We start from the raw sequence: 67,668 nt of genomic DNA on the forward strand, positions 1-67,668 counted from the left end.
TGTTCTCTTTAAACAACTGCCATACGTTGACCTTGTAGGCATTGTTTGCCCAGTTTTTTTGGACGCAGCCACTGAAGCACAGTTGCCAGAAAAATATGCCATATAAATGCTGAAAATAGTCATTTTTCGCCATACGTTGACCTTGTAGACATTGTTTGCCCAGTTTTTTTGGACGCAGCCACTGAAGCACAGTTGCCAGAAAAATTATGCCATATAAATGCTGAAAATATAAATTTTTTTGGTTGCAGCCACTGAAGCACAGAGGCCAGAAAAATTATGCCATATAAATGCAGAAAATATGCATTTTTTTGGTCGCAGCCACTGAAGCACAGTTGACAGAAAAATTATGCCATATAAATGCTGAAAATATAAACTTTTTTGGTTGCAGCCACTGAAGCACAGAGGCCAGAAAAATTATGCCATATAAATGCAGAAAACATGCATTTTTTTGGTCGCAGCCACTGAAGCACAGTTGACAGAAAAATTATGCCATATAAATGCTGAAAATATAAATTTTTTTGGTTGCAGCCACTGAAGCACAGAGGCCAGAAAAATTATGCCATATAAATGCAGAAAACATGCATTTTTTTGGTCGCAGCCACTGAAGCACAGTTGACAGAAAAATTATGCCATATAAATGCTGAAAATATAAATTTTTTTGGTTGCAGCCACTGAAGCACAGAGGCCAGAAAAATTATGCCATATAAATGCAGAAAATATGCATTTTTTTGGTCGCAGCCACTGAAGCACAGTTGCCAGAAAAAATATGCCATATAAATGCTGAAAATAGTCATTTTTTGCCATATACGTTGAGTCAACGTATGGCAAAAAATGACTATTTTCAGCATTTATATGGCATATTTTTTCTGGCCTCTGTGCTTCAGTGGCTGCGGCCAAAAAAACTGGGCAAACAATGCCTACAAGGTCAACGTCGTTGACCTTGTAGGCATTGTTTGCCCAGTTTTTTTGGCCGCAGCCACTGAAGCACAGAGGCCAGAAAAAATATGCCATATAAATGCTGAAAATAGTCATTTTTTTGGTCGCAGCCACTGAAGCACAGTTGCCAGAAAAATTATGCCATATAAATGCTGAAAATATAAATTTTTTTGGTTGCAGCCACTGAAGCACAGAGGCCAGAAAAATTATGCCATATAAATGCAGAAAATATGCATTTTTTTGGTTGCAGCCACTGAAGCACAGAGGCCAGAAAAATTATGCCATATAAATGCAGAAAATATGCATTTTTTTGGATGCAGCCACTGAAGCACAGTTGCCAGAAAAAATATGCCATATAAATGCTGAAAATAGTCATTTTTTGCCATACGTTGACCTTGTAGACATTGTTTGCCCAGTTTTTTTGGTTGCAGCCACTGAAGCACAGAGGCCAGAAAAAATTAAACCAGTAGGGTTTGCACCCTAGTTTGTAACGGTGGCGGAGGGAGGAGGAGGAACGCTAAAGGACAGCTGTGTGTGGAGTCATGAGGCTTGAAGAGAAGGACAGCTGCATAGAAGTCAGAACAAGTCTTCCGGCGTGCAGTAACCCTCCGAGATCCACCCCTCATTCATTTTAATAAAGGTCAGGTAATCGACACTTTTGTGACCTAGGCGAGTTCTCTTCTCAGTTACAATCCCTCCTGCTGCACTGAAGGTCCTTTCTGAGAGCACACTTGAGGCTGGGCAAGACAAGAGGTTCATGGCAAATTGTGACAGCTCTGGCCACAGATCAAGCCTGCGCACCCAGTAGTCCAGGGGTTCATCGCTCCTCAGAGTGTCGATATCTGCAGTTAATGCCAGGTAGTCCGCTACCTGCCGGTCGAGGCGTTCTTTGAGGGTGGATCCAGAAGGGTTGTGGCGCTGCCTTGGACAGAAAAACATTTGCATGTCTGACGTTACAGACTGGCCAAAGGGCTTTGTCCTTGCAGGTGTGCTCGTGGCAGGATTACTGGCACCTCTGCCCCTGGAATGTTGATGAGTTCCTGAAGTGACATCACCCTTAAAAGCATTGTACAACATGTTTTGCAGGCTGGTTTGTAAATGCCGCATCTTTTCGGACTTGTGGTATGTTGGTAACATTTCTGACACTTTATGCTTGTACCGAGGGTCTAGTAGCGTTGCGACCCAGTACAGGTCCTTCTCCTTAAGCCTCTTGATACGGGGGTCCTTCAACAGGCATGACAGCATGAAAGACCCCATTCTCACAAGGTTGGATGCAGAGCTATCCATCTCCGCTTCCTCATTATCAAGGACTGCATCATCCACGGTCTCCTCCCCCCAGCCACGTACAAGACCAGGGGTCCCCAAAAGGTCACCACTAGCCCCCTGGGAAGCCTGCTCCTGTTGGTCCTCCTCCTCCTCCTCCACAAAGCCACCTTCCTCCTCTGACTCCACTTCTGGCACCTCTCCCTGCGTTGCAGCAGGTGCCTGGGTTCGTTCTGGTGATTCCGACCAGAAATCGTGCGCTTCCAGCTCCTCGTCACGCTGGTCTACAGCCTCATCTGTCACTCGTCGCACGGCACGCTCCAGGAAGAAAGCGAAGGGTATTAGGTCGCTGATGGTGCCTTCGGTGCGACTGACCATATTTGTCACCTCTTCAAAAGGTCGCATGAGCCTGCAGGCATCGCGCATAAGCACCCAGTAACGGGGGAAAAAAATCCCCAGCTGTGCAGATCCAGTCCTACCACCCAGTTCAAAAAGGTACTCGTTGACGGCCCTTTGTTGTTGCAGCAGACGTTCCAACATAAGGAGCGTTGAATTCCAGCGAGTCTGGCTGTCAGAAATCAAACGCCTGACTGGCATGTTGTAGCGCTGCTGAATGTCAGCAAGGCGTGCCATGGCTGTGTAGGAACGTCTGAAATGGGCCGACACCTTTCTGGACTGGGTGAGAACGTCCTGGAATCCTGGGTACTTGGAGACAAAACGTTGGACTATTAAATTTAACACATGTGCCATGCAGGGCACATGTGTTAAATTGCCTAGTCTCAACGCTGCCAACAGATTGCTTCCATTGTCACACACCACTTTTCCGATCTGCAGTTGGTGTGGGTCAGCCACCGATCGGCCTGTGACTGCAGAGATGACAGGAGTACAGATCCGGTATGGTTTTTGCTTTCCAGGCACGTCATCCCCAAGACAGCGTGACAACGGCGTACCTGGCACGTCGAATAGCCTAGGGGAGCTGGGGGTGCACAGGTGTGGAGGAGGAGAAGGAGGACCCAGCAGCAGAGTAAGAAGAAGAAGAAGACGAGGTAGAGAGCGATGGAGGAGTAGAGGTGGTGGCAGAACCGCGTGCAATCCGTGGCGGTGACACCAACTCCACTGTTGTTGTTGAGCTACCCATTCCCTGCTTCCCAGCCATTACCAAGTTCACCCAGTGGGCAGTGTAGGTGACATACCTGCCCTGACCATGCTTGGAGGACCATGCGTCAGTAGTCATATGGACCTTTGGCCCAACACTAAGTGACAGAGATGCGGTAACTTGGCTCTGCACATGTTGGTACAGGTGTGGTATTCCCTTTTTAGAAAAAAAATTGCGGCTGGGTACCTTCCACTGCGGTGTCCCAATTGCTACAAATTTGCGGAAGGCCTCAGAGTCCACCAGCTGGTATGGTAAAAGCTGGCGGGCTAAGAGTGCAGACAAGCCAGCTGTCAGACGCCGGGCAAGGGGGTGACAGTCAGACATTGGCTTCTTACGCTCAAACATGGCCTTCACAGAAACTTGGCTGGTGGCAGATGACTGGGAATGGGAACAGGTGGTCAAGGTGGAAGGCGGAGTGGAGGGTGGTTCAGACGGGTCAAGGAGAGCAGAGGTAGAGCAGTAAGATGCTGGACCAGAAGGAGTGTGGCTTTTAGTTTGCCTGTTGCCTTTGAGGTGTTGCTCCCAAAGTGCTTTGTGCTTGCCGCTCATGTGCCTTCGCATAGAAGTTGTACCTATGTGGCTGTTGGGCTTACCAAGGCTCAGTTTCTGACTGCACTCATTGCAAATTACAATGCTTTTGTCAGAGGCACACACATTAAAAAAATCCCACACTGCTGACTTTTTGGAAGTGTGCGATCTGGCGGTAACAGTAGAAGTTGGCGGAGTTGGCGGTATTGGCGGCAATGGCGGGTGCGTTGGCCGGCTGAACACAGGTGCCGATACATGTTGTTGCCCTGCTGATCCCTGCGGGCTGTCCTCCCTGCTTCTTCTAAGTCTTATTCTCCTACTGCCTCTCTGACTCTCCGTCTCTCCATCTGAACTACCCTCCTCTTGCTCTCTTCTACTAGGCACCCACAAAACATCAATCTCCTCATCATCATTCTCCTCAGATGCATCAATTTCTTCTGACACATCACAGAAGGAAGCAGCAGCGGGGACCTCCTCCTCATCACTCATTATGTCCATCTCTATCGTGTTCTCTGCCAGAATTAAATCTGGTGTAAGGTCCTCATCTCCTTCATCTTCTTCTGGCAATAATGGTTGCGCATTACTCAGTTCAAGAAACTCATTGGAAAATAACTCCTCTGACCCCAGTGAAGAAGGGGCACCGGTGGTGGAGGAAGTGTTACGTGGGGTGGCCATAGCAGTGGAGGATGAGGAGGATGTTGTGGTAAAGTTAGAAACGGTAGAGGATGGGGTGTGCTGTGTAAGCCAGTCAACTACCTCTTCAGCATTTTGGGAGTTCAGGGTCATTGGCTTTTTAAAACTGGGCAATTTGCTAGGGCCACAGGATTGCATAGCAGCACGGCCCCTAGCACGGCCTCTGCGTGGCGGCCTGCCTTTGCCTGGCATTATTTTTAAAAAAACAACAACAACAACAAAAACTCAGTTGGTTTTTCTGGAAACGATAATACACACAGCTAGATGGCGGGTTGAAGAAAACACTGTGCAAATAATGCCTACAAAGTCAACGTATACACTACTACAGCGGTGGATACGGATTACGTAAAATATATGAATGCTGCTTGAAAAAAAGTAACTCAAGTGGTTTTTCTAGAGACGATAATATTATCAATATTTAGACAAATGTGAACAAGCTCACACAGCTCGATGGCGGGTTGAAGAAAACACTGTGCAAATAATGCCTACAAGGCCAACGTATACACTACTACAGCGGTGGATACGGATTACGTAAAATATATGAATGCTGCTTGAAAAAGTGACTCCGGTGTTTTTTCTGGAGACGGTAATATTATGGATATTTAGACAGAATGGGAACAAGGTCACACAGCTCGATGGCGGGTTGAAGAAAACAGTGTGCAAATAATGCCTACAAGGCCAACGTATACACTACTACAGCGGTGGATACGGATTACGTAAAATATATTATGGCTGCTTGAAAAAAGTGACTCCGGTGTTTTTTCTGGAGACGGTAATATTATGGATATTTAGACAGAATGTGAACAAGGTCACACAGCTCGATGGCGGGTTGAAGAAAACAGTGTGCAAATAATGCCTACAGGGCAAATAATGCCTAAAAGGTCAACTTATACACTACTACAGCGGTAGTAAAATAAAAAAAGTAAAATAAAAAAAAAATGAATATTAAAAAAAAAAAATTAAAGTTGGTGCTGCTGAACTACTAGGAGCAGCAGATTAGCACACCAGTCCCACTCCCCAACACTGCTAGACTAATAGCACTGGGCTCTTATAGTAGTAGTAGTAGTAGTAGTAGTAAAACAACAAAAAAATAAATAAAAGCAGTCCTTACAAGGACTACTGTTATTGCAGCAGTCAGCAGATGAGATCAGAAGCAGGACAGCTGCCCACTGCAGCTACATACAGAGCACTGCAGTAGAAGGTAGATTACTAGCCAGCAAAGCTACCTAAGCTTAAATGTCCCTCAAACCCCTGCAGACTTCTGTCCCTCCAATAACAGAGCAGTATCAAAACGATTACTAGCCAGCAAACTTTCAACTGTCCCTGAAATCACTAACAGGCAGCAGCTCTCTCCCTACACTATCTCTTCAGCACACACAGGCAGAGTGAAAAAACGCTGCAGGGCTTCGGTTTTTATAGGGAAGGGGAGTGGTCCAGGGGAGAGCTTCCTGATTGGCTGCCATGTACCTGCTGGTCTGGGGTGAGAGGGCAAAAAAAAGCGCCAACAATGGCGAACCCAAAATGGCGAACGTCGCGCGACGTTCGCGAACTTCCGGCGAGCGCGAACACCCGATGTTCGCGCGAACAAGTTCGCCGGCGAACAGTTCGCGACATCTCTAACTATCAGATATTTATAATTCATTTTAAATACATGGTTTTAAAATGATTAGTGATTCCCTGGTTCACAGACTGTCTAGTCTGCCTAACAGCCTAACACTAAACAGCCAGGAGGACAAGTTGCAAAGTGAAAAAAACACTTTTGCCAACAATGCACCTACCCCAGGATGTTGTGCTTGCTGCTGCTGATACTTTGGTGCCTTGTATGTAGTGCCAGCTCAAGGCAAATGCTTCCCTGGCTTTATGACAGGCACAAGTTCTAAATGCATTCTGGTCTGATGGGTGCAATGCTCATTGGTGCACATAATTGAACCATACAGCCTTTAGAATTATTACTTAAGGGGGAATATATTATTTCTTAGAAGGTAATTTATAATAGATTACTAGACATGTATAAATTATGCATTGCATTTCATAAACATCCTCAATTACTGCCATGATATAATGGATGATGAACCAAGACAAAGAAATTGGAAGGAAATGGTACTGTACTATGCCACAAACGATAATTTTAAATTGTCAGAAATGAACAAAGTTAACCTGTTTCTGAAATAAATTATGACTTTACACTTTTCTGTAAATTAAGAGGGTTTTTTTTTGTTACTGACCAGGAAGGTATTATGCTTACCATGGTACGTACCATGTAAGTACAAGTCAAGTCAAAAGCCTTTGAGAGGCACCAGGTTGGCATAACTTCTTTAAATTAATTTTTCATTGCCTACTTCTCATACAAAAACATATGGCAGCCAACTATTTACTTTCTTTTATCACTTTGGTCAATAGGTGCCAGAGTATAATAAACAATTCAAATACCTTAATTTTCCTGAGGAACATGAAATTTTATTTCAAGGCAAAATACAGAGTTATGAACATCATGGAGCACCATATCATAGATTGCAAGGTCAAGGTTTACCGAATGCAAGCACCAACTGTCTTGAGTGAATCTGATCATTTGTTAAATCATAGACAAAGTTAGGCTATGTACAAACATGTGGTAAAGGTAATGCATTTAACTGCAATTGTTACTCTATGCTACTCTAAATAAGTAAGCAGTTCAATCAATTTAAGTATTAATTAGTCAGTCAGTTCATGGGGGTACAATGACATTTGCTCTGTTTAAACCCTACACACCCTTCTGGCACTGTCACAGTGATGTCACTATGCGATAGGGTAGTTACATGGGTTTGTAAGAAAATAACAGATGTTTTGCACAAGTTACATAAATTGAAGGTGAAGGTTTAGGGCCCAATGATTTTGATGTGGTGCCTAGTAAATAGACATTCCACTGCTGAAAGGTTCATTGAGACATAGTACTGTAAGTTATGTTGAAAAAAGATACACATACATCCATCAACATTTTTAAGTCTATATCAAACCTCCCTAAATGCTAGTTGATCCAGAGGAAGGCAGAATACCCCGCGTGGATGATACACCACTTCCCCCTTCTGACAATTTGAGCAGCAAGAAAATGTCATGTTTGACCAGACATGATACACTCTGTCTATGCTTAATAGTTCCCAAGTTGGACTTTATCAATATGGAGGTAAATGTTTAATTCTTTTTATAGTACATAACCAGTGGTTTTCCTTAGCAAATTTTAAAATACTTTGTTACAGATAGGCTCTGCTGGGATTCAAGCCAGGGACCTTTGGGTTTCTGGCTCGTGCCTTAACCATTTGGCCAGATGAGCAGCCTGTAGGGTTTCTCGCTATATCTTACCTGGCCGCTGCAGCCCCAGCTAGTGATGGGCGAATTTATTTGGCAGGCGCAAATTCGCGGCGAATTTGCGCGATTCGCGCCCAGCGAATAAATTTGCGGTAAAAATTCGCCGGCGTCAAAATTTTTTTTTTCGAAAAACGGACGCCGGCGTCAAAAATGGCCGCCGGCGTCAAAAACGAGACTCCGGCGCCGTTTCGTGAATTTTTCGCCGTCTCGCGAATTTCGCGCGAAATTCGCGAATTTTTCGGCGAAGCGAAACGGCGCAAATTCGCCCATCACTAGCCCCAGCCAATCAGGGCTGACTCTGCCCTATTTAAGGCCAGCCCTCCGAACACTCCTTGCTGGAGCATTACTTGGCTTCCTAGAACTGTGGCAGCTGGTGCTGTCCAACTTCTATGATACCGAGTCTCTGAATTTTTCTGGCCTAAGTGGTGGAGGACCGATAACGGGAGCCGGTGTTTACCACTCCGTGTTTTAAACCACACCTATTTTAAGCTAAACCCATGTTACCAAAAGAACTTTTAAGACCTTGTCGACATTAATGGTAGCAGCACATCAAAAAATCATATAGTCTGTGCTAACTGCAGTAATATCATTAATCACTCATATGTGAAAAATGTAAGTCATATTAAAACATACCCTTAAAGCCATATGCCTCCTCCTCCCCTGTGGATAACACAACACCCACCAGCACATGATTTAACATATTAGGGGCCCCTAACAACAATTTCCAAATGCTAACAAACCGCCAGAACAAACCCCTACCAGTGTCATGTCCCACAGGTAGCATAGTAAAGTAGAGCACACACAGGGAGCATAGAGTAGGCAGTGTATGGCACACACAGGGAGCATAGGGCAGGCAGAGTATGGCACACACAAGGAAAAAAGGGCAGGCCGAGTATGGCACACAGTAAGCATAGGGCAGGAAGAGTATCACACACGGTGCATAGGACAGCCAGAGTATAGCACACACATGGAGTATAGGGCATCAGAGTATGTCACACACAGTGAGCTTAGTGCAGGCAGAGTATGGCATACACAAGGAATATAGGGTAGGCCGAATATGGCACACACAGGGAAGGCAGAGTATGGCAGACACAAGGATCATAGGGATGGCAGAATGCAGCAAGAAATGGGGGAACCTATCATGTCAACTCTAAGATGAACAGTTCATACTGTGCAACATATAGTGACACAATGTTGGTCTCCCTCCAGCAGTTTGTATGAGGTGTGAACAATATGGGCACTTACAGTCTGGGTATGATGTGTGAACAGTAAAGGACTTGACAGGTGTCAACAGTACAGGGCTTTAGGGGTGTGAACAATAGAGGAATATAGGGTAGGCCGAATATGGCACTGTCAGGGAGCCGGGAGCTCCCTCCAGGGAGGTAGTCCGGATCGAGGAGGAAGCCCTCTTGAGGGAGCAAGGTCGCGGTGTCCAAAGGGGTTAATCAAAGGAGAAGTCAGAATCCAGGCAAGAGTTCACAGGCAGGCGGATAACAGCGAAGTCCAAAGTCCAGGCAAGGGTCAAGATAATAATCAGGAACAAGATTTAGCAATAATAGCTCACAGGGAACCCAGGATACTCACAGGAAATGATTCCTATACTTGGGCGCCATTCTGGCATCTAGGTAGTGTTTTTATATTCGAATTTGGCGCCATAGTGACGTCATTGGCGTCCTTGCGCCGACGTCGGCGCGCTGATGTCATCGCGCCAGCGCCGCTACCCACGTGGCGGCCATGGGCACCGCCATTTTGGGAGCGACGCCGGCAGGGAAGGACGCGCCGCCCGGAGCTCCTGGACCTGCTCCGGGCGGCGATCGTGACAGGCACACACAGGGAAGGCAGAGTATGGCAGACACAAGGATCATAGGGATGGCAGAATGCAGCAAGAAATGGGGGAACCTATCATGTCAACTCTAAGATGAACAGTTCATACTGTGCAACATATAGTGACACAATGTTGGTCTCCCTCCAGCAGTTTGTATGAAATGTGAACAATATGGGCACTTACAGTCTGGGTATGATGTGTGAACAGTAAAGGACTTTACAAGTGTCAACAGTACAGGACTTTAGGGGTGTGAACAATAGAGGCGTTACAGGTGTAAATAATGCAGGACCTAACTTTCTGAATTTTAGTTGTAAACAATGCAGGGGCTAGTTAATCTCAGTACTGATATCTTTAAAAGCTTACACAAAGTATAATATATACACATGATCTTTATATACCCACTGAATTTAAACTGACAGAAGCATAAGTAAGTTAATGGAGTTTTGCTAGGAATAAAGTAACACTAATGAAATTCATTATGAAATGTTCATGCCAGTGAATCATTGCTCATGAAAGTACACCAACATACTTTTGCCAAGGCGTATTTGCACATTTTGATAAATACTTGTATTTGTCATGAAATAACGTCTGCCATAGTTCTGCGAAGTATGATGGAGACTTCTGAAGGGAAAATTTGCAGGTAAATAAATGTTCCCCTTCATCTCTAAGATCTCCATTAACTTTATGGAACCAACATTGGTAAAGTTTGGTCTGTGACTATAAATACATTCCAAAAATGCATAAGAATTTAAGTTTTATGATATTATAAATCATATATTATCAAGGTGTAAAGTGAAAAAAACTAAACTCTATACTACTTACAGCAAAAATGCAATACGCATAAGGAGAGATTTCCTCCAACAGCATCATATATCACAATGCTATGTACTAAAAAGATCTTTAAATCACAGAAATCATATCATGACATATCAAGTAATGTTATAGGTTATTTATGTAAACAATGCCATTGGTTTTCTATGACAATAAATATACCTGTACTGAAAATGCTGGGTACAGTACAACTGTCACACACAGCAATAAAAAACAATACTAGAGACATTTCTTTACACTTTTTCCCTAGACAATAATAATAAGTTCTTTCAGTGCTGTGTATTACTGCTTCCTTATATCCGGAATACTCAGCATACATTATCTTCTTTCAGGTCTTTTATGAGGAATATAATTCCCGACTCAGACTGTTCTGACCTGTCCTCATTGTTTAATCCTCTTTAACTCCATCAGGGTAGAGAATGGGAACTGGATCCTCTATGAGCACCCCAATTACAGGGGACACCAGTATTATCTCTGGAAAGTAGAATATCCAGACTTTCCAGATGGGTGGGCTTCAATGACTACATCAGATACTGCCATATGAGTCCTTGTGAAAGTTAAAGTTATGCTTCACTCTCCCTTGGGTAGCAATAATAGGACCTTTTTTACCTGTATAGTCAGTTGAAGACCATAACTTTCCTGTTTTATATTATATTTTATATTTTAATAGTTTTGCACAATTAGGCACACCATTCTGTTTTAAACAAATCAAGCTTTCCTAATTGGGGCATTTCCCCAAGGGGGCAGGGTAGTTAGCATGGAGGGAGGGGGGGTCTACCTGCAGTGGGGGGTATGGGTTTTTTTCTGAACAGGTTGAATTCCCCTTTAAGGCCACTGGCATACATTACTTTTTTAGGGTGGTGGCATGTGTAGCATTCGGGGGAATGTGAATCGTCGGCAGTATGGCAATTGGATTGCTTCGGTTTTCTGAAGTTGACTAAGGAGGAAACTTCTGAAATTTCCACCTTAAATAGGTGTAGTGTTTCCAAATACCTAACAGCTATGGTAAAAGCTATATGCCCAGTGGAAGCTCTTGCAACTATAAGAATAACATCCTTTGTAACACAGTTACAAAACATTAAGGTGCAGATTTATCAACGGTCAAATTTAGAAATAATGGGAGTTTTTTTTTAACTCCCACAACTTCCAAATTTGAAAAAATAGACCAACCGAAATTTATTAAAAAAATCTAAGGTTTACACAATGGTACAGAGTCCCGACAGCTCTGGCCAAGATGTATGAGAATGTGTGTGACAAATGCTGGAGATGCAATCAGGAGAAGGGGAACTTAATGCATATATTCTGGCGCTGTCCCAAAATTAGATCTTATTGGCAAGAGATTCAACAAATTCTTTCTAAATTTACGGATATAGAGATAGAAGACTCAGCAACTTTCTTCTTGTTAAATAAAAATACCCATGTCTCAATATAAAAAGTCAGTGATCTCTATCATGATTAATGCAGCCAAGTTATTAATCTCAAAATACTGGAAATCCTTGGAAATTCCAACAATCAAAGAATGGATATATAAAGTGCAAGAGATTTATATGTTCGAAAGGTTCAAATGTAATAAGGATGAACAGACCCAACAACTTCAATTCTCTCAAAAATGGCAATCGTGGCTTCTTTTTGTAAAGTCTGATGAATATCAAAAATGAATCTACACTGATTAGAAGGGGCATGGGAGCCCAGGGAAAAGAGGCCAGAAGGATAATGGGGTAAATTTATCAAAGAGTGAAGTTCCGCCACTAGAGTGAAATTCCGCAGCTCTCAATTAATTTCTATGGGATTTTGAAAGGCGTATTTATCAATGGGTGAAAGTGAAAGTTCACCCTTTGATAAATACGCCTATAAAAATCCCATAGAAATTAATGGAGAGTGGCGGAATTTCACTCTAGTGGCGGAACTTCACTATTAACTTCACTCTTTGATAAATATACCCCATAGAGTTAGAAGAATAAGAGTGTTGAGAAGGAACCAGATAAGTCAACCCATGGTCTTATAAGGTACCTTTCTTTTTCTTTTTTGGTCCTTTACCTCTCTTTATAGGTATTTTACGTATGATATAAACATGTTTTATAATACAAATGTAATCTTAAATTAAGTAATATAAGGACATTTCTCTTTGTATATGTTGTACTTTTATATGTCTTGTCAAAAAACATAAATAAAGAATTAAAAAAAAAAAATCAAAGTTTTTTTTGCAGATGAATAGGCTGTATTGAATAGTTCGAATTGAAGCAAGATCGAATTCGATTCAAAGTATTTTCAAAAAAGAACGTTGATTTTTCAAAGTCCACCAAATGACTCCATATAGGTTCTTGTAGGTCCCCCATAGATTAAAATAGCAACTCAGCAGGTTTTAGATGGTGAATGCTCGAAGTTTTAAAGAGACATTACATGATAAATTTCGATATACTAATTTCTGAATTTGTTTTCAAACTCTAATTGAATTTGGACTATTCCCTAGTCGGACTACACAAAATTCAAATTTTTTTACTCGAATTTTACTTACTCGAATTTTCCCTTCGACCCTTGATAAATCTGCCTCTAAGTGAAGTCAAATACTAGTTATATCAAAATATTCTATACACTCACTCTAAACATAAAGCTTAAAACAATAATGCTGCTGTTAATGGGGAAGCTTTTAAATAGCTGTTCAGTTTCAATTACATGTGGGGGCCCATTTATGATTGCCCAAGCTTTTGTGTTCAGTCAGTCATAAATGAAATCCAACATGAATTTACTAATCACTATCTATTGAACTAATTTGAGAAAACAAGGAGGTTAAGCACTAATGAACTAAAGAATTGAAACTGATGTAACTTATGGTAAACACTGCCTATGGCAGACACTTCAAATCACATGCTAACACAACACAAAAATGCTACAAAGAGAGTTCCTGAGCAGTGTGAGACTTTCTGCTACACACACGTAGGCCATAGGTAGCGGATTTCCTATTCTTTGCAGATAGAAGCAGTGACAAGCAATTTAGACCTTTTGACTGCTGACACAATGGAAACAATTCACATACTTATATAATGGGGAAACCTGAAATGCTTTGTTGTTCTTAAGGTAATGCTATACAGCAAAAGTGCTAGTAAGCATAGGAATCAGCAGTGACAGCAGAGCCTGAAAAGAAAACAAAGGATATTTTCATTTTACTTACTAGACAACAATGCATGTTCTCAGTAGTGTATGCAGACAGTGGCAATACAGCACATATATAAAGTCCATCTCTTTCCACTTGTCAATTGCACTGAAACTTCCAAACAATCAAAATGGGAAAGGTAAGTCAGAAACATGACTAGTTTGATATTTTTTAGATAAAACTTAACCATGATCAAGCTATTCATAGTGGTACAGCAAGCCATATACTGTATGAAATGTACAATTCTGGATTAAACACCTTGAACATGTTTTACAGTTATTCAAGAGCTATAAAAATATTTGTAATCCTTTAGTATACTAAGAACAAATCAATACATTCTGCTAATACATTGAGACCCACAGAGTTATTTTAAAATAACCACTTTTATAGTCAAAATTATAAAATGATCCAGTGTTGACCAGTTGATCTAAAAATGTTGTAATCGTTTGAAAATATATGATGAGTATTCTCTAGAGTGAAGCTGACTTCTTAAAAGTTAAAATATACCTTTTTGTTTTCTTTTGTTACCTTTTTACTTCCCTCAAAGGGTAATCTCAGGGGATATTTAATTCTTAAAGGAATTGTTCAGCATAAAAATAAAAACTGAGAAAATAGATTGGCTGTGCAAACTAAAAAATGATTCCAAAATAGTTAGCCAAAAATGTAAAAAATAGAGGCTGGAGTGAAATGAGGGACAGAAGACTTAAATTATGAGGGTAGACTGTCAAGGTTGGGGTTGTTTTCTCTGGAAAAAAGGCGCTTGCGAGGGGACATGATTACACTTTACAAGTTCATTAGAGGACATTATAGACAAATGGCAGGGGACCTTTTTACCCATAAAGTGGATCACCGTACCAGAGGCCACCCCTTTAGACTAGAAGAAAAGAACTTTCATTTGAAGCAACGTAGAGGGTTCTTCACAGTCAGGACAGTGAGGTTGTGGAATGCACTGCCGGGTGATGTTGTGATGGCTGATTCAGTTAATGCCTTTAAGAATGGCTTGGATGATTTTTTGGACAGACATAGTATCAAAGGCTATTGTGATACTAAACTCTATAGTTAGTATAGGTATGGGTATATAGAATTTTAATTAAAAGTAGGGAGGGGTGTGTGTATGGATGCTGGGTTTTCATTTGGAGGGGTTGAACTTGATGGACTTTGTCTTTTTTCAACCCAATTTAACTATGTAACTATGTAACTATGTAACTATGTCTAACATAATAGCCAGAACACTACATGTTTTGTAGGTCTATTGGTTTCCACTGATTGATTACCAGGCAGTAACCAATCAGTGACTTGAGGGGGGCCACATGGGTCATTATTGTTTGCTTTGAATTTGACCTACATGCTAAGGATCTGTATACTAAGGATCAATCAAAAACTCACTTTACAGTTATGTCTCTTATGGCCCCCCTTAAAGTCGCTGGCTAACTAAGAGTTAGAGAGCTGAAAAGCAGTAAGTTGGGTTCTGTTCTGTTAGACATCCAGTCACTCCAACCTTTATAGATTACAATATTGGCTAACTAACTATTTTAGAAACATTTTTTATTTTGCACAGCCTATCTATTTACTCAGTTTGTATTTTTACACTAAACTGTTCCATGAGGCCCTACTGCATAGTTATTTCAACATTTTCTGCTGCAAACTCCAATCAAATCCGCTCAGGTTTTTTCTCTTATTTATTATTACATTTTCGCAAAACTTTGCTTTGCAGGGAAAAAAAACCAGATTTTCAAGTTTTTCTTCCTGATTTTTCACCCGAAAAACTCATCAAAAAATCATTGGGACTTCTCCCGTTGACTTATATGCAACCTTGACAGGTCTGAGATGCCGGATTTTCTGATTTGGACTTTTCCATCCTCAGGGTTTAATAAATTTCTTAAAATTAATGATTCCAATTTTATAAAAAAAAAAATATGATTTTTTTCGTGCTTTTAGCATTCGGAGTTTAGTAAATAACTCTATATAAGTCAGATTTTTAGTCTATAAAATTGCTGGTGTCTGTCAAATGTTCCCCATGAGATACCCATAAATGTTTAATTGGCCTGGAAGTAAGTAAAAAACTGGCAAAATAAAAATGTATGGCCACTTCTACTTATATTGATTTTAATTTTATGTGCTTTTTTTTATCTTCAGTTATTTTCTAAAAAACAATTATGAATTTAACTATGTAGCAAGCTTCATTAGCAATGATCTTAGATGTATTTTGTCTGAAAAGCCACATCTATTTTCACTTTACTGATTATTTACTTACTGATTAGTATTTCAGTGCCTTAACTTACCTTGAATTTATCTTTCAAAATTTAACGTGGCAACTTCAATACTTAAGGTAAGTTCTTGTATCTCAGGAACTGAAAGGGGAAACAAATAAAACTTTTCATGAAACAGAACCACAAAAAACTATCATCTTAAATATTTTGTCTGAGCCGTAATTTTATTTGTAAAATTGAATCTACTATTTCTTCAGATCTTCTTCTATGAGGAAAGGAACTTCCAAGGCCGCCACTATGAGTGCGGCTCAGACTGTTCTGACCTTTCTTCATACTTCAATCGCTGCAACTCCATCAGAGTAGAGGGTGGAAACTGGATCCTCTATGAGCACCCCAGTTACAGAGGACACCAGTATTATCTCTGGCAAGGAGAATACCCAGACTTTCAGAGGTGGATGGGCTTCAATGACTCCATCAGGTCCTGTCGATTTGTTGCCAATGTAAGTTATGTAATGTTCTAATCACCTTTAGTAGATACAGAACTAATGGAATAGATTTTGGTGATTATCCATAAGTGGATATACAGACCCTTAGAATCTTACTTTTAAACAAGAAAATTTAGGGTAGATAGAATAAGTAGAATAAGTAGAAAATAAGGCTGTCTAAATTAAGGACATTTTTATATTTAAAAGATTTACATTTTAATTAGGTTTATGTGAATGTGAGGTTGGATTCAAAAGAAAATTTGCAGCATATTTTACTTTAATACTTGAATATAGGATATATCAGTGTTTAATTATGCAAAGAAATTAAAAAAACAACCTTTTGAAAGAATTATACAGGTCTGATTTAATAGTTTATTCGTGAAGCATAACTATATTTAATATTTTTCCATTTCTTTGAAGTACCAAGGTCAATACAAAATGAGAATCTATGAAAGAGGAGATTTCCAAGGACAGATGATGGAGTTCTTTGATGACTGCCCCAATACTTATGATCGATTCAGTTTCCATGACATTCACTCCTGCAATGTGTTTGATGGCCATTGGATGTTCTACGAGGAACCCAACTACAGGGGACGTCAGTACTACTTGAGATCTGGAGAATACAGGAGATACAATGACTGGGGAGCCTCAAGCCCCAGAATTGGATCATTCAGAAGAGTTTATAACAGATTTTAAAATATTAACTTAACAAATCACATGTGTCTATGTTCCAATAAAACTGACAAATTCCAAATTACCTGTTTGTGTTATGGTTTCTCTATCAGCATTGATATCCATGCCATAAAAATAACATAACTACTTGTATATGGCAATTTAGTGCAAATATGTTAATCTATACAAAGAAAGATTTTGGTTATGCAGACATCCTAGCCAGGTTGAGTTTATGTAGATTAGAGAATAGGAATTTGGAAGGAGAATGATAACTTTGTATTACTTTATTATAGTCACATAAATAGACCCAATTAAAGACTACCACATGCTTTAACAATAAAATAAAAATGGTTCAATATTTATGTTGCAAAGACAAACAATATACATACAATATATCTTTTCAAATTGGTTTGCAATTTGCCAGCAACCTTCATTCCAAAAGAAAAATATTTACCAAAAACAGGTGAGCACAAAAGGTACCGATTTAATAAAGCATTTTTACCCTTATAAGAAATATGGAAAACAGCTAAAGTTTTTTCTCAGCTTTTAAAGCTAAATAAGATATTTTAGAGTGCACCCCATTGCAAACTACTAATGTTTTGCTTTTGAAGTCTGAGATATTGTGCCTGGCTATTTAGCCTGTAACATGTATGTAATTTATGTACATAGCTTATAGTAATACTTTCAGGAAAATTAAACCAATTTGCTCACCATGTAAGCAAGTTATTCATTCAGAAAACACTTAGAATTAAGTAACTCTTGAAATACTATAGGCCATTCTGTGTCATACAATTCTGGTGCATATCTCCCACACTTCTGACAATGCCAAGACTCCATATCCTGGCCAGGTCAAGGTCTCGAGTATCTGGGGGAACTGCTTGCAAAATCTACCTTTCTTTCCCATTACAATTATAAGTGCCAATCTGACAAACCACAACTATACAAATCTCAAACATTCATTTCATGCCCAGTGTCATGAAAATGATACAACGGAAGCATGCAAGAGCTCTTGGACTATTGTTTCTATTCAGGCAGGCTCAGATTTGTTGGAGCCACTGGGGGTATCAGTACTTCCTATTGCCTATACAGTCACACATGAATATGTTTGAAAATCAATCTATCCATTGTTTTTACCATCACCCCTCATTCTTCTCCTTGACACAAAAACTAACTAAAATAAACTACTGCATACACCTGACACCCCTAAACTAGGCTCTCAATTGTACCATATTTTCCTCTTCATAGGCCCCAAACCCAATAACTCACTTAGATTGCTAAAACTACCTGATCTCAACAAGGGATCGACTGGTACAATACAAAATAATGCACCAATTATATACAATGCTAGTTAGGCTCCAAGTCATTTGAAGATGACCTGATTCCTCCTGCCCCAGTGTAATACCCCCTTAAATATTTTTACCATATAATATGGTCCTGTCCTGCTATGACCAGATACTGGACCAAGATTCTTGATATTATGTTTCTCTCCCCTCATCTGTCTCCTGGGAGTTCTAAATGACCTCACAATGTCTAGCAAGGTAGGCAACCATCAACTGCATAGCTTTTTTTGTATTGTGTCAATACAGCTATTACTCTGAAATTTACACTTTAAATAGGTGTAGAGTTTCCATTTACCTATAAGCTATGGAGAAAGTTATATGACCAGAAGGATGGTCCTGCAACTAAATAAACATCCTGCCCCAGTATCAAAACATTTAATGTAGTCAAATTCTAGTAATATCAAAAGATATACTTGACACACTCACTCACACTTAAAATAAGTATGCTGCTGATAATGGAAAGCTTTTAAATAACTGCTCAGTCTTAATTTCATGAGGGGGCATTAATGATTTGCCAAGCTTTTGTACAGGCAATCATAAAGGAAGTTCAATGTGAGTTTACTAATCACGATCTGTTTCTGTCATCTGCAGAATAAAACAAAAAGGTTAAGTGCTATGGAACCAAAGAGCTAAAACTGTTGTAAATTTTGGGAAACACTGCAAATCACATGCTAAAACAACATAAAAATGCTACAGAGAGAGTTCCTGAGCAATGTGAGTCTTTCTGCTACACACTTGTAAACTATAGGTAGTGGATTTCCTATTATTTGCAGATAGAAGCAGTGACAAGCAAATTAGACCTTTTGACTGCTGACACAATGGAAACAATTCACATACTTATATAATAGGGAAAACTGAAATGCTTTGTTTTTAAGGTAATACTTTACAGCAAAAGTGTTAGTAGGCATAGGAATCAGCTGTGACAGCAGATGCCTATCATTTTACTTACTAGACAACAATGCATGTTCTTAGTAGTGTATGCAGACAGTGGCAATACAGCACATATATAAAGGCCATCTCTTTCCACTTGTCAATTGCACTGAAACTTACAAACATTCAAAATGGGAAAGGTAAGTCAGAACCATGACTATTTTGATATCTTCTAGATCAGGGATCCCCAACCTTGTGAACCCGTGAGCAACATTCAGAAGTAAAAGGAGTTGGGGAGCAAGACTAGCATGAAAATGTTCCTAAGGTGCCAAATAAGTGCTGTGATTGGCCATTTAGTAGCCCCTATGTGCATTGTCAACCTACATTGAGGCTCTGTTTAGCAGTGCACCTGGTTTTTATGCAACCAAAACTTGCTTCCAAGCCTGAAATTCAAAAATAAGCAACTGCCTTGAGGCCACTGGGAGCAACATCCAAGGGGTTGGAGAGCAACATGTTGCTCACGAGCTACTGGTTGGGGATCACTGTTCTAGATAATACATAACCATGATCAATATTTTCATAGAGGTTCATTATATATATATATATATATATATATATATATATATATATATATATATAAAATCTACAGTTCTGGAATAAAAACTTGAACACGTTTTACAGATATTAATTCTAATATTTGAGACACAAAGGAATTTTTCAAGATGCAAAGCAACTATGCAATATTTTGCACTGATGATAAAACTATACAGTCTGCTAATAAACTGAGACCCATGTTTATGAATAAATATCTATATAGACAAAAACACATTCAAATTCACCACTTGCATATTAAGAAGTTGGCTTTCCAGCTCCAAATCAAATAAGGCTGTCTTTTTTAAAAGGTAAAAATACCCTAATGATGCACTACTGCATTGTTATCCAAGTCCTTACATGAGGTTCTCCAATCTTAAGAACTGCATTTCCTAGAGTCTCAAGACCCTAGCAATCAAACACAGGTACTTAAGTTTATAGTGGTACAATACACAATAAACAAAAATACAGCAATACTAAGGGGGTTATTTATTTAAGTCCTAAACCAAAAACTCAAAAGAATTCGAGTTTTTTAACCAAAGTTTGAATTTTTAGTTTAGATTTATTATACCCTGAGGATGGAAAAAGTCAAAATCTGAAAATCCAGCACTTCAGACCTTATATAAAATTCAATGGGAGAGGTCCCTATTCTATTTGGACATTTATGTGGTCTGAGCTGGTATCAGCCTGAAAATATACGTAACTATATCAAACTTTTCAGGCGGAAATTTTTTTGTGTTTCTTCCTGAACCAATGAAATTGTAATTTTTTAATAATTAAAATAGCCAAAAAATGCAGTATTTGATAAATAAGGCCTTAATAGTCAGATAGCATTAAGTTGTTTGTTGTGGAAAATTTTCCAAAATTAAAAAAGCAGATCTGGTCAGAAGCAAAATGGAACAGAAATCCCTCACATGGCCACATCTGCTGTTGTCCCATCCAATGTATTAGCCTGGACACAGATTTTCTGTCCTGAAAGGCAGATTGTGAATATTACAGACATGTCTGTCAAATCTTCCCCATGCAGTACCCTTACATGTCTAGTTGGCTTGGTAGTAAGAAAAACTGGCAAAACTGCATTACCAAATTCGTGAATGTGTGGCCCCCTACACCTTCATTTTCTATGTTTTTGTTCACCTTCAATTATTTTCTAATATTACTTTAAAAAATGATGTCAGTTTAATTAGCAAGTTTGCTAAGATCAGCAATACATATTTTATCTGAAAAGCTGTATCTGTTTAATGCTATTATTAATTAGTATTTAGTACACATATTAGTATTTATTAGTTTTTATATACCTTAAAGGACCAGAAATGTCAATTTTAAAAAACAAATCGTTAGTATAGAACAAAAAAAACCCACAAAGACTAATTAAACTTATAAATCGCTAAGTCTTTATTAAGCAATAACTTACTGAAATTCTGTTTGCGTTCCGAAGATGCATCATGTGGCGCTTGATTTTTCCTCCCTGGCTATCTCCTATAAGGAAGGCAGGGAGGAGAAATCGAGTACTGCACAATGGATCAACAGATCACCTTTTCTGAAGAGAAGCTCAAGCGGAGTTTCAGTGTTATTTCTTAATAAAGACTTAAGAGATTAAAAGGTTTAATTTGTCTTTTGGTTTTTTTTTTCTATACTATATAACGAATTTGAAAAAAAATTGATGTTACTGGTCCTTTAACTTATCTTGAATCTATCATGTGGATTCTGAAATACTTAAAGGTATGTTTCTGTATCTCAGGAATAAAAAAAAAGTTTCATAAACCAGAAACACACAAAAAATTATCTTAAAGAATGTGTGTGTACCCTAGTTTTATTTGTAAAAATGTAATCTACAATGTCTTTCTTCAGATCTTCTTCTATGAGGACAGGAACTTCCAAGGTCGCCACTATGAGTGTGGCTCAGACTGTTCTGACCTGTCTTCATACTTCAATCGCTGTAACTCCATCAGGGTAGAGGGTGGAAACTGGATCCTCTATGAGCACCCCAGTTACAGGGGACACCAGTATTACCTCTGGCAAGGAGAATACCCAGACTTTCAGAGGTGGATGGGCTTCAATGACTCCATTAGGTCTTGTCGATTTGTTCCCAATGTAAGTTTTTAAGCAGAAACAGTACTAATAGAATAGATTTTGGTGATTATTCATAAGCAGATATTCAGACCCTTAAAATCTCCTATTTAACCTAGAAAATTAAATGTAGATACAATATACTAGAAAAAAGACTGTCTAAGGTAAGGACATTATATATTTACCAGATGTACATTTTAAGCAGCTTAATGTGAGGTTGGATTGAAAAGAAAAATTGCAGCATTTTTAATTTTAATGCTTGCACAAAGCATACATCAAATTTAATTTTTTTCAAACAGATATATTTAATATTTTTCCATTTCTTTGAAGTACCAAGGTCAATACAAAATGAGAATCTACGAAAGAGGAGATTTCCAAGGGCAGATGATGGAGTTCTTTGATGACTGCCCCAATACTTATGATCGATTCCGTTTCCATGACATTGACTCCTGCAATGTGTTTGATGGCCATTGGATGTTCTATGAGGAACCCAACTATAGGGGGCGCCAGTACTACCTGAGATCTGGAGAATACAGGAGATTCAATGACTGGGGAGCCTCAAGCCCCAGAATTGGATCATTCAGAAGAGTTTATAACAGATTTTAAAATATTAACTTAACAAATCAGATGTGTCTGTGTTCCAATAAAACAGACAAATTCCAGATTAGCCGTTTGTGTTGTGGTTTCTCTATGTTCTATGCAGCATTGATATTCATATCGCAAAAACATAACATGACTATATGGCAATTTAGTGCAAGTATGTTTTAAGCTGTAATCGCAGTGGCCTTGTAGCTCTATCTCTTCTCCCACAAATCCATTCAGTAGCACTGAAAACCTTCACGGCCAGCGGCCGTCTCTTCTACTTGGCCCGCCCACCTACCAATAAAAAATGAGTAGGCAGTTATGTTTACAAAGGCCAGCTGAAAGTGTGTTTGCCTCACTGCCTAGCATTCCAGCAAGCGCAAAGTGACCACACTTTGTTAAATCATTGTTCCAGCTTCTGGAAACAAGCTGCAATGCTCTGTACCAGACATGGAAAAGAAACATTGTTTTGTTAGTTTAAAAGAAGCTTCATCAGTCATGCTGTAGATAAGGCAATGTCAGTCAAAGGCAGGAATTGGCGTTTCTGCAGAGACTAAACCATGCCCCTTCATCATTTGGCTGGAGATGCTGAGAGAATGGAGGTCCCTTTAGTTGTGTTTAAAAGCTGTTTAAGCTGCTTTGCCATCCAAAATTCTACAAAAAATATGTGTTACTGTGCTATCCTATGTCAGCTCTATCTATTAGTGGAATGTATCTACTTTGACTTTAGATCCCCTTTAATGCATTTTGAGGGAGAAAAGAGTTGTACGCGTAAAAAATTGACACACATCAAAAAATGTTTTTTGCTTCAAAGAGTTTTGCCAATTTTTCACAAAAAAACATTTGCTCATCACTATCCATTAAACAAAAATAAACTTATCCACCTGGAAACTCTTGTTTTCAAGTCACTAAATCACATGCAAACCCCCTTTATGCCCCTACAGCTCCTGTGGAGAAATTCTAAAATGGGTTATCCTTCCCTTCTTCCTAATAAGAAAAACAATCTACCTTTATTGATGGAAGATGTTGTAGATCCTGCCAATGGTAACTTCCTAAAATGGCCCGAGTTTAGAAGTCACAACAACCTAAAGCCAGGTGATCATTCTATGTACATGTTTATTAAGAGCAGTTTAGTTGGAGCCCAAAATAAAGAATCTTATGTTCTTCAGGAATATTGGCTCACAAGGTCAAAGAATGTTATTCTTGAAAATCCTGATTTAATGAACATAGATCTCATTTCCCAAATATTTTGGTCTCCAGGAAACAGGCAAACCCATCCACTAAAGAAAGTGGCTGAAAAATGGTCTGGTTACTTACAATCTGCAATTACTCCTTCCCATCGCTTAAATTCCATTAGTAAATATAACAAGCACTTAAGGGCAGATTTACTAAGTTCAAGTGAATTTTCAAAGTACAAAAAGTTCAAATTTCGAAGTAATTTTTTGGATACTTCGACCATCGAATAGGATGCTACAACTTAGAATTTACTTCGACTTCGATTCGAAGTAAAAATTGTTTGAATATTCGACCATTCGATAGTCGAAGTACTGTCTCTTTAAAAAACTTTGACTTCAATACTTTGCCAACCTAAACCTGCCGAAGTGCTATGTTAGCCTATGGGGACCTGGCAGAGCATATTTCTAAGTTTTTGGGTATCGAAGGAAAATCCTACAATCCTACATCTAAAACGCAGAAGAATTTTACTGACCTGAAAACTCAAATCACATTTGATTCGAATTCAACCAAACTAGAATGTCAGGAAGCCTACAAAGATATCCAAATAGGTCATGGTCCTCTCAAATTGACTTATACATGAATTTGCAAGGTTTTAGGTGGCGAATAGTCATATTTGAATTCTTAAAGGGCCAGAGTTGATAAATCTTGAAAATCAAATTTTTTTAAAAAAAGTTCGAGTTTGGATAATTCCCTAGTCAAATTTGACAGTTTTGACCATTACAATTTTTTGAAAATTTGAATTTGAATTCAATTTGACCTTTAATAAATCTGCCCCTAAATGTTGGAGCAATATTGCATCATGAAATACTGGGGTAATACTGTGCATACAATTCTGAGGTCTAAAAAAACTTAACTTTAGAAAGATTGCTGGTGTCATGCTGTGTTATAAAATGCTAGGGGATAATGCTGTTTCATGAAATGCTTACCCAATATACACAAAACATTAGCAGATAAAAGCAAATCCAAAAAAAGTCAGACTTTATTGTCATCTCTACTGCATGAGAAAACATACAATGTGAGACAAAAGAGTTTTAGGCCATACCAAGAACACAACAACATAACACTATTACAAACAAAGCAAGTAGCAGATAGTGTGCAACTCAAGCCTGAAGTACCTGCTGCACCTGTTTGCACCACTACCTTATCAACTTTATTTGCTGTTGCACCACTGATAGCAAGGTGGAGTTACCCATCAACTGCATAGCTTATTTTGTAGTGTGTCAATACAGCTATTACTCTGAAATGTCCACCTTAAATGGGACCCGTCACCCGATAAATATAACTTTAAATAAAAATAAACTTTAATTACACTTCATAAATTATTGGAATCTTGTTTTCTTTGGTCTGGGAGCTCATCATGATAGCAAGTATGCAGGAGCCATTTTGTGGACACTGTTATTAAGGCAAGCCTTATCATCTCACAATCTTGTTTGTGCACCAGAATGGGGGACCTGATGTCCATCCCCATACACTGCTTACACAATTAAATGGTGAAAAGAGTGGGGGAATATGGGGAGTGCAGTGACATCTAGTCAGTGCTGAATGCAAAGTGAAAGTAATTGCCTGTATAGAGGAGGGGCAGGCAATATTTGATTGACAGCTGAGATCTTTAAATGAGTTTAGAACAACTATGAATGCTTTAATAAAAAAAAAATGTGAATTTCATGTTTCATTTGAAAAGGACTTTCATTATACAGCTTTTTATTTCTTGGTGACAGGTCCCGTTTAAATAGGTTTAGTGTTTCCAATTACCTATAAGCTATGGCTAAAGTTATATGCCAAGCGGGAAACTCTTGCAACTAAAAGAATAACATCTTTTGTATTCCAGTTGCAAAACATTTAGTGAAGTGTTATATTAGTAATATCAAACAATACTCTACACACTTGCTCTAATCATAAAGCTTAAAACAATAATGCTGCTGTTAATGGGGAAGCTTATAAATATCTATTCAATCTCAGTAACATGGGGGGCCCATTTATGATTGCCCAAGCTTTTATGTTCAGTCAGGCATAAATAAACTCCATTGTGAATTTACTAATCACTATCTATTTCACTAATCTGACGGAGAAAACAAGGAGGTTGAGCACCAAGGAACAAAATAATGTAAACTGCTATAAATTATGGTAAACATTGTCTATGGCCGACACTGGAAGTCACAAGTTAACAGGTCACAGAAATGCTACAGAGAGAGTTCCTGAGCACTTTCTGCCCTTTTAGCAGTATGTAGGCCATGGGCAGTGGATTTTCTATTCTTTGCGGAGAGATGCAGGGACATACAAATTAGACCTTTTGCTGACACAATGGAAACAATTCACATACGTATATAATGAGCAAACCTACAATGCTTTGTTGCTCTTAAGGTAAAGCTATACAGCATAGGTGCCATTAAGCATAGAGAACAGCTGTGACAGCAGAGCCCAAAAAATACAAAAGATATTTACATTTTACTTAATAGACAAAAATACATGTTCTCAGTAGTGTATGCAGACAGCAGCAATATAGCACATATATAAAGGCCATCTCTTTCCACTTGTTGATTGTACAGAAACTTCCAAACACTCAAAATGGGAAAGGTAAGTCAGAACTATAACTATTTTGATATTTTCTAGATAATACATAACCATGATAAATCTTTTCATAGAGGTAGAGCAGTATATATATATATATATGTTGTAGCTCCCACCCTCTCCAACTATAGTCAGGTGATCCCACTGGTGTCTAATAAAAGGGCAGCCAAGTTTGGGAGTTTTACTTTGAAAGCAGCTAGTAAGTTGCAGGTAAAACGTATTCGTCCCTTTTATAAAATGTATAATTAAACCATAGAATTCTTAATGAATCAGATGAAAATTGAGCATAGGACTGGCCAGATATGGGATGACTTTGACGTAGTTGGCCAGCTTAAATATATTGCAATATATGGACAAACAATCCCTGTTTTGTTTAAAGGGTAAGGCATTTTTCAGTAGCAGTATGCACAAAATGTCTTAAATATATTGATAATGGGTTGAGTGCAGAAGAATCTTGTATTTGTCTATATATATATATATATATATATATATTCCATCCAAAAGTGATGGCACTCACAGGAAAAGAAATTGCAACAATTCAATAAGGTGAAACCAAAAAGGTTTATTGTGATCCAACGTTTCGGTTCCTTCTTGGAACCTTCGTCAGGGAAAGAAAACAGAACACAAACTAAGCAGTGCAGGGTTTAAATGGTGTCCAAATTTAGGCTTGCACCCAGGCTGTCATTTACCTCATGGTGTGCGCTCCACGAACGGACTATATATATATATATATATATATATATATATATATATATATATATATACAAACTACTGGATAGGTGCACTCAGAAAACAATGGAAATGCCTAGGTGATGGAACTTATATCAAAATCTATAGAGCAAAGAAATCCGCACTCATAGGCCTTTTGTGAAGAAAAAAAATGGGTTTATTCAGCGTTTCGGCTCTTAGACTCGAGCTGTCATCAGGAAGGCTCTACCCTTCCTGATGACGGCTCGAGTCTAAGAGCCAAAACGTTGAATAAACCCATTTTTTTCTTCACAAAAGACCTATGAGTGCGGATTTCTTTGTTACATATATATATATATATATATATATATATATAAAATCTATAGTTTTGGAATAAAAACCTTGAATACAATATACAGTTATTGATTCTAATATTTGAGACACAAAGGAATTTTTCAAGATGCAAAATAACTATGCAATATTTTGCACTAATGATAGAACCATACAGTCTGCTAATTAAACGAGACCCACAAAGATTATCTTTGAATAGATATCTATACAGACAAAAACACATTCAAATACACCACTTGCATATTATGAAGTTGGCTTTCCAGCTCCAAATCAAATAAGACTGTCTTTTTCAAAAGGTAAAAATACTGCATTTTCTAGAGTTTTAAGACCCTAGCAATCAAACACAGATACTTAAATGGATGGTGATGCAATACACAAAATGATAGCAACACTAAGGGGGTTATTTATTAAAGTCCTAATGCCAAACCCCCCCAAAAAATGTAAAGAGTTTTTTTAACCAAACTACGAATTTTTAGTGGAAAAAACTGATATTTTGAGATCCATTATATCATGAGGATGGAAAAATTCCAAATATGAAAATCTGGCATCTCAGACCTACCTAAAAATCATTGGTAGAGGTTCCTTCACTATTTTGGCTATTTCTATGGAATTTCTGAGCTGGAATTAGCCCAAAATCCAAATATATCAGACTTTTCATGCGAAAATCCAGAAAATGCTGAAAAAAGCCAAAAAAAAAAAATGGCCACAGATTTTCTGTCCATAAACGCAGATTGTGAATACTACAGACATGTCTGTCAAAATGTCCCAATGCAGTTCCCTTACATGTTTAGTTGGCTTGGCAGTAAGAAAAACCGCATTACCAAATTTGTGGAGGTGTGGCCTCCTATACTTACCTTGATTTTAATTTTCTATGTTTTTTTCCAATATTACTTAAAAAATTATAGCAGTTTAATTAGCAAGTTTGCTAAGATCAGCAATACATATTTTATCTGAAAAGCTGTATCTGTTAATGCCATTATTAATTAGAATTTAGTACTGATAGTAGCAGTTACCTTGAATCTATCTTTAAACATTTAACATGTGGATTCTGCAATATTTAAAAGGTATGTTCCAGTATCTCGGGAATAAAACGAAAAAAAAGAAACGTTTCATAAACCATAAACACACAAAAAATCATCTTAAAGAATGTGTGTATGTCCTAGTTTTATTTGTAAAATTGAATCTACAATGTCTTTCTTCAGATCTTCTTCTATGAGGACAGGAACTTCCAAGGTCGCCACTATGAGTGCGGCTCAGACTGTTCTGACCTGTCTTCATACTTCAATCGCTGCAACTCCATCAGAGTAGAGGGTGGAAACTGGATCCTCTATGAGCACCCCAGTTACAGGGGACACCAGTATTACCTCTGGCAAGGAGAATACCCAGACTTTCAGAGGTGGATGGGATTCAATGACTCCATTAGGTCTTGTCGATTTGTTCCCAATGTAAGTTACATAAGGTTTTTAAGCAGAACCAGTACTAATAGAATAGATTTTGGTGATTATTCATAAGCAGATATTCAGACCCTTAAAATCTCCTATTTAACCTAGAAAATTAAATGTAGATACAATATACTAGAAAAAAGACTGTCTAACATAAGGACATTATATATTTACTAGAAGTACATTTTAAGTATCTTAATGTGAGGTTGGATTGAAAAGAAAAATTGCAGCATTTTTAATTTTAATGCTTGCACAAAGCATACATCAGATTAAACTTTTTTCAAACAAATATATTTAATATTTTTCCATTTCTTTGAAGTACCAAGGTCAATACAAAATGAGAATCTATGAAAGAGGAGATTTCCAAGGTCAGATGATGGAGTTCTTTGATGACTGCCCCAATACTTATGATCGATTCCGTTTCCATGACATTCACTCCTGCAATGTGTTTGATGGCCATTGGATGTTCTATGAGGAACCCAACTACAGGGGACGTCAGTTCTACCTGAGATCTGGAGAATACAGGAGATTCAACGACTGGGGAGCCTCAAGCCCCAGAATTGGATCATTCAGAAGAGTTTATAACAGATTTTAAAATATTAATTTAACAAATCAGATGTGTCTGTGTTCCAATAAAACAAACTAATTCCAGATTAGCTGTTTGTGTTGTGGTTTCTCTATGTTCTATGCAGCATTGATATCCATACCGCAAAAACATAACATAACTATATGCCAATTTAGTGCAAGTATGTTTTAAGCTGTAATCGCAGTGGCCTTGTAGCTCTATCTCTTCTCCCACAAATTGCTTATTGACTTCAAAGAGTTTTGCCAATTTTTCACAAAAAAACTGGTTTGCTCATCACTATCCATTAACCAAAGATAAACTCATCCACCTGGAAACTCTTGTTTTCAAGTCACTAAATCACATGCAGACCCCCTTTATGCCCCTACAGCTCCTGTGGAGAAATTCTAAAATGGGTTATCCTTCCCTCCTTCCTAATAAGAAAAACAATCTACCTTTATTGATGGAAGATGCCTGAGTTTGGAAGTCACAACAACCTAAAGCCAGGTGATCATTCTATGTACATGTTTATTAAGAGCAGTTTAGTTGGAGCCCAAAATAAAGAATCTTATGTTCTTCAGGAATATTGGCTCACAAGGTCAAAGAATGTTATTCTTGAAAATCCTGATTTAATGAACATAGATCTCATTTCCCAAATATTTTGGTCTCCAGGAAACAGGCAACCCCATCCACTAAAGAAAGTGGCTGAAAAATGGTCTGGTTACTTACAATCTGCAATTACTCCTTCCCATCTCTTAAAATTCCATTAGTAAATATAACAAGCACTTAAGGGGCGATTTACTACGTTCGAGTGAATTTTCGAAGTACAAAAAGTTCGAATTTCGAAGTAACTTTTTAGATACTTTGACCATCGATGAGGATACTACGACTTCGACTTTGATTCGAAGTAAAAATCGTACTACGATCGGAATACAATCATATGATGAATAAAATCCTCTGACTTTGAAATCGAGTGTTGGAGGATTCTATTCGATGGTCGAATTTCGAAGTATTTTCCACTTCAAAATTCGACCCTTTATAAATCTGCCCCTAAGTGTCCGAAAACTGGAGAGAACAACATTTTAAATTGGTTCACTTGGGCTATGGGAAACCATATAAAAAGTGTTTAGGTGTGGGTTCTCAGACCTTCTGTCTGAAATGTACCCAACTAGATGTGGACCTATTTCACTACTTATGGTGTTGTCCAAAAGCGTGCAAGGTATGGTCATCCTTGGAAAAGTTTTTGATTCTAAAACTAAGGCTTAACATTAAACTTAACCCTAAATTTGCACTCCTACATTTGGATTCCCCAGGACCTGGACTAAAGGGGCAACCCAATTCCCTGAGTGACCCATTGTTAAGTCTACTTTTGATGTTTACATCTGCTACTAAGAACCTTCTGTTTTTAAATTGGCTGTCTGAGTCCATTCCTTGACTGGCAGACATTCTGTCTCTCCTAAACCAACTCTGCTGGCAAGAAGCAATAAGGATTAAATCAGCAGAACCACATCTCAAACAGTCATTTATTGAAACTTGGTCATTATTCTGGGTTAAAATTGACTCTAGTTTCAAAACACGCACATTGGGCTTGTTACATTTATAAGATAATCTTTGCTGGTTCAATGGATATGTTTATATATTTTCTTTGTTTACAGCCGTTGCTTTATGCTGGTACAATTTTAAAATGTATTAACATTCGCTGAGCGTTGTTTGGTGGTTTGGTTGCTTGGTTATATAATTAGATTTTAATTTACTTATTTTAATCTGTGGAACAACTTAGATGGCTTCACCAATCATATTTACTTTTCATTTTCCTATTAGGCATTTTTGCTACAAATTGTATTGGTGTGCCTCATTGTTCTGCTTTGATCTTTTGTTGAAATTCATGCTTGTTTAACATGGAAAACAATAGATTAAGACCACTGTTATAAGGGTGCCTATTATTGTTTCTATTTAAAATGTGTGTCCTTTGAGCTGGCATTAAGGCCAATGGCATACTACACTTTTTTAGGCAAATTCTGTAAATAATATTATAAATGTAGTGAAGTGCCATGGAATAAATGCTGGGGCTACACAGCAACATACATTTCTGTTGTCACATTCTCATGAAATGCTGAGGCAATGCTGTGTCATATATTCATGCAGTCATAAAATGCTGGGGGGCTAAGCTAAGTCATGAAATGCTGGGGCCATTTTTTGTCATAAATTTCTGGGGCTATACTTTATAAATGTCTGTGTAGACAAATCATGGGGAGGAAGATTTATCAAGAGTCAAATTTCAAATTCATGTGAGTTTTTTTTAACTCTATTAAATTCTCTTTTCTTCAAAATTCGATTGGGGGGATATTTACATAAGAAATTGAACATCTAAAACTCAGAAGAATCTTACTGACCCGAAAACTCAAATCAAATTTGATTCGAATTCAACCAAACTCGAATGTCAGGAAGCCTACAAACATATCCAAATAGGTCATGGTCCTCTCCCATTGACTTGAATGAATTACATGAATTTGCAAGGTTTTAGGTGTCAGATTTGAATTCTTAAAAGGACAGAGTTGATAAATCTTGAAAATCACATTTTTTTTAAAAAGTTCGAGTTTGGATAATTCCCTAGTCAAATTTGATAGTTTTGACCATTAAAATGTTTTGAAAATTTGAATTTGAATTCAATTTGACCTTTAATAAATCTGCCCCTAAGTGTTGGAGGAATTTTGCATCATGAAATACTGGGGTAATACTGTGCATACAATTCTGAGGTCTAACTGTACCATAAACTTTAGGGCCACCCAGCCATGAAATGTTACAGGCATTAAAAAAACTTAACTTTAGAAAGATTGCTGGTGTCATGCTGTGTTATAAAATGCTAGGGGATAATGCTGTTTCATGAAATGCTTACCCAATATACACAAAACATTAGCAGATAAAAGCAAATCCAAAAAAGTCAGAATTTATTATCATCCCTACTGCATGAGAAAACATACAATGTGAGACAAAAGAGTTTTAGGCCATACCAAGAACACAACAACATAACACTATTACAAACAAAGCAAGTAGCAGATAGTGTGCAACTCAAGCCTGAAGTAGCTGCTGCACCTGTTTGCACCACTACCTTATCAACTTTATTTGCTGTTGCACCACTGATAGCAAGGTGGAGTTACCCATCAACTGCATAGCTTATTTTGTAGTGTGTCAATACAGCTATTACTCTGAAATGTCCACCTTAAATGGGACCCATCACCCGATAAATATAACTTTAAATAAAAATAAACTTCAATTACACTTCATAAATTATTGGAATCTTGTTTTCTTTGGTCTGGGAGCTCATCATGATAGCAAGTATGCAGGAGCCATTTTGTGGAAACTGTTATTAAGGCAAGCCTTATCATCTCACAATCTTGTTTGTGCACCAGAATGGGAGACCTGATGTCTATCCCCATACACTGGTTACACAATTAAATGGTGAAAAGAGTGGGGGAATGTGAGGGAATATGGGGAGTGCAGTGACATCTAGTCAGTGCTGAATGGAAAGTGAAAATAATTGCCTGTATAGAGGAGGGGCAGGCAATATTTGATTGACAGCTGAGATCTTTAAATGAGTTTACAACAACTATGAATGCTTTAATTAAAAAAAAATTGGATTTCATGTTTCATTTGAAAATAACTTTTATTATACAGCTTTTTATTTCTTAGTGACAGGTCCCCTTTAAATAGGTTTAGTGTTTCCAATTACCTATAAGCTATGGCTAAAGTTATATGCCAAGCGGAAAACTCTTGCAACTATAAAGAATAACATCTTTTGTACTCAAGTTGCAAAACATTTAGTGAAGTGTAATATTAGTAATATCAAACAATACTCTACACACTCGCTCTAATCATAAAGCTTAAAACAATAATTCTGCTGTTAATGGGGAAGCTTATAAATAACTGTTCAGACTCAGTTACATGGGGGGCCCATTTATGATTGCCCAAGCTTTTCTGTTCAGTCAGGCATAAATAAAATCCATTGTGAATTTACTAATCACTATCTATTTCACTAATCTGAAGGAGAAAACAAGGAGGTTAAGCACCAAGGAACAAAAGAATTTAAACTGCTATAAATTATGGTAAACATTGTCTATGGCCGACACTGGAAGTCACAAGTTAACAGGTCACAGAAATGCTACAGAGAGAGTTCCTGAGCACTTTCCGCCCTTTTAACACTACACATGTAGGCCATGGGCAGTGGATTTTCTATTCTTTGCAGAGAGATGCAGTGACATACAAATTAGACCTTTTGCTGACACAATGGAAACAATTCACATGTGTATATAATGAGCAAACCTGCAATGCTTTGTTGCGCTTAAGGTAAAGCTATACAGCATAGGTGCCAGTAAGCATAGAGAGCAGCTGTGACAGCAGAGCCCAAAAAATACAAAAGATATTTACATTTTACTTAATAGACAAAAATGCATGTTCTCAGTAGTGTATGCAGACAGCAGCAATATAGCACATATATAAAGGCCATCTCTTTCCACTTGTTGATTGTACAGAAACTTCCAAACACTCAAAATGGGAAAGGTAAGTCAGAACCATGAGTATTTTGAAATTTCTAGATAATACATAACCATGATCAATCTTTTCATAGAGGTAGAGCAGAATATATATATATATATATATATATAAAATCTACAGTTCTGGAATAAAAACCTTGAATACACTATACAGTAATTCATTCTAATTAGTGATGGGCGAATTTATTCGCCAGGCGCGCATTCGTGGCGAATCTGCGCGTTTCGCCGCCAGCGTCTAAATTTGCGAAATGCTCGCGAAAATTCGCGGCAAAAAAAACGGGCCGTTTCGCAAATTTTTCGCTTTTTCGCGAATTTTTCGGCGAAACGGCGCAAATTCGCCCATCACTAATTCTAATATTTTAGGAACAAAGGGATTTTTTAAGATGCAAAATAATTATGTAATATTTTGCACTAATGATAGAACTATACAGACTGCTAATAAAATGTGACCCACAAAGATTATTTAAAAACACATTCAAATTCACAAATTGCATATTATGAAGTTGGCTTTCCAGCTCCAAATCAAATAAGGCTGTCTTTTTCAAAAGGTAAAAATTCCCTAATGATGCACTACTGCATAGTTGTCCAAGTCTTTACATGAGGTTCTCCAATCTTAAGAATTGCATTTTCTAGAGTCTCAAGACCCTAGCAATCAAACAAAGATACTTAATTTTATGGTGATGCAAAACACAAAATGATAGCAACACTATTAAAGTCCTAATGCAAAAAACTCAAAAAACTAATTTAAAGAGGTTTTTTTAACCAAACTCCAAATATTTAGGGGCAGATTCATTAAGGGTCGAATTTCGAAGTTAAAAATACTTCGAAATTCGACCCTCGAATTGAAATCCTTCGACTTCGAATATCGAAGTCGAAGGATTTAGCGCTAATCCTGCGATCGATCGATCGAAGGATTTTTCGTTCGATCGAACAATTAAATCCTTCGAAAGTACTTCGACTATCGAATGGTCGAATAGTCGAACGATTTTTACTTCGATTCGTTCGATTTCGTTCGAATTCGAACGAATTTAAGAAATTCGATGGTCGAAGTACCCAAAAAATACTTCGAAATTCAAATTTTTTTCATTCGAATCCTTCACTCGAAGTTAGTGAATCTGCCCCTTAGTGAAAGAAAAATTTATTTTTTGAGATTTATTATACCCTCAGGATGGAAAAATTCCAAATCTGAAAATCTGGCATCTCAGACCTACCAAGATTGTATAAATGTCAATGGGAGAGGTCCCTTCACTATTTGGCCATTTCTGTGGAATAACTGAGCTGGTTTTAGCCTGAAAATCCAACTATATTGGACTTTTCGTCCAAAAATACAAAAAATGCTGGCTTTCTTGGAAAAAGCCCAAAAAATCAAGTGATTTGGCCAAAAACTCATGGATGTCTCATCCAATTTATTAGCCTGGACACAGATTTTTTGTCCATAAAGGCATATTGTGAATACTACAGACATGTCTGTCAAAACTTTCCTATGCAGTATCCTTACATGTCTAGTTGACTTGGCAGTAACAAATACTGCATTACCAAATGTGTGGATATGTGGCCCGCTATAGTTACCTTCATTTTAATTTTCTATGTTTTTTTCCAATATTACTTAAAAAATGATGGCAGTTTAATTAGCAAGATTGATAGGATCAGCAATACATATTTGATCTGAAAAGCTGTATCTATTTAATGACATTATTAATTAGTATTTAGTACTAATAGTAGTAGTTAGCTTGAATCTATCTTTAAACATTTAACATGTGGATTCTGCAATACTGTTTCTGTTTCTCAGGAATAAGGAATAAAAAAATAAATGTTTCATAAACCAGAAACAAACAAAAAATCATCTTAAAAATGGATGCCTTAGTTTTATTTGTAAAATTGAATCTACAATGTCTTTCTTCAGATCTTCTTCTATGAGGAAAGGAACTTCCAAGGTCGCCACTATGAGTGCGGCTCAGATTGTTCTGACCTGTCCTCATACTTCAATCGCTGCAACTCCATCAGGGTAGAGGGTGGAAACTGGATCCTCTATGAGCACCCCAGTTACCGGGGACACCAGTATTACCTCTGGCAAGGAGAATACCCAGACTTTCAGAGGTGGATGGGCTTCAATGACTCCATCAGGTCCTGTCGATTTGTTCCCAATGTAAGGTTCTTCAGAAGAAACAGTACTAATGGAATAGATTTTGGTGATTATTCATCAAAAATCACCCTTAAAATCTCCTATTTAACCTAGAAAATTAAATGTAGATACAATATAGTAGAAAGTAAGACTGTCTAACGTAAGGACTATATATGTTTACCAGATTTATATTTTAAGCAGCTTAATGTGAGGTTGGATTGAAAAGAAAAATTGCAGCATTTTTAATTTTAATGCTTTCACAAAGGATATATCAGCTTTAATTTTTTTCAAACAGATATGTTTAATATTTTTCCATTTCTTTAAAGTACCATGGTCAATACAAAATGAGAATCTACGAAAGAGGAGATTTCCAAGGGCAGATGATGGAGTTCTTTGATGACTGCCCTAATACTTATGATCGATTCCGTTTCCATGACATTCACTCCTGCAATGTGTTTGATGGCCATTGGATGTTCTACGAGGAACCCAACTACAGGGGACGTCAGTTCTACCTGAGATCTGGAGAATACAGGAGATTTAATGACTGGGGAGCCTCAAGCCCCAGAATTGGATCATTCAGAAGAGTTTATAACAGATTTTAGAATATTAACTTAGCAAATCAAATGTCTATGGTTTCAATAAAACTGACAAATTCCAGATTAGCTGTTTGTGTTATGGTTTCTCTATTTACTGTGCAGCATTGATATCCATGCCACAAAAACAACATAACTACATGGCAATTTAGTGCAAGTATGTTAGTCTATGCAAAGAAGCATCTCAGTTATGCAGACATCTTGGCCAGCGTGAGTTTATGTAGATTGGAGAAGTGGAATGTGGGAGGAGTTTGATAACTCTCTATTACTCTATTATATTCTCACAAATAGGCTTTCACATAGTATACTGACACATGTTTTAACATTAAAAGTAAACAGGTTCAATCTTTAGGTTGGAAAGTTAAACAATATACATACAATATATCTTTTCAAATAGTCTTGTAGTTTGTCAGGAACCTTATGGCAGGGCCTTTTAGGTCCTAATAAAATACAGAGGTTTACTGCAATTCATTCCCCAAAAACAATGTTGATCCAAAGTCTGGTCTTCAGAAAACTTACTGATTTAGTATAGCATTTTTTTACCCTTATAATGAAAATGAAATACAGCAAAAATATTTTCTCTGATTTTCAAGCTAAACAAGATTTTTCTGAATGCGCATTATTGAAAACTATTGATGTTTTAAGTCTAATATTGGGCAGGTTAATTAGCCTCTAATATGTACGTAGTTATGTATATAGCTAATAGTAATAATTTGAAACAAATGAAACCAATTTGCTCACCATGCAAGCAAGTTATTCATTTAGAAAGGCTTAGGGGTATATTTATCAAAGAGTGAAGTTAATAGTGAAGTTCCGCCACTAGAGTGAAATTACACCACTTCCCATTCATTTCTATGGGGTTTTTAAAGGCGTATTTATCAAAGGGGGAAATTTCACTTTCACCCATTGATAAATACGCCTTTCAAAATCCCATAGAAATGAATGGAGAGCTGTGGAATTTCACTCTAGTGGCGGAACTTCACTCTTTGATAAATTTACCCCTTAGAATTAAGTAATTCTTGATTGTCATAGGGTCAAAACACGTACTGCCACGTATACTCCCAAATAATGTAGGTCTCAATGAAAATATATTGCATAAAACAGCTCATATGTAAAACCCTGCTTCATCTAAATTTTCATAATAATATAATATAATAATTATGGATGCACCGAATCCACTATTTTGGATTCGGCCGAACCCCCAAATCCTTCTCGAAAGATTCGGCCAAATACTGAACCGAATCCGAATCCTTGGGAAGCTTAAAATATATTTTACTTCCTTGTTTTGCAACAAAAACTCACGTGATTTCCCTCCCAGCCCCTAATTTGGATTCGGATTCAGTTCGACCTGGCAGAAGGATTCGGCCGAATCCAAATCCTGCTGAAAATCCTGGATTCGGTGCATCCCTAATAATAATATACTTATTATGCTTATTATTGAGTAATCCTCCCCCCATGGATCCTACAATTAACAGTGCATAAAACAATGCATTAGAGCTGCATTATTTCTGGGCAGGTGATTTCAGAGGCAACACAGACAATATTATAAAATGGGGCTCAAGGAAAACTAAGTAAAATAATATATTGTTACATATATATTCCAGTTTGGTAAGAATATTTAATATGCCCATTAATATGATATATCTTAATATGAACTTTCATGCTGCTAAAGTATTCATTTTGGGGTATCATTTTCCTTTAAGTATTTGCAGAATAGTAATTTTTGCCGATTGACTTCAATGAGTTTTGCCAATTTTTGGCAGAGAAACAGTTTCGCTTATCACTATCCTTTATCCAAAAATAAACTCATAGTTAGATTAAGACCACTGTAATAAGGCTGCCTAGTATTGTTTGTATTTAAAACTTTTGTAATTTGAGCTGGCATTAAGGCTAATGGCATACTCTACTTTTTTAGGCAAATTCTCTTTATAATATTATAAAGGTATTGGAGTGCCATGGAATAAATGTTGGTGCTACACAGTAGCATACATTCTGTGTTCACATTCTCATGAAATGCTGAGGCCATGCTGTGTCAAATATTCATGCAGCCACACTGTCATAAAATGCTGGGGGGCTATGCTAAGTCAATGAAATACTGGGGCCATTTTGTGTTATAAATTTCTGGGGCTATACTTTTTAAATGTCCGTTGAGACATGTGATGGAGAGGCAAATTTATGAAGATTTGAATTGTGAAATAATGTAAGTTTTTTTAACTCTATTAAATTTAATTTTCTTCTAAATTCGATTGGGATTTTATTTATTAAAAAAATTGAATATCTAAAACTCCGAAGAATTTTACCGAACCAAAAACTTCAATCGAATTCGACAAAACTCGATTCGAGTTTTTTTTCTGAAAAAACTCGAATGTCAGGAAGGCTGCAAACATCTCCAAATTGGTCACTGGACCTCTTCCATTGACTTAGACATAAATTTGGCAGGTTTTAGGTAGCAAATAGTTGAATTTAAATTCTTAAATGGCCAGAGTTTGATTTAATTTAATTTTTTTAAAAAAATTAATAGAGTTTGGTTAATTCCCTAGTCAAAAAAATTTAGAAAATTCAAATTTGAATTTTCAATTTGACCCTTAATAAATCTGCAAATTAAATACCAGTCCTGTATTAAGGCAGCTGAGTATAAAGGACTTGCCCCAGTTTTGGAAGCACCATTAATTTACATATTAAGTACCGGAGGGTACGAAACACGTAAGGTGGATCATATGGGGTCACTATGTATGTATTTTTACTATTGTATTAATGGAATAAACGTTTGAATTTTACAGATTTTTTCAAGATTTTTTGGGCATTTTGAATAATAAATCGGCCCCTAAATGTTGGAGCAATATTGCATCATGAAATTCTGGGGACATACTGTGCATACATTTTTGATGTCTAACTGTGCCATAAACTTTAGGACCATACAGCCATGAAATGCTATAGGAATAAAAAAATGTATTATTAGAAAAAATGCTGGTGCCATGCTGTGTCATAAAATGCTAGGGGGCCATGCTGTTTCATGAAATGCTGACCCAACAGCAGTAAATACACAAAACATTAGCAGATAAAAGCAAATCGAGATATTGTATGTCAGACTTCACTGTCATCTCTATCGCATGAGAAAACATACAATGTGAGACAAAAGAGTTTGAGGCCGTACCAAGAAACTTGAGAAAACAAACAAGCAGCAGATAGTGTGCAACTGAAGCCTGAAGTAGCCGCTGCACCCATATGCATCACTACCTTACTAACCTTATCTGCTGTTGCACCACTGATAGCAAATTGTAGTCACCCATCAACTACTTAGCTTATTTTGTAGTTTGTCAATATTATTAACATGTATTTATATAGCGCCAACATATTGCGTAGCACTGCTATTACTCTGAAATTTCCACCATAAATAAGTGTAGTGTTTCTAATTACCTATAAGTTATGACAGAAGTTATTTGCCCAGCGAGAAGCTCTAGCAACTAAAAGAATAACATCCTTTTTATTCCAGTTACAGAATTTTTAGTGAAGTCAAATACTAGTAATATCAAAAAAATACTCTAAACACTCACTCTAATCGTAAAATTTAAAACAATAATATTTCTATTAATGAAGAAGCTTTTAAATAACTGTTCAGTCTCAATTTCATGGGGGGCCCATTTATGATTGCCGAAGCTTTTGGGTTCAGTCAGTCATAAATAAAATCCAACATGAATTTACTAATCACTATCTATTTCACTAATTTGAAAGAGAAAAAAAGAGGTTAAGCACTAAAGAACAAAATAATTTAATCATAGAAATAGAAAGTTCCTGAGTAGTGATGGGCGAATTCGCAAAACGGCGCCGGTGTCTCGTTTTTGACGCTGGCGCCCGTTTTTTTGACGCTGGCGCCTGTTTTTTTGATGCCAGCGCCCGTTTTTTGATGCCGGCGCCCGTTTTTGAGGAAGAAAATATATTTTTTACGCCAGCGAATTCGCGCCTGGCGAATAAATTCGCCCATCACTATTCCTGAGTAGTTTTTGGCTTCCAGCACTACACATGTAGGCCATAGGCAGTGGATTTCCTATTCTTTGCAGAGAGAAACAGTGACAAACAAATGAGACCTTTTGACTGCTAAGACAATGGAAACAATTCACATGTATATAATGAGCAAACCTGTAATGCTTTGTTGCTCTTTAGGTAATGCTATACAGCAAATGTGCCAGTAAGCATATGAAACAGCTGTGACAGCAGAGCCCAAAAAATACAAAAGATATTTACATTTACTTACTGGACAAAAATACATGTTCTCAGTAGTGTATGCAGACAGTGGCAATACAGCACATATATAAAAAGGCCATCTCTTTCCACTTGTCAATTGCACTGAAACTTCCAAACATTGAAAATGGGAAAGGTAAGTCGGAAACATGACTATTTTAATATTTTCTAGATAATACATAACCACGATCAAGCTATTCATAGTGGTACAGCAAGACATGTATGAATTGTACATTAATATTTTACAGTGATTCATTCCCATATTAGAGCCAAAAAGGAATTTAAAAATAAGCAGAGTTATAAAAATATTCTGCTAATACATTGAGACTTACAGAGATCATTATTGGCATATATGAATAGATGTAGAAATTGAAAAATCCATACTTTTAAATTAACCACTCAAAATTATAAAATGATCCAGTGTTGACCAGTTGATCGAAATATGTTGTAATCTTTTTTTTTTGTTACCTTTTTTACTTCCCTCAAAGGGTAATCTCAAGGGATATTTAGTTACAGAGAATATTTTTCCGCCAGAATATTCACAGGGACTAAGTTTACTAAACAGCGTTGCGCTCATTGCGATCACTTGCGGTAACTATGTCAATGAACCAGCTTACATTAGCGGTAATTTTAGTGAGTTGCGAATTTTCTGGCGTTAAATTACGGTTTTAGAATATTTATGCTATAAAATAGTCTTGTTTTATAGCGGTTATTATGGCAATTTTTACATTTATGGCCAGAAATGCATCTTCAAAACTCATAAACTTTATTGACTGATTATACCATCCAACAACATTGCCAACATTACCAACACCAATCAAACATGTCTGCATCATACAAACCCTTCTGCCAATAGAATCATATGAACAAGAAATCATACCAGACAATCTCTTTGCTTCATAGAAATGCACAATTTAATGTAGCCAATCACAATGAAACCAAAAAAGCGTAGAGGCCGATGAATCCTTGGAGTGTGATGCCCGCTGCCAATAATACTCCTCTGAGCTGAAACTGCTGCTGTTGCAACAGATAGAAGCAGAAGCCAAATCATCCTGTCAGCAATAGCTACAGATCTCTCTCCTGTCAGCAAAGAATAATGGGTAAAATAAAAAAGTATTATGGGATATTTCCTGCCCCTTGAGAATTTTCTGGCGAAAAAATACTTTTACGCCACTACATAGGTGGTGGTAAAATGTTGGGAATATTCTTGCGTAAATTTAGTCTTTTGCACATTTTGCTGTTTAGTAAACCAGGCGTTAATGTGTATGTGTCATTATTTTCAGTGAATGCGATAACTGGCGAAAACATATTTTTGCGCAAGAAAATTCACAAATTTATATTTACAGTAGGTTAGTAAACTGGCAAAAACATATTTGGCTACAAATTTGTCTATATATTGTGCGAAGATTTTTTACTGCGCTTTAGTAAACGGACCCCTCAGAGTTAGAGAGCTGAAAAGCAGGAAGTTTGTTTCTGTTAGACATCCAGTTACTCCATCCTTTTTAGATTACAATTTTGGCTAACTAACTATATCAGAAACAGTTTATATTTTGCAAAGACTATCTATTTACCCAGTTATTTATTTTTACAATAAACGGTTCCTTTAAGCCATTCCATGATGCCCTACTGTATAGTTATACAAGTTCTTAAATGCATCTCTCCTCCTATGTTCAAAAAAAAGACCTGGTCAGAAGTAAGATGGAACTGCAATCCCTCTCATAGCAACATCTGCTGTCATTGCATCCATCCTATTAGCCTGGACACAGATTATATTATCTGTCCAGAACGGCAGATTTTTAGTCTATAAAATTGCATTTGTGTCTGTCAAATGTTCCCCATCGGGTACCCATACATGTGTAATTGGCCTGACAGTAAGTAAAATAATTGCAAAAATGTACAACCACCTATACTTACATTTAGTTTAATTTTCTGTGTTTCTGTTTTTTTACCTTCAATTATTTTCCAAAAAAAATCATGAGTTTAACTAATTAGCAAGCTTCATTAGCAATGATCTTACCTGTCTTTTTTCTGAAAAGCCACATCTATTTTCACTTCAATTATTTACGTACTGATTACTATTTAAGTAACTTAACTTACCTTGAATTTATCTTTTAACGTTTAACATGTGGCAACTGCAATACTTAAGGTAAGTTCCTGTATCTCAGGAACTAAAAGATGAAACAAATAAAACTTTTCATAAAACAAAACTACAACAAATATCATCTTAAAGATTTTATCTGAGCGCTAATTTTATTTGTAAACATAAATATAAAATTTCTTCAGATCTTCTTCTATGAGGAAAGGAACTTCCAAGGCCGCCACTATGAGTGCAGCTCAGACTGTTCTGACCTGTCCTCATACTTCAATCGCTGCAACTCCATCAGGGTAGAGGGTGGAAACTGGATCCTCTATGAGCACCCCAGTTACAGGGGACACCAGTATTATCTCTGGCAAGGAGAATACCCAGACTTTCAGAGATGGATGGGCTTCAATGATTCCATCAGATCCTGTCGATTTGTTCCCAATGTAAGTTATGTAATGTTGAAAAGTGAATATACAGAATCTCACTTTTAAACTAGAAAATTAAGTGTAAATCGAATACAGTCAAAAATAAGACTGCCTAATGTAAGGTCATTTTAATTAGTTTAATGTGAGATTAGATTCAAAAGAAAATTTGCAGCATGTCTTACTTTGATGCTTGCACATAGATTATATCAGTTTTTAATTATGCAAACATAAATAAAAAAAACAACCTATTGAAAGAATTGTACAGATCTTATTTAATAGTTTATTCCTGAAGCATAACTAGATTTAATATTTTTCCATGTCTTTAAAGTACCAAGGTCAATACAAAATGAGAATCTATGAAAGAGGAGATTTCCAAGGGCAGATGATGGAGTTCTTTGATGACTGCCCCAATACTTATGATCGATTCCGTTTCCATGACATTCACTCCTGCAATGTGTTTGATGGCCATTGGATGTTCTACGAAGAACCCAACTACAGGGGGCGTCAGTACTACCTGAGATCTGGAGAATACAGGAGATATAATGACTGGGGAGCCTCAAGCCCCAGAATTGGATCATTCAGAAGAGTTTATAACAGATTTTAAAATATTAACTTAACAAATGAGTTGTGTTGGTGTTCTAATAAAACTGACAAATTCCAGATTAGCTGTTTGTGTTGTGGTTTCTCTATTTTCTATGCAGCATTGATATCCATACCATAAAAACATAATGTAACTATATGGCAATTTAGTGCAAGTATGTTGGTCTATGCAAAGAAGCATCTCAGTTATGCAAACATCCCAGCCAGCTTCAGTTTATGTAGATTGGAGAAGAGGAATGTGGGAGGAGGATGATAACTCAGTATTACTCTATTATATTCTCACAAAAAGGCTTTCACATAGTATACTGATACATGTTTTAAAATTAAAAGAAAACAGGTTCAATCTGTAGGTTAGAAAGTTAAACAATAAACATACAATATATCTTTTCAAATAGCTTTGTAGTTTGTCAGCAACCTTATGGAAGGTCCTTTTAGGTCCTAATAAAATACAGAGGTTTACTGTAATTAATTCCCCAAAATCAATGTTGATCCAAAGACTAGCTAGCAGAAAAGGTCCTGATTTAGTATAGCATTTTTTCACCCTTATGATGAAAATGAAATACAGCATACTGTAAGTCTTTTCTCTGCTTTCCAAGCTAAATAAGATTCTTTTAAAGGACCAGTAACATCAAAAGAATTTTAATAAAAATTCGTTAGAATACAACGAAAAAAAACACCAAGACAAATTAAAATTTGCAAATTGCAAAGCCTTTATTAAGAAATAACTTACCGAAACTCCACTTCCTGTCCTCTTCAGAAACGGCGATATGGCGACCATCCATAGTGCGGTGCTGGATTTGTCGGCCCAGCTGGATGAAGAGCTGAACTGCCCTGTGTCTGTGGCTCCTTCTACAGGGAGCCCATTATCCTCCCCTGCTCCTTGTACAGAGCCTCCTACTCACCTGGACCTGCAGCAGCAAGCAATGCTTAGCGAGAGTGCCCCAGGTGGTTGGCAGGGCACACAGACATCGCTGATTGTGTCTTCATCCCCTTTGGGTGCATCTATCAGAGCAGGAGGAGTGAGTCCCGTGGGAACTACCAATGAGAGACCCCCTGCTCCCAAACATGGACCACCAGAGCTGGGCCAGAACTGCAGCTGTCAGCCTCAAGAATGGATCCAGCAGAATGCAGGCGGCGATACAGAAAGTTGGGTTTTGCGCAGCCGAACATAGACACCGGCCCGACACCAGCCGCACACCGTTTCTTGTATCGGAGGGATGTAACGCTCTAGCACAGCACTACTTAGCATTCTGCTGGGTCTCAGCCTCACGGACTCACAGTTCCACGAATTGGCCAGGACATTCGAGCAGCTGGTGGAGAACCTCTTCAGCCTCCCCAAGGACATCCCATTCAGCTGCTTCCGAAAGGTACCGGTCTTCTCCCTATCCCTGCTCCTTCCCCAGCACCTCATTGGGGATCATGTAACTGCTAAAGGCATCATGTTAGTGACCAGGTGACAGGGGCATCGGAATCGTTACCGACAGCCGAGCAGTCGACAGGAGCACTGGTCACTAAGACCCAGCAGAATGCTAAGTAGCGCTGTGCTAAAGAGTTACATCCCTCCGATACAAGTAGCGGTGTGTGGCCGGTGTCTATGTTTGGCTGCGCAAAACCCCTGACTTTCCGTATCGCCGCCCGTATTCTGCTGGATCCATTCTTTGATTGCTAGTACTAAGGCTGACAGCTGCAGTTCTGGCTCAGCTCTGGTGGTCCATGTTTGGGAGCAGGGGGTCTCTCCTTGGTAGTTCCCACGGGATGAAGAGACAATTAGCGATGTCTGTGTGCCCTGCCACCCGCCTGGGGTACTCTCGCTAAGCATCGCTTGCTGCTGCAGGGCCGGGTGAGTAGGAGGCTGAGTCCCCGCAAGATCTCCCCAGAGGTGTGCCGGCTCTGCAAAAGGATGTTCCAGGCACACAGGATAGGCATAGGCTGTGGGAGCAGGGGAGGATAATGGGCTCTCTGTATAAGGAGCTGCACACCAGGCACTTCAGCTCTTCATCCAGCCGGGCCGCTTTCCAGCACCGTCTTCCTGCTGTCAGTAGACTATGGGAGCTAGCCAGGGAGGACAAATCCAGCACTGCACTATGGATGGTGACCATATCGCCATTTCTGAAGAGGACAGGAAGTGGAGTTTCGGTAAGTTATTTCATAATAAAGGCTTTGCAATTTGAAATTTTAATTTGTCTTGGTGTTTTTTTTCGTTGTATTGTAACATTTTTTTTTACATTTTTTTGATGTTACTGGTCCTTCAAGTGCAGGTTAATTAGCCTGTAATATGTACATAGTTATGTCTAGCTAATAGTAATAATTTTAAGCAAATGAAAACAATATGCTCATTATTTCTGGGCAGGTGACCTCTGAGGCAACACAGAATATATCATAAAATAGGGGTTCAAATAATAATAAGTAAAAGGGTAATATCTACTTAAATATATATATTCCAGTTTGGTAAGAATCTTTAATATGCCACTTGTTATGATATAAAATATCTGTTGTTAAAGTATTCATTTTGGGGTATAATTTTGCTTTAAGTATTTGCAAGATAGTAATTTCAGGGAATTGATCAGAACAAGAAGAACAACTATACAGTGGTGTGGATCTATGAGACTAATAATTATTTTAATTACTTTTTCATGGTGTCTGATTTTGCACCCCAAGATGAATCACAGGGAATGCAACAACCATAATATAGAGCACATCACAATATACTGTATTCCACATTCTATTGACTTCAATGAGTTTTGCCAATTTTTCACAAAAAAACAGATTCGCTCATCACTATCCATTAACCAAAAATAAACTCATACTTAGATTAAGACCACTGTTATAGAGGTGACTACAGGGGTGCTTCGCCAATGAGGCAAGTTGAGGCTCTCGCCGTAGGCGGCAGCACCCCACTAGCTACCAGGGACGGCAAAAATGTCACTCCTGGTACTTTAAGATCCACTCTTAAAGGCATTAACTGAATCAGCCATCACAACATCACCCAATGCACGAACATGGAGAGCTCAACCTAATCCCAAACACACTTGTTGTAAGTGTAGGGTGCTTGATAAAGGACCCGGAGGGGTCCGAAACGTTTCCCCTTTGTGATGTATACTTTGGGCTTCAAATAAATCACCGTTTGGACACAATTGCAACTAACAGGTGTGCATCCGAATTTCTTTTATCACAACATCACCCGGCAGTGCATTCCACAACCTCACTGTCCTCACTGTGAAGAACCACCTACATTGCTTCAAATGAAAGTTCTTTTCTTCTAGTCTAAAGGGTGGTCTCTGGTACGGGGATCCACTTTATGGGTAAAAAGGTCCCCTTCTATTTGTCTATAATGTCCTCTAATGTACTTGTAAAGTGTAATCATGTCCCCTCCCAAGCGCCTTTTTTCCAGAGAAAACAACCCCACCTTGACAGTCTACCCTCATGATTTAAGTCTTCCATCCCTCTAACCAATTTAGTTGCACGTCTCTGCACTCTCTCCAGCTCATTTATATCCCTCTTAAGGACTGGAGTCCAAAACTGCACTGCATACTCCAGATGAGGCCTCACCAGGGACCTATAAAGAGGCATAATTATGTTTTCATCCCTTGAATTAATGCCCTTTTTTATGCCACAGAATGACACTGCCCAGACAACAAAAACTACAAAAACTCCTAGATCCTTCGCATTTAAGGAAACTCCCAACACTCTGCCATTTAGTGTATAACATACATTTATATTATTTTTGCCAAAGTGCATAACCTTGCATTTATCAACATTGAACTTTATTTTCCAGTTTGCTGCACAGTTTCTCAACTTAGACAAATCACTCTGCAAAGTGGAAACATCCTGCATGGAACCTATAGTTTGTTATGAAAAATTATATTTGGAACGGTCTAAATCCTAAGACGGACGAATGGCTAGTGTCAGAGGGTTGATAGTTGTCACCCCCGCCCTCTATGACGCCATAACGCTATAGGGCCCAAGGCAGGATGGACTATAAGGGCTAATGGTCAACTGTGGACAATGGTCACTCATATAACATACTAGGCCATACAAATTAATTATCTCCACTCTGTTACTTAGAAGAGTGTCAGCATAGTGTCAGCATGTCTCTTATGCCCTTTTGCAGAAGTGTTGCTCAATAGCTGTCTGTACCACAATGGCTATGTTTAGCCAATAGCTGATTGCGAGACCGTGGACAGTTGGAACCAGAAATCTCTTATGTTGCAAAACTGCACATCTTACAAGAATGTATAAATATATATGCCAGTAAGTCTCCTCGCCGGACCATGTATGGTATTTCCGTGAACCCCTTGTCACAATTGCTGTAAATGCCTTCTGAAAGCTATATAACGCCTGGACCAAGAGGTGTGTCTTTGGTAAGTCCTTGGGTGACATTCTGTGTGTTACTCCAACAGCTTACCCAGACAAAACTGTTATGTTGTATTATGTATGAATAAATTGCCTGACTATTACTAAAGGTTTTCCTTTACTGAGTTTTGTCTTACACGAGGTCAAAAATGGTACTACTAAAAATACCATCATATGGTGACCCGCCGACTGTGATCCAGTTTTTTCCAGTCATTTTTTTTCAGGCAATGGAGGGCTCCAGGCTGTGCTACTGGAGTGTACCCGAGGAGCTTTGTTCCCGGATGTCTGTAGTGTACCCGTGGATATTTCTTCTCCAGGACGGTTTTCCCGTGGAGCTTTCCTCCCGGATGGTTGATTCACGCGCGTAAGTGCCCCTGGGTGGGGCATATATGTTTTTTCTAACTTCTTCTTTTTGCCTATTGTTTTGTTAATTGTTGTGTTAATCAGCTGAAATTATCTGCCATTCATGATAGGAATCCGTAGTTTCCTTCCTGTTTTTGTATTTTGTACGTCTCTTATTCCTTATCATGAAGAGTAGTCTAAAACATCTTGAAATAGAAATTACACGTGTACTGTATGTTGTTTGATGAATGCAAAAGGATCCATGAATGTTGAATGTTTGCCTAGCCGAGTGCGTGAATAACTTTAGTGTAACTGTCATCTGTGTGATGGTGTACGAGAGAATTTGTGGCTCTATCTCAGAGTCTGCTTGCTGTTTAGGAGTTTTTCTGCGGTTCCTGTTTATGGGGCGACCTAGCAGGCCAGAAATACGGAAAACTAGGTTTTCTGAAGGAAATTCTTTAGAGTGTGAAGTGTGAATCACTTTCCGTTTGAATTGTCAGATGAAAAACGAGAGCCCTACAAACATTTAGGTGTTGTACATCTGCAACTTCAAACCTATTTTCTCCCTTTCCACTCAATTGTAAGCCTGTTCTAAATTACAGAGAAAAGTATAACATCATTTTTTCCTGCAGGTGACTCCAGTTTATATGTCTGTTTGTTTGCCCTGTTTGTTTTATAAACCAATGTTAATAGCTCGCTGCTAAGCTTTTTTGCATCCTACAGGTCTGTTAGAGCATATTTTGAATGTAATACTTGTGTGTATGTTAGAAAGAAAAGGACTTGACTTGACTTGACGGTTATATGACTTTGATGTGTCTGTAATGAATATGTTTGCCTTACTGTTTTTGGTTCTCTTTACTGTTTATATGTTTTCGTAGGTACCTCTTGTAATATAATATTTGTTCTATGGGTCTATCACTAAAATATTGTCATTTTGTCTTAGACTATCATGTCACTATTCATATCTTATCCTTACATTGTCTTCTTTGTTATTATTCTCATAGTAACATTAGTTCTCTTGTGTATTTCTGTTTGTGAATGGGTTACTCGTGAATAAGGTTAATTCACTCCACTTGTCTTTCTTGTGTTAACAGAAATATTAGTGTTGTCTCTTTAAATGTTCTCTGTAATAGTTTTTGTCTCAAACTAATCTTACTTCTCTTTTTTATCTTTATGTGTCAGATTGATAACTGTTTTCTAAGGGTATTATGTTTGATTTGTGATCTGAAGAAAAGAAAAAAACATGTTCCATCAGTTTAGAATATCTAACAATCCTCCTAGATATGCTAGTTGAGTGCCCAAAACATTTTAAGTTTCAAAGCCTTTGTTAAGTGTCACAGTGGAGGGGACAAGACTGCGTTTTCCTGGCCAGAAGGCGGTAGTATTCTTCCCTCACAACTTGACATTCTACTGTGACAGATAAAGGATATGTGTAAGAGCAAATATTTTACTATACAAATTGCATGCCATTAGATCTAGCAGGCTTTTGCCAATCAATAGAAAATGATATTTCTCACATATGCTTCAGCTGAAACATTACACCTATTCTCTGCTCTTTGCTCAGCAAACTTAGATCCAGTCCTTAATATGGATACCCAGGAGCAATTAAATGCCATTTTGAATGTGCCTATTGGTAATTTTAGAGTGACACAGGGTTACACAATCTCAGAACTTTTGGTTCCACAGACGGTGCAGCCCCAGTAATAAAGATTCTTATTGAGCTAATGGTTCAGAATGCTTTAAGCTTATTAACAGTAGTACTTCCCCTGCATATTATGAAGACATACGTCCTGACGACCAAATAAATCAAGGTCAGTTGTTTCACACTGAAGTACTTAATGGTGCATTAGACTTACAGCACCCTTTAGAGGAAATCTAGTTCATAGTCCAATTAATAGCAAGAAGGATTCTTTTTGCTGGTACTGTTGTAAAAACTACATTTCCCAGAATCCTCCGTTGCACAATATTTCAGATGCTCAACTTCTCTCACTGTTTTGTAACTTCCTCTTTTGTCAGCCCGTTGGCTCAGGAAATTTTAACCACAGCAAATATTTTTAACTTTACCATTTCATACTCATCTGTAATTTTTTTCTGTATCTCCTGCATCTGAATCTTTTTCACCAACATGAAGGTAAACTTGCCGCAGTTTGATTCTATACCCGATTCACTCATTGGTACAGGTTAAACTCTTTTTATTATTCTCTAGACAGATGCGAATCTATTATTTCATATTATTGTACTGCATTTGCAGTACAACAAGAGGGGAGTATTATATTGTGGGTTATGTTGTGGTTACTATTTTTTCTAATTAAATAAGTTTCAGTTCATAAAAATGCAGCTTATGTGCTTGTGCCGCTGCTACAGAAAAAAATTCTCCCGTAATCTTTGCACTTGTGTATCTTGCATCACACGTCTGCAAGTGTAAGAAAATGCAGAAGTGACTTCGATTTATTGTTGATTTTATCTGATAATCACTAATTTCACTACCAAATTTGTAGAAATAAATGATGCTACTAAAATGGGTCTATGTCATTCTCATTTAGGCTAAAAATATAAAAATATATAAATATATAAAGGTACAAGAGAGAACTTGTTAAATGTTTTTCCTGGTTATGATTAATCAATATTATTTTGTTATAAGAGGAAACAGTACAGGTTGTATTTGATAGTTTACACAATTAAATTTTCAATTCTGTTACAAATTTGCAAATATCAATGATCTTACGTGGAGTTGTGTCTTTGTACCATCCCACTTCCAACAACACAATTACTGGCAGCATTTGGTTGGATTTATTCCCAGCTGTCCTGTCAATTCTCCGCAACAATCCTATCAGGTGTTGTGGACTTTCTGCATTTGAATTAACCACAAGAAAACAAAAGTCCTTCACTCATATCATAAATGTACAACCACTTCTCATTACTGACAGTTCATACAGTTTCATTAGAGTTCTTTAGCTAGTACATTAGATAAGTCAGTATTACCAGAACACCAGATATTGTCACATTGTCTTTTTGTTTCCAGGTTGGTGATCTGAGCAAAATTCCATCAGTAGCTGTTGAGATTATTCCAATCCATTCCAAATAGAACAACTATCATTGATCACACCACTCATTGAAAGAAACTCTGCATGCATACAAAGAGCCATTTACAAGTTTGCCATTCATATCTGTGATGCCTTTACATTTTTGCCTATACTAATATCGGATCAATGGACTGATTATGAACTCTAAAAAAAAAAAACTGTACAGAGACTGCTGCATAGACTGAATACAAGTGACTGTTGAATATTTCTTCATATGCCTTTCCACAGCCATGATGTCTCTCTGATTGGACTTTCCCCTATAATGAACTGATGGACTGATATTGAAACGGGTTAATTTTAAAGTTTAGATTCATACAGTATTGAATGTGATATAGTTAAATTGTGTGCAATTTATAAGAACAATGGGAATGTGATAATGTAACATTTTCACTATATGTTTAGTTTTAAATTAGTTATGAAAACAACAAAGGTACAATTTTATCTGGTTAAACAGTTTTTAGAAGGGAAGTTTCCTGTAATTACTTATTATTGTATTATTGCCCCAGGTCCTCAGCTCTATATGTAGCCGGTTGTGTGTAAACAGCACTGATGTAGAAAAAAGAGAGAAAAAAATGATAGACCCCATAATAATAGAACTCTGTCATGTGCTAATATTAGTATTGAGTAGAGACTAGATTCCAAGACTAGTCCCGCCCATAATGTTAAATCTATACTTATCTAATTACTTATTATTGTATTATTGCCCCAGGTCCTCAGCTCTATATGTAGCCGGTTGTGTGTAAACAGCACTGAACGAAGAGAGAAAAAATGATAGACCCCATAATAATAGAACTCTGTCATGTGCTAATATTAGTATTAAGTAGAGTCTAGATTCCAAGACTAGTCCCGCCCATAATAAACTAAGCTCTATAGTTAGTATAGATATGGGTATATAGAATTTGTGTGAAAGTAGAGTGGGGTGTGTGTATGGATGCTGGGTTTTCATTTGGAGGGGTTGAACTTGATGGACTGTGTCTTTTTTTCAACCCAATTTAACTATGTAACTATAAACATAGAGGTTGTTCAAATAAATAGAATAGCTGACCAAAATAGTATGATTTTAGATTAGCATGTGTTTTGATAGGAAAAAGAAGGTTGTACTCATATTGTTTCTGAAATGTTTGTTGAATGTCATATAGTCAAAGTTTTAGAGCTGCAACAATAAGTGTAATCTTTTTATAGAACAGATCAGTTATTCCAAATGATTAGGTAAAATTTTAAAGCTGGTTAAACAACTCCATTGAAAGTTTCATGAAGTCTATCCATGTCATCCTAGCATTAATACTTGCTCTATATTTCTCTGTTAGAATTTGTGCTATAAGTACCTCCCCCCAACTCCTGCTCTCATTTGATTTACATCTATAAGATAAAGCTTTTCTCAGCCGTATGTGGGGAGGTTTGAAAGAAAGAAAGAATAATTTTTTACTTTTCAATAGTAATGAAATCAGTATTCTATTAGTCTCTTATAACATGTTACATGTATATTATATATTCTTTGTCATTTTATAGGGTTTTCTGTTCCCAGCTGCACTTAACCAAGTTATTTCATGAAACAGGATGTATCTGTAGCTCCCTAGCTTCCTGTTTTTTTTCTTTTCACTGATTTCAGCTTTCAGCTGCACTTCTGTATTGGTGCTGCCACGACATTTGAACTGTAACTCACAACAGTGTACACCACTGTCCCATTTATAATAGACCTCCCTTGTTCCTGGGGGTCCTCTCAGCACTCTTACTGTGCCTGTAATTACTAATGTGAAACGTCTTACAACGTTTCAAATGAGGAATGTTATGAAAAATTATATTTGGAACGGTCTAAATCCTAAGACGGATGAATGGCTAGTGTCAGAGGGTTGATAGTTATCACCCCCGCCCTCTATGACGCCATAACGCTATAGGGCCCAAGGCAGGATGGACTATAAGGGCTAATGGTCAACTGTGGACAATGGTCACTCATATAACATACTAGGCCATACAAATTAATTATCTCCACTCTGTTACTTAGAAGAGTGTCAGCATAGTGTCAGCATGTCTCTTATGCCCTTTTGCAGAAGTGTTGCTCAATAGCTGTCTGTACCACAATGGCTATGTTTAGCCAATAGCTGATTGTGAGACCGTGGACAGTTGGAACCAGAAATCTCTTATGTTGCAAAACTGCACATCTTACAAGAATGTATAAATATATATGCCAGTAAGTCTCCTCGCCGGACCATGTATGGTATTTCCATGAACCCCTTGTCACAATTGCTGTAAATGCCTTCTGAAAGCTATATAATGCCTGGACCAAGAGGTGTGTCTTTGGTAAGTCCTTGGGTGACATTCTGTGTGTTACTCCAACAGCTTACCCAGACAAAACTGTTATGTTGTATTCTGTATGAATAAATTGCCTGACTATTACTAAAGGTTTTCCTTTACTGAGTTTTGTCTTACACGAGGTCAAAAATGGTACTACTAAAAATACCATCAAGTTCTGCACAATTTAGTATCATCTACAAAAATAGAAACAGTACTTTCAATGCCCACCTGCAGGTCATTAATAAACAAGTTGAAAAGCAAGGGACCTAGTACAGAGCTCTGTGGTACTCCACTAACAACACTGATCCATTTAGAAAATGTTCCATTTACCACCACTCTTTGTAGTCTATCTTTTGGCCAGTTCTCTATCCAGGTACAAATACTATATGTTCCAGGCCAACATTCCTTAATTTAACCAGTAACCTTTTGTGTGGCACTGTATCAAATGCTTTAGCAAAGTCTAAGTAAATCATACCCACTGCCATCCCAGAATCGAGGTCCCTGCTTCCCTTCTCATAAAAAGAAATTAAGTTAGTCTGGCAAGATCTATTACACATAAAACCATGCTGGCACACACTCATAGTATTATGATTTGCTATAAAGTCCAGTATCTTATCCTTTATTAACCCTTCAAAAAGCTTTCCTACCACTGACGTCAGACTAACTGGCCTATAGTTTTGAGGCTGAGAACGGGAATACAGTCATTACTCTGAAATGTCCACCTTAAATGCGACCTGGCACCGGATGAAATTATTCCCAATACTATTTTATGGCATTAGTCAAGCAAAATAAACTTTAATTACACTTCATAAATTATTTGAATCTTGTTTTCTTTGTTCTGGGAACTCATCATGATAGCATGTATGCAGGAGCCATTTTGTGGACACTGTTATTAAGGCAAACCTTATCATCTCTTGTTTGTGCACCAGAATGGGGGACCTGGTATACACTATTAAATGGTGAAGAGAGCAGGGAATATGGGGAGTGCAGTGACATCTAGTCAGTGCTGAATGGAAAGTGAAAGTAATTGCCTGTATAGTGGAGGGGCAGGCAATATTTGATTGACAGCTGAGATCTTTAAATTAACTATGAATGCTTTACTAAAAAAAGAATTTGGATTTCATGTTTCATTTGAAAAGCACTTTTATTATACAGCTTTTTATTTCTTGGTGACAGGTCCCCTTTAAATAGGTGTAGTGTTTCGAATTACCTATAAGCTATGGCTAAAGTTATACACCCAGCGGGAAACTCTTCCAACTAAAAGAATAACATCTTTTGTAATCCAGTTGCAAAACATTTAGTGAAGTGTAATACTAGTAATATCATATGATATTCTACATACTCGTTCTAATCATAAAGCTTAAAACAATAATGCTGCTGTTAATGGGGAAGCTTATAAATAACTGTTCAATCTCAGTTACATGGGGGGCCCATTTATGATTGCCCAAGCTTTTGTGTTCAGTCAGGCATAAATAAACTCCATTGTGAATTTACTAATCACTATCTATTTCACTAATCTGATGGAGAAAACAAGGAGGATAAGCACCAAGGAACAAAATAATTTAAACTGCTGTAAATTATGGGAAACATTGTCTATGGCCGACACTGGGAGTCACATGTTAACAGGTCACAGAAATGCAACAGAGAGAGTTCCTGAGCACTTTCCGCCCCTTTAAGCACTACACATGTAGGCCATGGGCAGTGGATTTTCTATTCTTTGCGGAGAGATGCAGTGACAATCAAATTAGACCTTTTGCTGACACAATGGAAACAATTTACATGTGTATATAATGAGCAAACCTACAATGCTTTGTTGCTCTTAAGGTAAAGCTATACAGCATAGGTGCCAGTAAGCATAGAGAACAGCTGTGACAGCAGAGCCCAAAAAATACAAAAGATATTTACATTTACTTACTAGACAAAAATACATGTTCTCAGTAGTGTATGCAGACAGCAGCAATATAGCACATATATAAAGGCCATCTCTTTCCACTTGTTGATTGTACAGAAACTTCCAAACACTCAAAATGGGAAAGGTAAGTCAGAACTATGACTATTTTGATATTTTCTAGATAATACATAACCATGATAAATCTTTTCATAGAGGTAGAGCAATATATATATATACAGATGAAGCCACTTGGATTTGTGAGTTAAATGCGTCATGACTCACGGTTAATTGAAGAAACTGTGTTATCTAAAGTCATCTTAACCCATTTAATGCATTTAACCTTTTCATTAGCATACCAAAGCATCATTGTTTACAATGGTGAATGCTTTAATTAGATGGGATGTTGTGACACAGTTTTCTGTGTTAAATGAGATAAATGGGATATCTGTGTTTAGTTATTCTGTGTCAAACAGACAAACCAAAGTGGCTGCATCTGTATATATATATATATATATATATATATATATATATATATATATATATATATATATATATATATATATATATATATAAAAAAAAAATATACAGTTCTGGAATAAAAACATTGAATACATTATACAGTTATTCATTCTAATATTTGAGACACAAAGGAATTTTGCACTAAAGATAGAACTATACAGTCTGCTAATAAAACGAGACCCACAAAGATTATCTTTGGCATGTTTATGAATAGATATCTATACAGACAAAAACACATTCAAATTCACCACTTGCATATTATGAAGTTGGCTTTCCAGCTGTCTTTTTCAAAAGGTAAACATACCCTAATGATGCACTACTGCATAGTTATCCAAGTCCTTACATGAGGTTCTCCAATCTTAAGAACTGCATATTCTTTAAGACCCTAGCAATCAAACACAGATACTTAAATGGATGGTGATGCAATACACAAAATGATAGCAACACTAAGGGGGTTATTTATTAAAGTCCTAATGCCAAAACCCCCCAAAAGGTTTTTTAACCAAACTACAAATTTTTAGAGGAAAAAAAACTTATTTTTTGAGATCCATAATACCATGAGGATGGAAAAATTCCTAATATGAAAATCTGGCATCTCAGACCTACCAAGAATGTATAAAAGTCATTGGCAGAGGTCCCTTCACTGTTTGGCCATTTCTGTGGAATTTCTGAGCTGGAATTAACTCAAAATCCAAATATATCAGACTTTTCGTGCGAAAATCCAGAAAATGCTGGCTTTTTTTGAAAAAGCCAAAAAAAATTCAAGAGACTCAGCCTAAAACTCATGGATATCTCATTCAATTTATTAGCCTTTCCACAGATTTTCTGACCATAAAGGCAGAATTGTGAATACTACAGACATGTCTGTCAAAATGTCCCCATGCAGTTCCCTTACATGTCTAGTTGGCTTGGCAGTAAGAAAAACCACATTACCTAATTTGTGGATGTGTGGCCCCCTATACTTACCTTGATTTTAATTTTCTATGTTTTTTTCAATAATACTTAAAAAATGATGGCAGTTTAATTGGCAAGTTTGCTAAGATCAGCAATACATATTTTATCTGAAAAGCTGTATCTGTTTAATGCCATTATTAATTAGAATTTAGTACTGATAGTAGTAGTTACCTTGAATCTATCTTTAAACAATTAACATGTGGATTCTGCAACACTTAAAAGGTATTTTCCTGTATAAAAAATAAACGTTTCATAAACCAGAAACACACAAAAAATCATCTTAAAGAATGTGTGTATGTCCTAGTTTTATTTGTAAAATTGAATCTACAATGTCTTTCTTCAGATCTTCTTCTATGAGGAAAGGAACTTTCAAGGTCGCCACTATGAGTGTGGCTCAGATTGTTCTGACCTGTCTTCATACTTCAATCGCTGTAACTCCATCAGGGTAGAGGGTGGAAACTGGATCCTCTATGAGCACCCCAGTTACAGGGGACACCAGTATTATCTCTGGCAAGGAGAATACCCAGACTTTCAGAGGTGGATGGGCTTCAATGACTCCATCAGGTCCTGTCGATTTGTTCCCAATGTAAGGTTCTTAAGCAGAAACAGTACTAATGGAATAGATTTTGATGATTATTCATAAGTAGACATTCAGACCCTTAAAATCTCCTATTTAACTTAGAAAACTAAATGTAGATACAATATAGTAGAAAATAAGACTGTCTAATGTAAGGACTATATGTATTTACCAGATTTATATTTTAAGTAGCTTAATGTGATGTTGGATTGAAAAGAAAAATTGCAGCATTTTTAATTGTAATGTTTGCACAAAGGATATATCAACTTTAATTTTTTTCAAACAGATATGTTTAATATTTTTCTATTTCTTTGAAGTACCATGGTCAATACAAAATGAGAATCTATGAAAGAGGAGATTTCCAAGGGCAGATGATGGAGTTCTTTGATGACTGCCCCAATACTTATGATCGATTCCGTTTCCATGACATTCACTCCTGCAATGTGTTTGATGGCCATTGGATGTTCTATGAGGAACCCAACTACAGGGGACGTCAGTTCTACCTGAGATCTGGAGAATACAGGAGATTCAATGACTGGGGAGCCTCAAGCCCCAGAATTGGATCATTCAGAAGAGTTTATAACAGATTTTAAAATATTAACTAAGCAAATCAAATATGTCTATGTTTCAATAAAACTGACAAATTCCAGATTAGCTGTTTGTGTTATGGTTTCTCTATTTACTGTGCAGCATTGATATCCATGCCACAAAAAAAAACACATAACTACATGACAATTTAGTGCAAGTATGTTAGTCTAAGCAAAGAAGCATCACAGTTATGCAGACATCCTGGCCAACTTGAGTTTATGTAGATTGGAGAAGATAAATGTTGGAGGAGGATGATAACTCTGTATTATTCTATTATATTCTCACAAATAGGCTTTCACATAGTATACTGACACATGTTTTAACATTAAAAGAAAACAGGTTCAATCTTTAGGTTGAAAAGTTAAACAATATACATACAATATATCTTTTCAAATAGTCTTGAAGTTTGTCAGGTACCTTATGGCAGGGCTCTTTAGGTCCTAATAAAATACAGAGGTTTACTGCAATTCATTCCCCAAAAACAATGTTGATCCAAAGTCTGGTCTTCAGAAAACTTCCTGATTTAGTATAGCATTTTTTACCCTTATAATGAAAATGAAATACAGGAAAAATATTTTCTCTGCTTTTCAAGCTAAACAAGATATTTCTGAATGCACTTTATTGAAACTATTGATGTTTTGAAGTATAAGATATTGGGCAGGTTAAGTAGCCTCTAATATGTACGTAGTTATGTATATAGCTAATAGTAATAATTTGAATCAAATGAAACCAATTTGCTCACCATGCAAGCAAGTTATTCATTTAGAAAGGCTTAGAATTAAGTAACTCTTGATTGTCATAGGGTCAAAACACGTACTGCCTGTAGTTATATTGAGACCAAATTGTTCCAGGGATGGCTTCAAGTCAGTTGCTACTAAGATTACTTAAGGTTGGCAATTGACGTATGTTGTGATAGGATATAACATTTGGAACTATAATCAGTTCATCTTTTTAAAGGAAACTTATACCCCCAAATAATGTAGGTCTCTATGAAAATATATTGCATAAAACAGCTCATATGTAAAACCCTGCTTCATCTAAATTTTCATAAATTAGAAATAATATAATAATATACTTAATATACTTATTATTGAGTAATCCTCCCCCCAGGGATCTTACAATTAACAGTGCATACAACAATGCACTAGAGCTGCATTATTTCTGGGCAGGTAATTTCAGAGGCAACACAGACATAGAAAATCCACTGCCTGTGGCCTACACGTGTAGTGCTAGAAGCCAGAAACTGCTCAGGAACTCGCTCTGTAGCATTTCTATGTCCTGTTAGCATGTGACTTCCAGTGTCAGCCATAGACAATGTTTCCCATAATTTATAGCAGATTAAATTCTTTTGTTCTTTAGTTTTCTCTTTCAGATCAGAGAAATAGATAGTGATTAGTAAATTCACGTTGGATTTCATTTATGAACTGACTGAACCCAAAAGCTTGGGCAATCATAAATGGGCCCCCCCATGTAATTGAGACTGAACAGTTATTTAAAAGCTTCTTCATTTACAAGGAGATCTGCAGATAAGGTACAAGATAATGTGGGTCAAAGAGGCTGAGTATAAATTAGGGCTGAATTATTGGAGTGTAGAATCAAAAGAATTCCTTATGATTTCTTAGTCCATATCCAGTAGGGATGCACCTAATCCACTATTTTGTATTCGGCCAAACCCCTGAATCCTTCGTGAAAAATTCGGCCGAATACCGAACCGAATCCGAACGGTGGGAAGGGGGAAAAATGTTTTACTTCCTTGTTTTGTAATAAAAAGTCACATGATTTCTCTCTCCGTCCCTAATTTGCATATGCAAATTTGGATTTGGTTCGGCTAGGCAGAAGGAGTCGGCCAAATCAGAATCCTGCTGAAAAAGGCCGAATCCTGAACCGAATCCTAGATTCGGTGCATCCCTAATATCCAGACATGTTGGTATTTCTGACCTTTGACCCATATTATCTTGTACCTTATCTGCAGATCCCCTCGTAAATGACTTGGACACTTTACACATAGATTGATATTCCTTTTTGTTGGTCATTTGACCTAAGAGCTGAATGTTGTATATATACCAGAGAACACCACAGCTTCATTGTAATCAGCTTCAAAAAGGAACTAAAATGTTCTGACCACTTGCTATGATTATATTAGTTAGCCAATAAAGGTATCGCCTTTATACCACTTTTGTTATTTTTTTATTTCAAAAGGGTTGCCCTGTAACTGGCTAACACGGTACAGCAACTTTACCTGCAATTACCCTTATGAGGAAAATGGAAAACAGCTAAAGTTTTTTTTCTGCTTTTAAAGCTGAACAAGATATTTTAGAGTGCATCACATTGCAAAATACTGATGTTTTAAAGCCTGAGATATTGTGCCTGGCTATTTAGCCTGTAATGTGTATGTAATTCATGTACATAGCTTATAGTAATAATTTCAAGAAAATGTAACCAATTTGCTCACTATGCAAGCAAGTTATTAAGTTAGAAACCACTTAGAATAAAGTAACTTTTGAAATACTATAGGCCATTCTGTGTCATATAATTCTGGTGCATATCTCCCACACTTCTGATAATGCCAATACTCCATATTCTGGCCAGGTCAAGGTCTCGAGTATCTGGGGGGGACTGCTTTCAAAATCTACCTTTCTTTCCTATGACCAATTATACTTAAAATGTCAATCTGAAAACCACATCTATATAAATACTTCCAGCTCCAACATGCATTTCATGCCCAGTGTCATGAAAATGATACAACAGAAGCATGCAAGAACTCTTTGACTATTGTTTCTATTCAGGCAGGCCCAGATTTGATGGAGCCACTGGGGGTATCAGTATTTCCTGGCCATCCCCCGTCAACATGGAAATTCTATACTTATGGGTATCTCCTGCTGCTTCCCAGCCTGGACAGAAGAAATGGTTAATTTCACCACCCCATAAAGCCCACCCCTTCCTATTCCTCCTCAGTCTTTTCTTCTGTCCCAGCCTGGATGCAGTAGGAGATTGTTCCCTCTGTACTTCAGGTGAAATTTATACTCACACTTAAGATTACCGGGCACAGTTCTTAGGGAGATTCTCTTTGCCCGAAGCCCCTATCCTGTGTGGCAACTGCGTTGTCTGGAGGGGGATTTCGGCGGGGCTGGATGTTGTTGCCGCATTTGCGGTTCAAGGTGCGCTCCAATGTGCGCGATGACGTCATCACTCGGCGACGGCTGAAAATTTAAAAGTTTGGCGCTAAGTTGCAGCGCTGCCTTGGATGTTGGCGTTTATTCTGCCTGTGCAAAATGGATCCAGCTGCCCCGAAGAGGACTGCTTCCAAGGTGATAGTGTGAGTACTCCAATCTACTGATGTTACGAAAAGAAATCTCCCCTATATAGTGGCTTATGTATGCCCTTATTTTTTATAGTGCCTCTGCTGAAGAGCCTACTAAAAAGAGAGATAAGCAGGATGCTGAGAAGAGATGCCGAGCATGTGTTAATATGGCTATGAGAGATAAGAAATTTTGCCAGGACTGCTTTGATGATTATCTGTCTAGGCAGATTAACCCCTCTGTGGCCAGGGATTCTCCTCAGGATTTGCCTATTCCTTCAACATCTGCCACTTTGCCTGATCAGCAGTCTCTGATGTCATGGATTAAAACTGCAGTATCTCAATCTCTTAAAGAGACAGTTCTCTCTAACCCAGATTTGTCTGTATTTAATAGAAATCCTTCTATTCAGGAGGATTCTTCGGATGACAGCTCTTCATCTGATGAGGAATTGCCTAGTGATGAAATTTCAGTATTCGATCAGAAACATCTTACTCCCCTCATTAGGGCTATTAGGCGCACCTTGAATCTGGAGGATGCAAGTCAGCCTTCTACCTCCCTTCTATTTTCTAAAAAAGCGAAGATGGCTTTTCCTATTCATAAGGAAGTGCAGGATTTAATCCGTTTGGAATGGGAGAAGATTTCCAGGAGAATTCCAGCGGAAAGAAGGATTGAGAAATTATATCCTTTCTCTGATGATATTCAAGATACTTTGAATAAACCTCCTTCGGTGGATGCTCCAGTGGCAAGATTGTCGAGGAAGACGGCGTTGCCGATAGATGATATATCTGCTTTAAAAAATCCCATGGATCGCCGCATGGAAACTGAGCTGAAAAAATGCTACATTTCAGCAGGAGCAGCCTGTAAGCCTTCTATTGCATTGGTGTCAGTTACCAAGGCACTTTCCCTTTGGGCAGAAAACTTAGAGCAGGCCGTTAAAGATCGAATGCCCAGAGAGAAGATTCTGGAAGGTCTTGAAGATTTCAGGTTGGCTTCTAATTTTTGCCTGCAAGCATCCTTGGATTTAGTGCAATTGTCTGCTCGCTCAATGTCCTTTGCTGTAGCAGCCCGTAGAGCCCTTTGGGTAAGATCTTGGTTTGCGGATACCGCTTCCAAAAATTCGCTTTGCAAGATGCCTTTTGAGGGCAAGAAATTATTTGGCAAGGCCTTGGATGACATTATATCAAAATCTTCTGGGGGCAAGAGTACTTTTTTGCCGCAAAGTAGAAGATTTCCTGATAGCTTCAGGAGGCGGCCAGAAAGTTCCTTTCGAAGAAGAGATGATACTAGAGGATTCAGATTCGGAAGAGATTTTAGAACCTCGAATTGGCGTGCAGGCCAAACATCTTTTAGGGCCAGAGCTAGACCTCCAAGGTCCCCCAAGTCCTCTTCAAAGGCTCAATGACGGTCTCTCTACCCATCCTCCTGTAGGGGCAAGACTTTTGGCCTTTCAAGGAGTATGGGCCAAGGAGTTTACAGACACATGGGTAATCACTACAATTCAAAGAGGCTACCAATTAGAATTTTCTTTAAAGCCTACGTTAGACCATTTCGTGGTTTCAAACATACCAATAGATCCAGAAAGAAGAGAAGTCCTTTTTCATTATGTTCAGCAGCTGCTGATGAAACAAGCAGTTACGGAAGTTCCTTTCCAAGAAGAAGGAACAGGATTTTATTCTCCTCTTTTTCTAGTTGTCAAGGCAACAGGGACTTTCGTCCAATTTTGGATCTCCGAAGAATAAACAAATTTCTAAAGTATCAACCCTTCAAAATGGAGACATTGGCGACCATAAAGAGGGTTATTCATCCAGGGGATTGGCTGGCATCCTTGGATCTGAAGGATCTGAAGGCCTACCTTCACGTGCCCATTGCTTTGGAGCATCAGAAATTTCTGCGGTTTTGTCTTCAGGGTCGGCACTACCAATTCCGCTGTCTCCCGTTTGGTCTAGCAACCTCGCCCAGGACCTTTACCAAGATTCTTGTGGTAATAATAGCCAAGTTGAGACGGGAGAAAATCGAAGTCTACCATTATCTGGACGACTTGCTGCTCGTAGCCAGAGATCCAGAGAGCTTATCTGCCAACCTTCAAACGACCAGGGACACTCTGGAGAAGTTTGGGTGGATCATAAATACGGCCAAGAGTCAGCTTATACCAGTTCAGAGGATGATCTACCTGGGCGCTCAGTTGGATACAGTCCTGGGCATGGTATCTCTTCCGTTGCGGAAGATCCGTCATATTGTACTTCAGGTCGATCAGTTGCGGGGGAGGTCCTACACCTCAGCGAGGACATTCATGAGTCTTTTAGGTCTCCTCACTTCAACGATAGGTCTGGTGAGATGGGCCAAATGGAGGATGAGACCGGTTCAACTTTCGTTTCTCAGGCAGTGGAATCCAGTTGTCCAGGATTGGTCTCGGTTAATCCAGATCACCAGAGAATGCCGACAATGTCTTGTTTGGTGGACGGTTCCGAGCAACCTTCGGAGAGGATTCCCTCTCAAAGAACCAGTTTGGATGGAGATATTTACGGACGCTTCTGGTGTAGGTTGGGGAGCTCACCTACTAGATCACTATGCTCAGGGAGCTTGGGAAGAGAATCTATCCGAGACCCCATCCAATGTCCTGGAGATCAGGGCGATCTCACAAGCACTTCGGGCATTCGAGAAAGTCATCCTCGGTTCCTCAGTGAAGATCAGGACAGACAATGTCTCAGCTGTGGCATATGTCAAGGGCCAGGGAGGAACGAGGAGCAAGACCCTTCTCAGAGAGATAACACCAATCATGCAGTGGGCTCAAACTCATCTTCAAGACCTGACTGCTCAACACATTCCGGGTGTTCAGAATTCATGGGCGGATTGCCTGAGCCGTCACCATTTACCGAAGGGGGAATGGGAGCTGAAGCAGAAGGTTTTTCTCTGGATAACATCTATTTGGGGATGCCCGCAGATAGATCTGATGGCAACAGATCGGAATGCCAAGCTTCCGGTCTTCTTTTCCAGAGCCCCTTGTCCAGGAGCAGCAGCACTGGATGCCTTCTCCAGAATTGGAAGGATCTATTTGCCTATGTGTTTCCTCCAATACCGGTAATACTAAGAGTATTACAGAAAATTATGAATACGAGAATGGAAGTGATAGCAATTCTCCCCGACTGGCCCAGGAGGCCTTGGTATCCGCTCTTGAGACGCCTATCAATTGCGGATCCGTTGCCAATCCCACACTCCAGGGACCTCCTACTTCAGGGTTCTCGGAAACATCCCAATCCAGTGAGTTTCAAGCTAGCGGCTTGGAGATTGAGAGGAGGATCCTGAGAGAATATGGTTGTTCTGACTCAGTCATTGAGACCTTGGTTAGGGCTAGGAAGAGTAACACCAATTCTAAGTACCATAAGGTTTGGAGGACCTTTAGTTCTTGGGCTATGAGTAAACTCCTGGATCCTTTGACACCTTCGGTAGCAGTTATATTGGAGTTTCTCCAGGAAGGTCTTCAAAAGGGGCTGAGCCTTAGTACTTTAAAGGGTCAAATTTCAGCTTTGTCAGCAGTTCTGGGAAAGAGATGGTCCAAGGAACCCCTAATAGAGAGATTCTTTCAGGGAGTGAAAAGAATCCGGCCTCCGACTAGGCCTCTTTTTCCTTCCTGGGATCTTCCGCTTGTCTTAAGGGCCTTATCGGCTGAACCTTTTGAGCCTCTGGAACAGATATCGCTTTGGTTACTAACCTTGAAGACTTTCTTTCTAGTGGCTATCACGTCAGCTCGCAGAATCTCTGAGCTCCAAGCTCTTTCTGTGGATCCACCTTATACAATCTTTCATGAGAAGAAGGTGCACCTTAGGCCAGTTCTTAATTTTCTTCCTAAGGTGGTATCGAAATTTCATATTAATGAGCCGATTGTTTTGCCTTCATTTGAGAATCTTACAGCTTCCCAAGAGAAAGATCTGTCGCTGGATGTCAAAAGATGTTTGGAAATCTACATCAGAAGAACAGAAAGTTTCAGAAAATCAAGAATGCTCTTTGTTATTCCCGCTGGGAAAAGAAAAGGGGAGCAAGCCGCTAAGTCTACTCTAAGTTCCTGGATAGTCAAGGCTATATCGAGATCATATAAAGAGCAGGGCAACTCTCTTCCCAAGGGAGTTAGAGCACATTCGGCCCGTGGTGTGGCAGCTTCTTGGGCAGCGGAAGCAGGAGTCTCCTCTGGAGACATTTGTAGAGCAGCGACCTGGGTCACACCCAATACATTCATTAGGCATTACAGATTGGATGTGATGTCTTTTTCTCAGGCCCAGTTTGGGCAATCTATCCTTCTTTCAGCTACTTCTGTATAATAAATTGATCAGCATTAATCCCGCCCTTGTATTGATTGCTTGGGTATATCCCATAAGTATAGAATTTCCATGTTGACGGGGGATGGCCAGGAAAAGAGAAAATTAAATAATACCTACCGGAATTTTCTTTTCCTGGCCATCCTCCCCGTCAACATGCCCGCCCTATTGTGACTTTATAATCAGACTGAGGAGGAATAGGAAGGGGTGGGCTTTATGGGGTGGTGAAATTAACCATTTCTTCTGTCCAGGCTGGGAAGCAGCAGGAGATACCCATAAGTATAGAATTTCCATGTTGACGGGGAGGATGGCCAGGAAAAGAAAATTCCGGTAGGTATTATTTAATTTTCTCTTTTCCTATTGCCTGTACAGCCACACATGAATTTGTCAGAAATTGATTTCACAGAAATCAAGTCCAGTGTTTTTACCATCACACCTCATTTTCCTCCTTGACACAAATTCTAAGCCCTTTAACCACTGAATACATCCTGCATACACCTGACAACCCTAAACTGGGATCTCAATTGTCAATAATCACCAAAAGCAGTAAAATGATCAGTTATTGGGGTGAAATCAGTGGTCGGAACTATAGATCCATCAGCGTCACTGCAAAGGGAAACTTTTCTGGGGAACTAAACCAGCAGTAAAGAACAATGCAAAGTATAAACATAACATAATCACCAAAAGCAGTAAAATAATCAGTTATTGGGGTGAAATCGGTGGTCAGAACTATAGATCCACCAGTATAACTGCAAAGGGAAACTTTTCTGGAGAACTAAACCAGCAGTAAATAACAATGCAAAGGAATAAACATAATAAAATAAAAAATATCCAATGAAATCACCAAAAGCAATAAAATGAACAGTTATTGGAGTGAAATTGGTGGTCAGAAATCTAAATCCACCAGCGTCACTGCAAACAAAACCTTTTTAAGGATGATAACAAGTGCCCAAGAACAAAACAAGTAGCAATGCGAAAAAGCACAAAGCAATGAGGAAAATATCAAAGAAACACAAAAAGACAATCAAATAACTATAGAACAAGATCATAAATACATTTTGAGCAACAAATAAAGAAAAACTACTAAAGCAAGAAAAGTAAAAAAAAAAAAAAAAAAGAAAAGAAGTACAGAGAAAAAAGTAAGAAAAAAAGAAGAGTAAGTTTGAGTGTGTGCTTGGCAAAGTTGCCTGTAAGTGTCAAAGTGTGCTAAGGCCAAAGACAGAAGAAGGAAAAAAATAGACTTTTTTTAGAGTGTTATAAACAGATATAATAGAAAATAAAGGGAGAAGAGAAGTGCAGTTCAGCTCACAAAGCTCAATCCAGGCAATCCAGGTGACCAATCCAGGAGGAATCTCTCTGAAAGGTAGCAGGAGGGTTCCAACATTGACAAGTGCGCAGCAGGAGGGAAGAGGCGGTGTTTCGGGGATGTGATTTATAGGGGGAATAGTGGAGACATC

At 38.0% G+C, this 67,668-nt stretch overlaps 6 protein-coding genes across 6 annotated transcripts; all 6 read left to right on the top strand.

Annotated features, from left to right (window-relative positions):
* The first annotated feature begins 13,855 nt into the window (after nucleotides 1-13,855).
* On the top strand, nucleotides 13,856-17,133 carry crygdl.4.L (crystallin gamma D like gene 4 L homeolog). Its single transcript, XM_018226254.2, has 3 exons — nucleotides 13,856-13,864; nucleotides 16,193-16,435; nucleotides 16,841-17,133. Exons 1-3 carry the CDS (start codon nucleotides 13,856-13,858, stop codon nucleotides 17,114-17,116), a joined length of 528 nt encoding a protein of 175 aa, XP_018081743.1. The 3' UTR covers nucleotides 17,117-17,133.
* Nucleotides 17,134-20,807: 3,674 nt separating this feature from the next.
* crygdl.5.L (crystallin gamma D like gene 5 L homeolog) lies at nucleotides 20,808-22,569 on the top strand. Its single transcript, XM_041585612.1, has 3 exons — nucleotides 20,808-20,822; nucleotides 21,745-21,987; nucleotides 22,294-22,569. Exons 1-3 carry the CDS (start codon nucleotides 20,808-20,810, stop codon nucleotides 22,567-22,569), a joined length of 534 nt encoding a protein of 177 aa, XP_041441546.1.
* A 3,777-nt stretch (nucleotides 22,570-26,346) lies between these two features.
* On the top strand, nucleotides 26,347-29,424 carry crygdl.6.L (crystallin gamma D like gene 6 L homeolog). The gene is made up of 3 exons (XM_041585620.1): nucleotides 26,347-26,355; nucleotides 28,590-28,836; nucleotides 29,156-29,424. Exons 1-3 carry the CDS (start codon nucleotides 26,347-26,349, stop codon nucleotides 29,422-29,424), a joined length of 525 nt encoding a protein of 174 aa, XP_041441554.1.
* A 4,515-nt stretch (nucleotides 29,425-33,939) lies between these two features.
* crygdl.7.L (crystallin gamma D like gene 7 L homeolog) lies at nucleotides 33,940-36,665 on the top strand. Its single transcript, XM_041585629.1, has 3 exons — nucleotides 33,940-33,948; nucleotides 35,845-36,087; nucleotides 36,390-36,665. The coding sequence occupies exons 1-3, from the start codon at nucleotides 33,940-33,942 to the stop codon at nucleotides 36,663-36,665; spliced, it is 528 nt and encodes a 175-aa protein (XP_041441563.1).
* Nucleotides 36,666-41,022: 4,357 nt separating this feature from the next.
* crygdl.8.L (crystallin gamma D like gene 8 L homeolog) lies at nucleotides 41,023-44,007 on the top strand. Its single transcript, XM_018269432.2, has 3 exons — nucleotides 41,023-41,031; nucleotides 43,179-43,421; nucleotides 43,732-44,007. Exons 1-3 carry the CDS (start codon nucleotides 41,023-41,025, stop codon nucleotides 44,005-44,007), a joined length of 528 nt encoding a protein of 175 aa, XP_018124921.1.
* A 14,335-nt stretch (nucleotides 44,008-58,342) lies between these two features.
* Nucleotides 58,343-58,617, top strand: LOC121401282 (gamma-crystallin-1-like). The gene has a single exon (XM_041585632.1). The coding sequence runs from the start codon at nucleotides 58,350-58,352 to the stop codon at nucleotides 58,605-58,607; it is 258 nt and encodes an 85-aa protein (XP_041441566.1). The 5' UTR covers nucleotides 58,343-58,349; the 3' UTR covers nucleotides 58,608-58,617.
* The last annotated feature ends 9,051 nt before the right edge of the window (nucleotides 58,618-67,668 follow it).

The sequence above is a fragment of the Xenopus laevis genome, chromosome 1L (assembly GCF_017654675.1).
Source record: "Xenopus laevis strain J_2021 chromosome 1L, Xenopus_laevis_v10.1, whole genome shotgun sequence".
Lineage (NCBI taxonomy): Eukaryota > Metazoa > Chordata > Amphibia > Anura > Pipidae > Xenopus > Xenopus laevis.

What these genes read in the sequence shown, in the direction of transcription:
- crygdl.8.L (XM_018269432.2), top strand. An exon ending in CCTGTCGATTTGTTCCCAAT is followed by an intron (nt 43,422 to 43,731) that starts GTAAGTTATGTA and finishes ATGTCTTTAAAG; the next exon opens with TACCAAGGTCAATACAAAAT.
- crygdl.7.L (XM_041585629.1), top strand. An exon ending in CCTGTCGATTTGTTCCCAAT is followed by an intron (nt 36,088 to 36,389) that starts GTAAGGTTCTTC and finishes ATTTCTTTAAAG; the next exon opens with TACCATGGTCAATACAAAAT.
- crygdl.4.L (XM_018226254.2), top strand. An exon ending in CCTGTCGATTTGTTGCCAAT is followed by an intron (nt 16,436 to 16,840) that starts GTAAGTTATGTA and finishes ATTTCTTTGAAG; the next exon opens with TACCAAGGTCAATACAAAAT.
- crygdl.5.L (XM_041585612.1), top strand. An exon ending in CTTGTCGATTTGTTCCCAAT is followed by an intron (nt 21,988 to 22,293) that starts GTAAGTTTTTAA and finishes ATTTCTTTGAAG; the next exon opens with TACCAAGGTCAATACAAAAT.
- LOC121401282 (XM_041585632.1), top strand. Translation starts at nt 58,350, where the DNA reads ATGAGAATCTATGAAAGAGGAGATTTCCAAGGGCAGATGATGGAGTTC.
- crygdl.6.L (XM_041585620.1), top strand. An exon ending in TCGATTTGTTCCCAATGTAA is followed by an intron (nt 28,837 to 29,155) that starts GTTACATAAGGT and finishes TGAAGTACCAAG; the next exon opens with GTCAATACAAAATGAGAATC.